This window comes from Scyliorhinus torazame, chromosome 25, assembly GCF_047496885.1.
Source record: "Scyliorhinus torazame isolate Kashiwa2021f chromosome 25, sScyTor2.1, whole genome shotgun sequence".
Lineage (NCBI taxonomy): Eukaryota > Metazoa > Chordata > Chondrichthyes > Carcharhiniformes > Scyliorhinidae > Scyliorhinus > Scyliorhinus torazame.
In genome coordinates this window covers 39,683,156-39,744,103 of record NC_092731.1, presented here as the reverse complement: position 1 = coordinate 39,744,103, position 60,948 = coordinate 39,683,156, and the positions used below count along the sequence as shown (strand labels likewise).

The following is a 60,948-nucleotide window of genomic DNA, read 5'->3' as shown; positions in this document are numbered from 1 at the left end:
AAAATGGGGGGAGAGTCACAGACTGTGACCAATTATAAGGGTTTAATTGGCCCCAAGAAGGACAGACACACTAACACACCAGATATTAAACCGAAGTATTTACACACACTACGCTTGTCTTACAGAACTCCAGAAGCTCCAAGTCCGGAGAAAACCAGCGAACACAGGAAAAGGAAAGAAAGAAGACAGCCATGAGGACTCCTTTCTTCGTGCTCAACACTCTTTTGATGAACCTTTGGTTGCGCGGGAACGCGGACCCCATCACTCCAAACCCCTTTACTGTTAACACTTCACGGCCCAGTAGTACCGAGGGCCCAGTCACCAACCACACTGCATTATCCTGGTGTGCCAAGTTCACAACTTGGTACTCCCTGTCGTACATCATTGAGGCACTGTTGGCATTGGCTATACTCAGTTGTGCGGTACAGACCATGCGCCTCCGCAAGTGGAAAAGGAGAGCGTACCGCGCTCGAACCCCGGTCTATCGGATCCGATCCCCGATATTCAGCTATGACCAGACCCCAGACCCCCGCGACATATGAATAATAAAACATGCACTGGCGGTTTTTCCTGTAAATAAAAAGAAAATGTATGGAAGTGTATGATCCTGAGCTTGACTGCCAAGCCAGGAAAGAATATATTAAATGTTGTGATTGTTATTGTATGTTTAGAGAGAAAAGATTCTATAATGCTTGAAAAATTGTTTAGGTAAAATTAGAGGTTCCCAGATTATTTTTTTATAGATACATGCCCCTGCCTGACATAGCGCCCTCAAGAATTGTTTAGGTAAATTTTTGTGCACAGCTAGGGTCAGAGTAGTGGCCATGTAGGAGGTGCCCCCCCCCCCGGTCAGGGAATGAAGATTTATGTGATCCTTCACGCTTCGCGTTAGGATCACAAGGCGGGACTATAGCCACGTAAAATGGCTGCGTTACGATTAATCTATCCAAAACCCAGTTTGAAATGGCTAACCCGAAAGACTGCTGGGAAAAGCAGCTAAGAAGACACAAGCAGGCAGCTGCAGACAGTATTGCATATTCGACTCTGGGAAGTTAGCCCAGATCGATACTCAGGGCTATCAACAGCCCATCAACCCAGGTATTTGCAGTTGCATTCAGGACTGTTTGCAGCCCATCTGTCCAGACATCCACAGTTAAATCGGCTATCCCCGGGAACAATTGCAACATATTAGCAATTGAATACCGGGCCAGACCTGTCGGCGCTGCAGTGGCCGAAACAAAGACAGGTGAGCGACCACCCCCCGATCGAGGAATCGCCTCATCATTGGACACATCGACCCCAGAGATTGGGGACAGATCCAATCACTTGGGACTCGGGGTCAAGGGCCGCCCCGGGAGGCGGGAAGCCCCTGGGCCCTATAAAAGTGAGGGTCCAAGTTCAGATCTCTCTCTCTCTCCTCTTCGCCTGCTCGAGACCTTCGCAAGAACAGCAACCGGCAACAGTAAGTTTGAATCCAGCGATCGCTATCCGGTAAAGACGCCTAGCCACCGACCTGTAGCAGCCTTTTGAATCCCGCGGACCAGATCCGATTGGACAAGCCATTCATTGCCCTGACCTGGTGGGCTCTTCCTAAGTTAAGTATTGGCCAGTAGTGATAGGTTTATTATATAAATAGTAGTATTAGTGTACTAATATTGCTTGTTGTATATAATAAATGACCGTTGTTTTAATCCTTACTAAGCGGTGTGCTGTGTTATTAATCATAACCTAAACTTGAACCACGTGGCTGTATCATAAAGATACCTGGCGACTCATGAGCAAAGGTGACGTAATCAGAGCAAATAGAATAAGGTTAAAAAGAGCAACAGGGGGAGAGAGTGGGGGCGGGGGAGAGAGTGGGGGCGGGGGAGAGAGTGGGTGAGGGGGAGAGAGTGGGGCGGGGGAGAGAGTGTGGGCGGGGGAGAGAGTGGGTAAGGGGGAGAGAGTGGGGGCGGGGGAGAGAGTGTGGGCGGGGGAGAGAGTGGGTGCGGGGGAGTGGAGGGGAGAGAGTGGCGGTAGGGGAGTTGGGGAAGAGAGCTCGGGTGGAGGAGAGAATTGGCTGGGAGTGAGGAGTGGGTGTGGGGAAAGTGTGGAGAGAGAAGGAGAGGGGGCGGGGTGAGGAGTGGGGGGGGGAGAGAGAGTGGGGGTGGGGTGAGGAGTGGGGGTGGGGGAAGTGCACCTGCTGACCCCGGACACAGGGCACCTGCTGACCCCTGGCACTGGGCACCTGCTGACCCCGGGCACTGGGCACCTGCTGACCCCGGGCACCTGCTGACCCCGGGCACAGGGCACCTGCTGACCCTGGGCACAGGGCACCTGCTGACCCCTGGCACTGGGCTCCTGCTGACCCCGGGCACAGGGCACCTGCTGACCCCGGGCACACGGCACCTGCTGACCCCGGGCACAGGGCACCTGTTGACCCCGGGCACACGGCACCTGCTGACCCCGGGCACAGGGCTCCTGCTGACCCCGGACACTGGGCACCTGCTGACCCCGGACACTGGGCACCTGCTGACCCCGGGCACAGGGCACCTGCTGACCCCCGGCACAGGGCACCTGCTGACCCCGGGCACAGGGCACCTGCTGACCCCAGGCACAGGGCACCTGCTGACCCCGGACACAGGGCACCTGCTGACCCCGGGCACAGGGCACCTGCTGACCCCGGGCACTGGGCACCTGCTGACCCCGGGCACAGAGCACCTGCTGACCCCGGGCACAGGGCTCCTGCTGACCCCGGACACTGGGCTCCTGCTGACCCCGGACACTGGGCACCTGCTGACCCCGGGCACAGGGCACCTGCTGACCCCCGGCACAGGGCACCTGCTGACCCCGGGCACAGGGCACCTGCTGACCCCAGGCACAGGGCACCTGCTGACCCCGGACACAGGGCACCTGCTGACCCCGGGCACAGGGCACCTGCTGACCCCGGGCACAGGGCACCTGCTGTCCCCAGGCACAGGGCACCTGCTGACCCCGGGCACAGGGCACCTGCTGACCCCGGGCACAGGGCTCCTGCTGACCCCTGGCACCTGCTGACCCCTGGCACCTGCTGACCTCGGACACAGGCCACCTGCTGACACCGGGCACCTGCTGACCCCTGGCACCTGCTGACCCCGGACACAGGCCTCCTGCTGATCCCTGGCACTGGGCACCTGCTAACACCGGGCACCTGCTGACACCGGGCACCTGCTGACCCCGGACACAGGCCTCCTGCTGATCCCTGGCACTGGGCACCTGCTGACCCCGGGCAGTGGGCACCTGCTGACCCCACACAGGCCACCTACTGACCTCGGGCCCTTCGCATCTATTGACCCCGCGCACAGGGCACCCGCTGACCCTGGGTACCTGCTGACCCTGGGTACCTGCTGACCCCGGGCACCTGCTGACACCGGGCACTGGGCACCTGCTGACCCCGGACACAGGCCACCTGCTGACCCCGGGCACTGGGCACCTGCTGACTCCGGGCACAGGGCACCTGCTGACCTCGGGCCCTTTGCATCTGTTGACCCCGGGCACAGGCCACCTGCTGACCCTGGGCACCTGCTGACTCCGGGCACAGGCCACCTGCTGACCCTGGGCACCTGCTGACCCCGGACACTGGGCACCTGCTGACCCCGGGCACAGGGCACCTGCTGACCCCGGGCACAGGGCACCTGCTGACCCCGGACACTGGGCACCTGCTGACCCCGGGCACAGGGCACCTGCTGACCCCGGGCACAGGGCACCTGCTGACCCCGGGCACAGGGCACCTGCTGACATTGGGCAGTCAAAGCAGAAGTCCCTCAATGGGTTAACAGCAGCCAAAAGGGTTTGGACTGCAGAGAGAGCGCTTATCAGACAGGCTTTGAGAGATATCGCCTGCAACAGCTTCTAGTGTAAACAGACACATTTCTTCGGGGGGGGGGGGGGGGGGTTAGAGCAATATTAAGTTTGGTCGCCACATTACCAGAAGGATGTGGATGCTTTAGAGAGGGTGCAGAGGAGGTTCACCAGGATGTTGCCTGGTATGGAGGGTGCTAGCTATGAAGAAAGGTTCAGTAGATTAGGATTGTTTTCGTTGGAAAGACGGAGGTTGAGGGGGGACCTGATTGAGGTCTACAAAATTATGAGGGGTATGGACAGGGTGGATAGCAACAAGCTTTTTCCAAGAGGGGGTGTCAATGACAAGGGGTCACGATTTCAAGGTGAGAGGGGGAAAGTTTAAGGGAGATGTGCGTGGAAAGTTTATTACGCAGAGGGTGGTGGGTACCTGGAACGCTTTGCCAGCGGAGGTGGTAGAGGCGGGCACGATAGCATCATTTAAGATGCATCTAGACAGATATATGAACGGGCGGGGAACAGAGGGAAGTAGATCCTTGAAAAATAGGCGACAGGTTTAGATAAAGGATCTGGATCGGCGCAGGCTGGGAGGGCCGAAGGGCCTGTTCCTGTGCTGTAATTTTCTTTGTTCTTTGTATAAAGGGACCCAATGGATTACCGAGATCTCCACCCACTCTCTGCACATTGGGTTCTGGAGATAAGTTAATTATTTCAGCAGGCAATTGATTGGAATTGCCCAGAAACTTGTGTTAAATTACTTGATATTTATTTGTGGATTGATAGCGACTGAATGGTACCAGTTTAAAGTGGAAATCTGGAGACTGCAGTTGTCTTTGTTACGGTGCAATTCTCCGCAGCTAACTGCTTCCTCCCAAAAGCAGCCAACATTTTAGTGAATGTCAGAAAAAATTATTAACATAAAGAATTAATTCCGTTGTGAATGTTAGAAAAGCTCTTGTTAAGAAAATCTTAAATTCCGTTCTGAGTCAAGGTCAGAGCTCAGCTTGCAGTTTGTCAGTAATTGAATTTGTACTTTCACCATTTGAAGTTAAAAAAATCTTAAAATTTCTTTACAAGTTTGCTAAGGAACAAAATTGACATTGGTTAAAAAACAGAGACAACTAAAAATAGTGGACTCACAGCAGCAAACGATTTAAAAGACAGTCTCAAAGAACAAAGAACAAAGAACAAAGAAATGTACAGCACAGGAACAGGCCCTTCGGCCCTCCAAGCCCGTGCCGACCATACTGCCCGACTAAACTACAATCTTCTACACTTCCTGGGTCCGTATCCTTCTATTCCCATCCTATTCATATATTTGTCAAGATGCCCCTTAAATGTCCCTATCGTCCCTGCTTCCACTACCTCCTCCGGTAGCGAGTTCCAGGCACCCACTACCCTCTGCGTAAAAAACTTGCCTCGTACATCTACTCTTGCCCCTCTCACCTTAAACCTATGCCCCCTAGTAATTGACCCCTCTACCCTGGGGAAAAGCCTCTGACTATCCACTCTGTCTATGCCCCTCATAATTTTGTATACCTCTATCAGGTCTCCCCTCAACCTCCTTCGTTCCAGTGAGAACAAACCGAGTTTATTCAACCGCTCCTCATAGCTAATGCCCTCCATACCAGGCAACATTCTGGTAAATCTCTTCTGCACCCTCTCTAAAGCCTCCACATCCTTCTGGTAGTGTGGCGACCAGAATTGAACATTATACTCCAAGTGTGGCCTAACTAAGGTTCTATACAGCTGCAACATGACTTGCCAATTCTTATACTCAATGCCCCGGCCAATGAAGGCAAGCATGCCGTATGCCTTCTTGACTACCTTCTCCACCTGTGTTGCCCCTTTCAATGACCTGTGGACCTGTACTCCTCGATCTCTTTGACTTTCAATACTCTTGAGGGTTCTACCATTCACTGTATATTCCCTACCTGCATTAGACATTCCAAAATGCATTACCTCACATTTGTCCGGATTAAACTCCATCTGCCATCTCTCCGCCCAAGTCTCCAGACAATCTAAACCCTGCTGTATCCTCCGACAGTCCTCATCGCTATCCGCAATTCCACCAACCTTTGTGTCGTCTGCAAACTTACTAATCAGACCAGTTACATTTTCCTCCAAATCTTTTATATATACTACAAAGAGCAAAGGTCCCAGCACTGATCCCTGTGGAACACCACTGGTCACAGCCCTCCAATTAGAAAAGCATCCCTCCTTGCTACTCTCTGCCTTCTATGGCCTAGCCAGTTCTGTATCCACCTTGCCAGCTCACCCCTGATCCCGTGTGACTTCACCTTTTGTACTAGTCTACCATGAGGGACCTTGTCAAAGGCCTTACTGAAGTCCATATAGACAACATCTACTGCCCTACCTGCATCAATCATCTTAGTGACCTCCTCGAAAAACTCTATCAAGTTAGTGAGACACGACCTCCCCTTCACAAAACCGTGCTGCCTCTCACTAATACGTCCATTTGCTTCCAAATGGGAGTAGATCCTGTCTCCGAGAAGAGATAACTGAAAATCACAGCGACCTCAGTCCCATAGAGGGCAATTATCATCAGGATAATCCCTCGACAACAACCACCGAGACAGCAGCCCCGAGAAATAGAATTCCGAATTCCGGATATTAGGACAATCAGTGGGAAAATCAAGGACAGTTAAGGACAGTTTCCACGAACTCCCAGGCGACAGCGAGGAAATAGGAATCGTCAAACCCAAACACCAAGAGTTCAGCAGACCCTAGCACTAACCCAGACTAACACGCGAAAGTCTAGACGGCCAGGGAATCCTCATGATCAGACTCAACAATATATAAAAATTTAATATAGAATTTACAGTGCAGAAGGAGGCCATTCGACCCATCGAACTGCACCGGCCCTTGGAAAGAGCACCCTACCCAAGCCCACACCTCCACCCTATCCCCGCAACCCCATAACCCAGTAACCCCACCCAACACTCAGGGCAATTTTGGACACTAAGGGCAATTTAGCACGGCCAATCCACCTAACCTGCACATCTTTGGACTGTGGGAAGAAACCGGAGCACCCGGAGGAAACCCACGCAGACACGGGGAGAACATGCAGACTCCGCACAGACAGTGACCCAAGCCGGGAATCGAACCTGGGACCTTGGAGCTGTGAAGCAATTGTGCTATCCACAATGCTACCGTGCTGCCCACTTCCTATTGGGAAGGCCAAAAGGAAATTTGCCTTCCAAGCCCCAGGCAGGAGAATCATATCCCTTACGTAGACATTCAAATCAGAGATTTACTTGGAACAGCTAATTGACACAGGGGCAGATATCTCAACTGTCCATCCCCAAGTAAATTCAAAGTGCCGGCCGGGGGAGCCAATAGAACACAAAGAAATCACTGGCAAATCACAGCCCACTCAGGATTTTGACTGGAGAATGAAACGGAATTCAGCACAATTTAAAAACTGCGATGTTCGAAATAAATCAGATATTCCCTTCAGGTAGAAAGGTTCTTTTACTAATTGGGGCTCAAGATTCAAACCTGTGGTTTCCTACATCTCCAGTCAATTCTGACATGGATGAAAGAGCTGAGCATGTTGTAAAACAGCTCGAATGTCACACAGACAGCACAGTGAGAGCAACATTAAAACACCCCTTGAACAAGTACTGGGATACCTGACATATTAATCATTGTGGCAAATTATAGATTTTTTAAACTAATTTGGCAGGGGAATGGGAACCGGATTTGTAGTCCAGCAACTAAGGTAGCCGATATTCAGGACGCCAAAGCGTGTAATGAGGCAGTGGGGAAGGGAACACTGACAAAGGAGAGTACTTGCAGGCACGGAGAGGGGTTGAAGTGTGTATACTTCAACGCAAGAAGCATCAGGAATAAGGTGGGTGAACTTAAGGCATGGATCGGTACTTGGGACTACGATGTGGTGGCCATCACGGAAACTTGGATAGAAGAGGGGCAGAAATGGTTGTTGGAGGTCCCTGGTTATAGATGTTTCAATAAGATTAGGGAGGGTGGTAAAAGAGGTGGGGGGGTGGCATTATTAATTAGAGATAATATAACAACTGCAGAAAGGCAGTTCGAGGAGTATCAGCCTACTGAGGTAGTATGGGTTGAAGTCAGAAATAGGAAAGGAGCAGTCACCTTGTTAGGAGTTTTCTATAGGCCCCCCAATAGTAGCAGAGATGTGGAGGAACAGATTGGGAAACAGATTTTGGAAAGGTGCAGAAGTCATAGGGTAGTAGTCATGGGCGACTTTAACTTCCCAAATATTGAGTGGAAACTCTTTAGATCAAATAGTTTGGATGGGGTGGTGTTTGTGCAGTGTGTCCAGGAAGCTTTTCTAACGCAGTATGTAGATTGTCCGACCAGAGGAGGGGCAATATTGGATTTAGTACTGGGTAATGAGCCAGGGCAAGTGATAGATTTGTTAGTGGGGGAGCATTTTGGAGATAGTGACCACAATTCTGTGACTTTCACTTTAGTAATGGAGAGGGATAGGTACGTGCAACAGGGCAAGGTTTACAATTGGGGGAAGGGTAAATACGATGTTGTCAGACAAGAATTGAAGTGCATAAGTTGGGAACATAGGCTGGCAGGGAAGGACACAAATGAAATGTGGAACTTGTTCAAGGAACAGGTGCTACGTGTCCTTGATATGTATGTCCCTGTCAGGCAGGGAAGAGATGGTCGAGTGAGGGAACCATGGTTGACAAGAGAGGTTGAATGTCTTGTTAAGAGGAAAAAGGTGACTTATGTAAGGCTGAGGAAACAAGGTTCAGACAGGGCATTGGAGGGATACAAGATAGCCAGGAGGGAACTGAAGAAAGGGATTAGGAGAGCTAAGAGAGGGCATGAACAATCTTTGGCGGGTAGGATCAAGGAAAACCCCAAGGCCTTTTACACATATGTGAGAAATATGAGAATGACTAGAGCGAGGGTAGGTCCGATCAAGGACAGTAGCGGGAGATTGTGTATTGAGTCTGAAGAGATAGGAGAGGTCTTGAACGAGTACTTTTCTTCTGTATTTACAAATGAGAGGGGCGATATTGTTGGAGAGGACAGTGTGAAACAGATTGGTAAGCTCGAGGAAATACTTGTTAGGAAGGAAGATGTGTTGGGCATTTTGAAAAACTTGAGGATAGACAAGTCCCCCGGGCCTGACGGGATATATCCAAGGGTTCTATGGGAAGCAAGAGATGAAATTGCAGAGCCGTTGGCAATGATCTTTTCGTCCTCACTGTCAACAGGGGTGGTACCAGGGGATTGGAGAGTGGGGAATGTCGTGCCCCTGTTCAAAAAAGGGACTAGGGATAACCCTGGGAATTACAGGCCAGTTAGTCTTACTTCGGTGGTAGGCAAAGTAATGGAAAGGGTACTGAAGGATAGGATTTCTGAGCATCTGGAAAGACACTGCTTGATTAGGGATAGTCAGCACGGATTTGTGAGGGGTAGGTCTTGCCTTACAAATCTTATTGAATTCTTTGAGGAGGTGACCAAGCATGTGGATGAAGGTAAAGCAGTGGATGTAGTGTACATGGATTTTAGTAAGGCATTTGATAAAGTTCCCCATGGTAGGCTTATGCAGAAAGTAAGGAGGCATGGGATAGTGGGAAATTTGGCCAGTTGGATAACGAACTGGCTAACCGATAGAAGTCAGAGAGTGGTGGTGGATGGCAAATATTCAGCCTGGATCCCAGTTACCAGTGGCGTACCGCAGGGATCAGTTCTGGGTCCTCTGCTGTTTGTGATTTTCATTAATGACTTGGATGAGGGAGTTGAAGGGTGGGTCAGTAAATTTGCAGATGATACGAAGATTGGTGGAGTTGTGGATAGTAAGGAGGGCTGTTGTCGGCTGCAAAGAGACATAGATAGGATGCAGAGCTGGGCTGAGAAGTGGCAGATGGAGTTTAACCCTGAAAAGTGTGAGGTTGTCCATTTTGGAAGGACAAATATGAATGCGGAATACAGGGTTAACGGTAGAGTTCTTGGCAATGTGGAGGAGCAGAGAGATCTTGGGGTCTATGTTCATACATCTTTGAAAGTTGCCACTCAAGTGGATAGAGCTGTGAAGAAGGCCTATGGTGTGCTCGCGTTCATTAACAGAGGGATTGAATTTAAGAGCCGTGAGGTGATGATGCAGCTGTACAAAACTTTGGTAAGGCCACATTTGGAGTACTGTGTACAGTTCTGGTCGCCTCATTTTAGGAAGGATGTGGAAGCTTTGGAAAAGGTGCAAAGAAGATTTACCAGGATGTTGCCTGGAATGGAGAGTAGGTCTTACGAGGAAAGGTTGAGGGTGCTAGGCCTTTTCTCATTAGAACGGAGAAGGATGAGGGGCGACTTGATAGAGGTTTATCAGATGATCAGGGGAATAGATAGAGTAGACAGTCAGAGACTTTTTCCCCGGGTGGAACAAACCATTACAAGGGAACATAAATTTAAGGTGAAAGGTGGAAGATATAGGAGGGATATCAGAGGTAGGTTCTTTACCCAGAGAGTAGTGGGGGCATGGAATGCACTGCCTGTGGAAGTAGTTGAGTCGGAAACATTAGGGACCTTCAAGCAGCTATTGGATAGGTACATGGATTACGGTTAAATGATATAGTGTAGATTTATGTGTTCTCAAGGGCAGCACGGTAGCATTGTGGATAGCACAATTGCTTCACAGCTCCAGGGTCCCAGGTTCGATTCCGGCTTGGGTCACTGACTGTGCGGAGTCTGCACGTCCTCCCCGTGTCTGCGTGGGTTTCCTCCGGGTGCTCCGGTTTCCTCCCACAATCCAAAGATGTGCAGGTTAGGTGAATTGGCCAATGATAAATTGCCCTTAATGTCCAAATTGACCTTGGTGTTGGGTGAAGGTGTTGAGTTTGGGTAGGGTGCTCTTTCCAAGAGCCGGTGCAGACTCAAAGGGCCGAATGGCCTCCTTCTGCACTGTAAATTCAATGATAATCTATGATTAATCTAGGACAAAGGTTCGGCACAACATCGTGGGCCGAAGGGCCTGTTCTGTGCTGTATTTTCTATGTTCTATGTTCTATTGGTACAACTAAACGAGGTTTAATCAATTTCCTGTTCTGAAGCAATGACACATTCCCGAGCACACATGTCAGAGTCACTTTATTAAAGCAATTGATTCACTTGAACAAGGTGATTTAATCAGAAAATCTTCACGGTACTACTCGTCCATGTTCGGAGTTGCTAAAACAGATGGCAAACGATGATTAGTCATTGATTACACACAGTTAAACAAATACACTGAGCCGAATGCGGCTCAGCCGACAAACACCCAGAAAATGGTCAGTGTTAGTTTGGAAAAAATACAAGTCTTGTATAGACTTAGCAAATAGCTTCTCATCACACCCTGTCAATAGGTGCGTTTACTGCACCGATTGACAATCAATACGTTTGGACCCACCTTCCAGGGGGATTTAGAAACTCACCACAATTCTTTTCAGCGAGAGTAATGTAAATATTGTCAGACTTATCTCCAGGACCTAGTTACGGAGATGATATCCACCTGACCACAAATTATTATTTAGACCAACACGTTTAACTCTTTGATGACGTTTTAAATGACTCCACGATAATGGTGCTTTGATTAATCTGATACAAATCTCAGTTTCTGGTCCAATCCATTTGCCTTATAAGCAGACAGAGGCTGTCACGGACTGTTCAACACTGAGGAACAAGCAACCTGAGTGAACCTGCTCCAGCTCACACGGCAACACCTGAAGCTCCGGTAAGCAATCAGGTATGAATTAGATGATGAGAAGGTTTAATAATAATAACCGCTTATTCTCACAAGTCCACTTCAGTGAAGTTACAGTGAAAGTTAGTAGTCACCACATTCCGGCGCCTGTTCGGGGAGGCCGGTACGGGAATTGAACCCACGCTGCTGGCCTTGTTTTGCGTTACAAGCCAGCTGTAAACTGGTTTAGCCCACTGGTTGCCACTGCTTTTAAACATTCGCTCAGGACTTTGTAACTCCAGTCCCGATACAGAGCTCATTAATGAGCTGTGTCTGTGAGGAGACTGGAGATGGATCTGGAGGATTTACTCAGCAAGTCACAACCCAAAAGTGGTTCAATGATTGGTGTGGGGGAGGGGAGGAGAGGGCTTGTGAATTGAACCAAGAAATATGAACATGTTGGGGTGAAAGTATAATGGGCAGGATTCTACATTTCAGATTCTCCAATTCAGAGCCTACGTGCTGACGCCGGGACTGAATCGGTGATGTTCTACAACCACGAAAGAGGCACCGGTCCCGGAGCAATTCAGGATGGGTTAATGGGCTCGCACCGTGCCTTGTGGAACTAGAGCAATTCCACTGAAAAACGGTGTCCCATTCTCCAGGGTGGGGATTGGCACTCGTGAGGCTGACAAGCTGCACTCGTGGGGGTCTCCCAGGCGCTCGGAGGCCCCCAGGTACATGTCCTTTGGGTAGGGTGGTACCCTGGCACTGCTGGTTCCACCTGGACAAGCTGGCACTGCCAGCTGCAGAGGCACTTCCAGGATACCAGGTTGGCCAAGGTTCCAAGCTGGCATTTTATGGGGTGGCGATCTGGCCGGGGGGGTGTCCTGCCCGGGTGTTCGGGGGGTGGGGGGTGGGGGTGGGGGGGGGGGGGGGGGGGTGAGGGGGGGGGGGGTTGCCAGTGATGTTACAGATGGGCCTGGAAATCCTCGCATAGTGAGTTCGGTATTGGGGGTTGAGTTGGGGATCGCGTTGGGGGTTCCACAAATGAGGTCACGGTTTAAAAATGGCATCTGCTCTCCCGCCACATTGAGGAGTTCCAGCGGGTGGAGATGCTCAGTGTAGGAAATGGGGCTATGTACAGCCTCAGTCGCACAATCCCCCCTAAGACCCCCTATCTGACCCGAGTGACATTACAGCATTGTGTTTCTCAATGTTGGGAAACCAGAGCCTAACTGCTTTCGCTATGGGACATTAAGCCCATTCAGTTAAATCTCACTCAATATTCCAGGCGTGGTCTCACCAAGGCCCTGTTCGTGTACTTGAATCCTCTCGCAATAAAGGCCTACATTGCATTTCTCTTCTTTACCGCCTGCTGCACCTGCATGTTAACCTTCAGTGACTGGTCTCCGAGGACACCCAGGTCTCGTTGCACACTCCCCTCTCCTAATTTATGGCCATTCAGATTATAGTCAGCCTTCTCATTTTTGAGACCAAAGTGCATAACCTGGCTGTAATGCACTTCACTCACTATAGATAGATAAACTCAATGTCTACTAACCCACTGCCAGAGAGAGACTTCACTCACGACAGATAGATAAACTCAATGTCCACTATCCCACTCCTAGAGAGAGACTTCACTCACTATAGATAGATAAACTCAATGTCTACTATCCCACTCCCAGAGAGAGACCTCACTCACTATAGATAGATAAACTCAATGTCTACTATCCCACTCCGAGAGAGAGAGACTTCACTTAGTATAGATAGATAAACTCAATGTCTACTATCCCACTCCGAGAGAGAGAGACTTCACTCGCCAGAGATAGATAAACTCAATGTCTCCTATCCCACTCCCAGAGAGAGACTTCACTCACTATAGATAGATAAACTCAATGTCCACTATCCCACTCCCAGAGAGAGAGATTGCAATCACTATAGATAGATAAACTCAATGTCTACTATCCCACTCCCAGAGAGAGACTTCACTCACCAGAGATAGATAAACTCAATGTCTACTATCCCACTCCCAGAGAGAAACCTCACTCACTATAGATAGATAAACTCAATGTCTACCATCCCACTCCCAGAGAGAGACTTCACTCACTGTAGATAAACTCAATGTCTACTATCCCACTTCCAGAGAGTTCACTGACTATAGACAGATAAACTCAATGTTTCCTATCCCACTCCCGGAGAGAGACTTCACTCACTATAGATAGATAAACTCAATGTTTCCTATCCCACTCCCAGGGAGAGACTTCACTCACTATAGATAAACTCAATGTCTACTATCCCACTCCAAGAGAGAGAGACTTCACTCACTATAGATAGATAAACTCAATGTCTACTATCCCACTCCCAGAGAGAGACTTCATTCACTATAAATAGATAAACTCAATGTCTACTATCCCACTCCAAGAGAGAGAGACTTCACTAACTATAGATAGATAAACTCAATGTCTACTATCCCATTCCCAGAGAGAGAGACTGCACTCACTATAGATAGATAAACTCAATGTCTACTATCCCGCTCCCAAAGAGAGACTTCACTCTCTATAGATAGATAAACTCAATGTCTACTGTCCCATTCCCAGAGAGAGGCGTCACTCACTATAGGTAGATAAACTCAATGTCTACTATCCCACTCCCAGAGAGAGACTTCACTCTCTATAGATAGATAAACTCAATGTCTACTGACCCATTCCCAGAGAGAGGTGTCACTCACTATAGATAGATAAACTCAATGTCTACTATCCTACTCCCAGAGAGAGAGACTTCACTCACTATAGATAGATAAACTCAATGTCTACTGTCCCATTCCCAGAGAGAGGCGTCACTCACTATCGATAGATAAACTCAATGTCTACTATCCTACTCCCAGAGAGAGAGACTTCACTCGGAAACTTAGCAGGTGATGCAGGATGAGGAGGAGGCCTCGGTGGTGGAGTTGAAAGGTAAGTGGGAGGAGGATTTGGGAGAGGAGATCGAAGAGGGGACGTGGGCAGATGCCGTAGGGAGGGCGAATTCTTCCTCTTCGTGCGCGAGGCTCAGCCTCATACAGTTTAAGATGCTGCACAGGGCACACATGACCGGGACAAGAATGAGCCGGCTCTTTGGAGGGCGAGGACAGGTGTGTTAGGTGCTCAGGGAGCCCAGCAAATCACAATAATATGTTCTGGGCATGCCCAGCGCTGGAGGAATTTTGGAAGGGCGTAGGGAGGACGATGTCGAGGGTGATAGGATCCAGGGTCAGACTGGGCTGGGGGCTCGCAATATTTGGGGTGGCAGAGGGGCCGGGAATGCAGGAGGCGAAAGAGGCCGGAATTCTGGCCTTTGCGTCCCTGGTAGCCCGGCGAAGGATTCTCCTTCAGTGGAAAGATGCGAGGCCCCCAAGTGTGGAATCCTGGATCAGCGATATGGCGGGGTTCATTAAATTGGAGAGGGTGAAATTCACCTTGAGAGGGTCGGTAATTAAGTTCTTTAGGCAGTGGCAACCGTTCTTAGACTTTCTGGCAGAACGATAGACATTGGTCAATGGCAGCAGCTCGGGGGGGGGTTTACTTTTTTTGTTCATGTTATTTACATGGAAGGTCTGAGGGGTGTATACACCTGTTGTGTTAAGTCGGGGTGTTAATGTTAATTTATTATTTATGTAACGGGGGGGAGGGGTTTGGGGGGTTGCTTTTTTAGATTGTGTTTTGTACTTAACCCTGTTGGGTTCTTTTTTCTGTCTCATTTTGTCATTGATATTTTATGAAAACCTTTAATAAAAATTATTTTTTTAAAAATAGAAGTGCCAGCCCACACCTCCCTTTTCTTGGTGCCCACCCTTTCCCCACCCTCCCTCCGACATCACTTCCCTTTTCCAGCATGCATTTCACGTTGCCTCCCCATTAATTGTCCGGCCAGCATGCAATTGCGTTCTGGGTTCTGGGTAAGGTGAGGTACTTTGTGAGTTCTGGTGATCACAAAAGGTGCTATATAAATACAAGGCTTTTTAAAAAACTGATAGGAGAATAACCAGAATTGGGGAGTGTAGAGGGTGCCATCTCTGCTACTCCACTACTGGGCCGATATCTGGGGTTTGAGTATCTGTGTGTGTCTCTCTCCAGCTGGCACTGAAACTTCAGAGGCCAGGGGATGCCGCACTGGGACACCTCCACGGAAGAGAGCACTGAATCAAGCCTGCCGTTTATCCCTAACCGGAAGCCTGAGGCTTATATCACACAGATATCCAGACCCCTACCAATGCCCAGGTGATTCTCTCTCTTGCCGGTGGTGCAACACCCACCCGGTTCCTACTTCGCTGGAGTAGCTTTCCCAAGAGAGAGAATAGGACACTGCTGTTTATTACCTAACCAGCAGCCTGTCCTGAGTGAATCGCTCAAGATGACCCTAGATTCTTGAACCCGGAATTAAGGTGAGGAATATCTTAACAATGACTTGGTCAGAGATCGCTGGTGAGAGATTGAAGAATTTAAACGACTCCAATTATCAGCAAATCAAGGTTTATTGCAAAACCCAGGTCAAAATCATCAAATAGAAGAAATTATAATAAAATCTTAAACTCTAACACAAACTAAGTCTATTCAGAAAGTACTATAACGGACACAACGAAAAATCTTATTGTTACACAGTTTTAGCAATGACACAGAACACAAATCAAGTCCCCTTCCCCAAAGCCTCAACCACTATCAAGGTCAAGGGAGTTTCGCAAGCTGCTGCAGGGTACTTACAGTCACAGGCTGCGAGAGGTCAAGTCAAAGGTGGAGAGGTCAAGCCAAGAGACCCTCAATTGAAACACAGCCCCTTTTATATCCGTTTTACCTGGCTTTTTCCTGTGTTCGGCCAGCCCCTTTTGCATTGAATCCATAAGGTTTAAAGTTCCCGCTGGTCCTGCCCCCTTTGAGCCGGTCAGACCTGTCAAGATAGGAGTACCTCCCCTAGGTCCGCCTCCAGTCTGCTTTTTGAGATAACGAGGTTGAGCTCCCTTGTGAAGATTTTCAAAGTCTTCCATCTGCTCTGGAGATCGCTGCTATGTTGATGGGGTGTTGATTGGATTCTGCTCTGGTGGAGGCATAGTCATTTACATCTGCATGGGGCTATGACCATCCCATTGTCCTGCTTGCAGACAGGCCCCTTGTGTAGTCCCGTGCCCCTTTGTCTGTGTTTTAATCTTATCTAGTTGTCTGGCTCCTTCTTCCTTGTAGCTCCTGGGGGGGGGGTTTGTAAATACCTATGCCCCTACTCGGCTCAGCGGACCAAGCCTGCTGGGAAATTTGGTTACGTTCCCTTGGCTGAAAAGTGTCCAGTTTACAGTCTCTGGGTTTTATCCTTGGGCAGTCCAAAAAGGGCCGAATTGCCCGAAAACCTTACAGGAGGTGGGTTCTGAACCACAACAATCCTACATCTCTTCCACCACAGTCAAATGAGCTTGCGTTTCCATGGGAATGAGATAGATGTGCTTGAGATACGCTATCAAATGACACTTTGACCTTCCCTATGTTAATAAAGTCTCCTCCCACTGGCACTGCAAACTTGTGGTGATACACCCCTGTACTTCCCTAGCATTGTACATAGTTATATAATAGTTGTGTGTAACGTGGCCATGTAATCCTGTGTATTGTACTGTAGCTCTGTAGAGGTTTGGTCACCTGTATGTAACCTGACCTGGCCACGGAGAGCTCCGCCTTGGCCACTCCCCCGGGAGTTAGGTATAAGACCCAGCTTCTGAGACCTGACCCATTTTGTCTGGGGTCGTCTGTGTCGGGTAAGCTTCCTATGTAGTGTATTAAAGCCTTGGTTAAAGTCTCACATGTCTTTGTGGTTCTTGACGCTTAGTGCATCAAAACTTAACTGGGCCAGTACCGGAGGACACGGGCAGCAAGCTAGCACAGTGGTTAGCACTGTTGCTTCACAGCTCCAGGGTCCCAGGTTAGATTCCCGGCTTGGGTCACTGTCTGTGCGGGGTTTGCACGTTCTCACCGTGTCATAGTTCATAGAAGGCAGAGAGTAGCAATGGAAGGGTGATTTTCTAATTGGAGGGCTGTGACCAGTGGTGTTCCACAGGGATTAGTGCTGGGACCTTTGCTCTTTGTAGTATATATAAATGATTTGGAGGAAAATGTAACTGGTCTGATTAGTAAGTTTGCAGACGACACAAAGGTTGGTGGAATTGCGGATAGCGATGAGGACTGTCAGAGGATACAGCAGGATTTAGATTGTTTGGAGACTTGGGCGGAGAGATGGCAGGTGGAGTTTAATCCGAACAAATGTGAGGTAATGCATTTTGGAAGGTCTAATGCAGGTAGAGAATATACAGTGAATGGTAGAACCCTCAAGAGTATTGAAAGTCAGAGAGATCTAGGTGTACAGGTACATAGGTCACTGAAAGGGGCAACACAGGTGGAGAAGGTAGTCAAGAAGGCATACGGCATGCTTGCCTTCATTGGCCGGGGCACTGAGTATAAGAATTGGCAAGTCATGTTGCAGCTGTATAGAACCTTAGTTAGGCCACACTTGGAGTATAGTGTTCAATTCTGGTCGCCACACTACCAGAAGGATGTGGAGGCTTCGAGAGGGTGCAGAAGAGATTTACCAGGATGTTGCCTGGTATGGAGGGCATTTGCTATGAGGAGCGGTTGAATGAACTCGGTTTGTTCTCACTGGAACGACAGAGGTTGAGGGATGACCTGATCGAGGTCTACAAAATTATGAGGGGCATAGACAGAATGGATAGTCAGAGGCTTTTCCCCGGGGTAGAGGGGTCAATTACTAGGGGACATAGGTTTAAGGTGCGAAGGGCAAGGTTTAGAGGAGATGTACGAGGCACGTTTTTTACACAGAGGGTAGTGGGTGCCTGGAACTCGCTGCCGGAGGAGGTGGTGGAAGCAGGGACGATAGTGACATTTAAGGGGCATCTTGACAAATACATGAATAGGATGAGAATAGAGGAAGATGGACCAAGGAAGTGTAGAAGATTTTAGTTTAGATGGGCAGCATGGTCGGCACGGGCTTGGAGGGCCGAAGGGCCTGTTCCTGTGCTGTACATTTCTTTGTTCTTTGTTCTTGCTCTTTGTTCACGAAAGGCAGATAAACTCAATGTCTACTATCCCATTCCCAGAGAGAGACATCACTCACTATAGATAGATAAACTCAATATCTACTATCCCACTCCCAGAGAGAGACTTCACTCACTATAGATGAATAAACTCACTGGCTACAACCCAGTCCCAGTGAGAGAGAATCACTCACTATAGATAGATAAACTCAATGTTGACTATCCCACTCTCAAGAGAGAGAGACTTCACTTACTATAGATAGATGAACTCAATGTTTACTATCCCACTCCCAGAGAGAGACCTCACTCACTATAGATAGATAAACTCAATGTCTACTATCCCACTCCCAGAGAGAGACTTCACTCACTGTAGATAGATAAACTCAATGTCTACTATCCCACTCCCAGAGAGAGACTTCACTCTCTATCGGTAAACAAACTCAATGTCCACTATCTCACTCACATTCTCTATCATTTTCCCATCTCCGGAATTTTCTCTAATGTGGATTGTCCATTTTCAATTACAGAATATCACTGAGAGAGATGAAGACGTTGTTGTTGATTCTGGGCTATCTGAGTAAGTAACCTTCATTCAGGACACCGAATACAATTGTGATCATTCAGCATCATCCCCGGAAAATAGATGGAGTAGAGAGGAAGAGACTTTTCCCCTTGGTGGAGGGATCAATAGCCAGGGGGCAGAGAATTCAGGTGAGGGGCAGGAGGTTCAGAGGGGATGTGAGGGAAACCTTTTCACCCAGAGTGCGGTGGGAGTTTGGACCCCGCTGCCTGAAAGGGAGGTGGAGGCAGAGACCCTCATAACATTTAAGAAGTGTTTCGATGTGCGCTTGTGATCCCCGGGCAGACACGGCTAGGGGCCAAGTGCCGGGAAATGGGATTAGAATAGTCAGCTGGTTGTTTTTGACCGGCCCAGACCTGATGGGCTGAAGGGCCCTTTCTGTGCAATGTGAATCTCTCACTCCAACAGCTCCTGATATTCGGATCAAACATCTGATCAAAGAACTGCAGTTTTATCCGAGAAAGTGATTTTTGGAGAGGTTTTATTGAAGGGTGTGTATTTAGGAAGGAGTTCGGGAACGAGAGGAAGATGAAGTTACTGAGATCTCTCGGGAAGACATTCCCCAGCTTCGAATGTTGGGATGAGGTTGTGGCCTCCACTGATTGGGTGGAGGGAATGGGTGCTGTGATGGGGGCGGAGAGATGGAGTTTGAGGATCAGTGACATGGATTGGGGGCGGAGGGATGGAGTTTGAGGATGAGGGACATGGATTGTGGGCGGAGGGATGGAATTTGAGGACGAGGGACATGGATTGGGGGTGGAGGGATGGAGTTTGAAGATCAGGGACATGGATTGTGGGCGGGGGGATGGAGTTTGAGGATCAGTGACATGGATTGTGGGCGGAGGGATGGAGTTTGAGGATCAGGGACATGGATTGTGGGCGGAGTGATGGAGTTTGAGGATCAGCGACATGGATTGTGGGCGGAGGGATGGAGTTTGAGGATCAGGGACATGGATTGTGGGCGGAGGGATGGAGTTTGAGGATCAGGGATTGGGATTGTGGGCGGAGTGTTGGAGTTTGAGGATCAGCGACATGGATTGTGGGCGGAGGGATGGAGTTTGAGAATCAGGGACATGGATTGTGGGCGGAGGGATGGAGTTTGAGAATCAGGGACATGGATTGTGGGTGGAGGGATGGAGTTTGAGGATCAGGGATTTGGACCGTGGGCGGAGGGATGGTGTTTGAGGATGAGGGACATGGATTGTGGGCGGAGGGATGGAGTTTGAGGATGAGGGACATGGATTGTGGGCAGAGGGATGGAGTTTGAGGATGAGGGACATGGAATGTGGGTGGAGGGATGGAGTTTGAGGATCAGTGACATGGATTGGGGGTGGAGGGATGGCGTTTGAGGATCAGGGACATGGATTGTGGGTGGAGGGATGGAGTTTGAGGATCAGGGACATGGATTGTGGGCGGAGGGATGGTGTTTGAGGATGAGGGACATGGATTGTGGGCGGAGGGATGGAGTTTGAGGATGAGGGACATGGACTGTGGGTGGGGGGATGGAGTTTGAGGATCAGTGACATGGATTGTGGGTGGGGGGATGGAGTTTGAGGATCAGTGACATGGATTGGGGGCGGAGGGATGGAGTTTGAGGATCAGTGACATGGATTGGGTGCGGAGGGCTGGAGTTTGAGGATGAGGGACATGGATTGTGGGCGGAGGGATGGTGTTTGAGGATGAGGGACATGGATTGTGGGCGGAGGGATGGAGTTTGAGGATGAGGGACATGGATTGTGGGCGGAGGGATGGAGTCTGAGGATGAGGGACATGGATTGTGGGTGGAGGGATGGAGTTTGTGGATGAGGGACATGGATTGTGGACGGAAGGATGAAGTTTGAGAATCAGGGACATGGATTGTGGGTGGAGGGATGGAGTTTGAGGATGAGGGACATGGATTGTGGGCGGAAGGATGGAGTTTGAGGATCAGGGACATGGATTGTGGCGGAGGGATGGAGGTTAAGGATGAGGGACATGGATTGTGGGCGGAGGGATGGAGTTTGAGGATCAGGGACATGGATTGTGGGCGGTGGGATGGAGTTTGAGGATCAGGGATATGGATTGTGGCGGAGGGATGGAGGTTGAGGATGAGGGACATGGATTGTGGGTGGAGGGATGGAGTTTGACGATCAGGGACATGGATTGGGGCGGAGGGATGGAGTTTGAGGATGAGGGACATGATTTGTGGGCAGAGGGATGGAGTTTGAGGATGAGGGACATGGATTGTGGGCAGAGGGATGGAGTTTGAGGATCAGGGACATGGATTGTGGGTGGAGGGATGGAGTTTGAGGATGAGGGACATCGATTGTGGGCGGAGGGATGGAGTTTGAGGATCAGGGACATGGATTGTACGGCCAGAGGAAATTGCGACCTAAGGATCTGAGAGGATTTGAGTTTGAGGATGGCCAAGGGAGTTTACACAATGACCTCAGTCGGAGAGTTTGCCGGGGGAGCTGACAGCTTTGTTTATCTGAGGGACAATGTTGAAAAAACTGCTGGTCTTTATTCGTTTTCCTTTCTCCCCAGCCACACTTGTGTCTCTGATCTAAGAGATTATAACTTGCCGGTAGTTGATAAATTAGCTAGCTATTTGACTTCTCAATGCAGTAAGTCACCTTGGACTGGCATGTGGTGGTCATGACTGCAACAGGTAGCAATCTGTGGGAGACATCGCAACGCCGGACACATATCAGCAGAAAGTGTCTGCAGCTCAGGAAACCTTTGGCTGCGAGTTGCTGAGCTGGAGTCTGAGTTGTGGACATTGCGAAGTCACGGGGAATGGGAGAGTTTCCTGGATACTCAGTTCCAGGGGGCAGTCCCAGGTGAACGGTGAGGGACCGGAGGGTGTGATTTCAGGGAAGGTGGTGATGGAGGAGCCTCAGTCCCTGACTTCGCCCAACAGGAATGAGGTGTGTGTTACCTGTGTGGATGAGGAGAAGGACTGGAGTGTGGAAGAGGGGACTGAGCATGGCACCATGGTGAAGTTTGCCATCTCCAGTGCTTGGAGAACAAGAAGCTTTGTGATAGGAGACAGTTTGGTCAGGGGCAGCGAGACTGTACTCTGCAGGCACAATCCGGAGCCCGTCCAGTGCCGGGGTTCAGGATATCTCCTGTCTGGAGAGGAACTTGGCCGTGAGAAGGGGAGGATCCAGTGTTTGTGTCTCATATGGGATTCAATGACACACACAGGACTTGGACACAGGTTCTGAATCGGGGATTTGAGCAGTTGGGGGCAAGAATCTCGAAACGTTGTCACTTTGGTTTATTCCCTGAACCAGGTACCAGTTGAGACAGAGCCGAGTGTTGTGGAGAGCCCGTACCCAGGGGCAGGGAGATGGACTTTCCAAACCTAGAACTGATGTATTCCGTTCCAAACAAACAAAAAGGTGGAGGGGGGAGGGGCGGGGCGGGGGGGTGAGGCGCTGGAGGGAGGGGAGGCGCTGGAGGGAGGGGAGGCGCTGGAGGGAGGGGAGGCGCTGGAGGGAGGGGAGGGGCTGGAGGGAGGGGAGGGGCTGGAGGGTGGGGAGGCGCTGCAGGGAGGGGGGGCGATGCAGGGAGGGGAGACGCTGGAGGGAGGGGAGGGGCTGGAGGGAGGGGAGGGGATGCAGGGAGAGGAGACGCTGGAGGGAGAGTATGTGTGGGAGGGAGGGGAGGCGCTGGAGTGAGGGGAGGCGCTGGAGGGAGGGGAGGCGCTGGAGGGAGGGGAGGCGCTGGAGGGAGGGGAGGCGCTGGAGGGAGGGGAGGCGCACTGCAGGGAGGGGGGCACTGCAGGGAGGGGAGGCGCTGGAGGGAGGGGAGGGGCTGGAGGGAGGGGAGGGGCTGGAGGGTGGGGAGGCGCTGCAGGGAGGGGGGGCGATGCAGGGAGGGGGGGCACTGGAGGGAGGGGAGGCGATGCAGGGAGGGGAGGCGCTGGAGGGAGAGTATGTGTGGGAGGGAGGGGAGGCGCTGGAGTGAGGGGAGGCGCTGGAGGGAGGGGAGGCGCTGGAGGGAGGGGAGGCGCTGGAGGGAGGGGAGGCGCTGGAGGGAGGGGAGGCGCACTGCAGGGAGGGGGGCACTGCAGGGAGGGGAGGCGCTGGAGGGAGGGGAGGCGCTGGAGGGAGGGGAGGCGCACTGCAGGGAGGGAGGCACTGCAGGGAGGGGAGGCGCTGGAGGGAGAGTATGTGAGGGAGGGGAGGCGCTGGAGGGAGGGGAGGTGCTGGAGGGAGGGGAGGCGCTGGAGGGAGGGGAGGCGCTGGAGGGAGGGGAGGCGCTGGAGGGAGGGGAGGCGCTGGAGGGAGGGGAGGCGCTGGAGGGAGGGGAGGCGCTGGAGGTAGGTGAGCACTGGAGGGTGCCAAAATGCAGGCCGGAGGCTCGGCTCAGATGAGGGGCTGGAGGGATGTGAGGCACCGGAGAGAGCTTGGGCACTGGGCAGTGTGACGCTGTGGAGGGAAGCTATGCCCTGGGGAGAGGTGGGATCCTGCAGGGAGGTGAGGTGTGGGAGAGGCTGCAGGGAGGGTTTGAGTGGTGGGAGGGCAGATGTAGTGGTAGGTGATGGAGGGAGAGTTTGGGTGGAGGTAGAATTTGGGTGGAGAGGTGGAAGTGGTGGCGGAGGGCTTGGCGAGGGGTATCATGGGCATCAGGGGGGTTTAGGGAGGGAGAGTTTGGGTGAAATGAGGCTTTGGAAGGAAGATCTGGGGAAGGATAGTTTGGATTGGGAGTGTTCCGAGATGGAGGGAGTGTTTGCTGAGGAAGGCTTTGGAGATGGAGGGTTTGGACGGAGCGAGAGTTTGGGCGGAGCGAGAGTTTGGGGGGAGTGAGGGTATGGGGGGGCAAGGGAGAGTTTGGGGGGGGGGGAGTGAGGGTTCTGGGGGTGAGTGAGGGTTCTTTGGGCGAGTGAGGGTTCTGGGGGCGAGTGAGGGTTTGGTGGTGCGAGGGAGGGTTTGGGGGAGCGAGGGAGGGTTTGGGGGAGCGAGGGAGGGCTTGGGGAGCGAGGGAGTGTTTGGGGGAGCGAGGGAGTGTTTGGGGGAGCGAGGGAGCGTTTGGGGGAGCGAGGGAGTGTTTGGGGGAGCGAGGGAGTGTTTGGGGGAGCGAGGGAGTGTTTGGGGGAGCGAGGGAGTGTTTGGGGGAGCGAGGGAGTGTTTGGGGGAGCGAGGGGGTGTTTGGGGGAGCGAGGGAGGGTTTGGGGGTCCGAGGGAGGGTTTGGGGGTCTGAGGGAGGGCTTGGGGGAGCGAGGGAGGGCTTGGGGGGGTGAGGGAGGGTTTGGGGGTGGGAGGGAGGGCTTGGGGGCGCAAGGGAGAGTTTGGGGAGTGATGGAGGGTTTGGGGGAGCAAGGGAGGGCTTGGGGAGCGAGGGAGGGTTTGGGGGAGCGAGGGAGAGTTTGGGGGAACGTGTGAGGGTTTGGGGAGGAATGAGGTTTTGGGGGCGAGGGAGGGTTTAGGGGGAGCGAGGGAGTGTTTGGGGGCAAGGGAGTGTTGGGGGGGCAAGGATTGTTTGGGGGGGCAAGGATTGTTTGGGGGGGCAAGGGAGGCTTTGGGGGGCAAGGGTAGGTTTTGGGGTGGCAAGGGAGTGTTTGGAGGGTCGAGGGAGTGTTTGGGACGGTTCGGGAGTGTTTGGGATGGCGAGGGAGTGTTTGGGACGGCGAGGGAGTGTTTGGGACGGCGAGGGAGTGTTTGGGGGAGCGAGGGAGTGTTTGGGGGGCAAGGATTGTTTGTGGGGCAAGAGAGGGTCTGGGCGGCAAGAGTAGGTTTTGGGTGGGCAAGGGAGTGTTTGGGGGGGGGCAAGGGTGGGTTTGGGGAGGGACGGTGGGTGGGTTTGGGGAAGTGGAGGGTGGGTTTGGGGGAGGGGGTTTTGGGGAGGGGGGGAGGGTGCGTTTGGGGAGGGGGAGGGGGGTTTGGGGAGGGGAGGGGGGGTTTGGGGAGGGGAGGGGGGGTTTGGGGAGGAGGGTTTGGGATGGCGAGGGAGGGTTTGGGGGAGCAAGGGAGGGTTTGGGGTGGCAAGGATTGTTTGGGGGCAAGAGAGGGTCTGGGGGCAAGGGTAGGTTTGGGGGGGCAAGGGAGTGTTTGCGGGAGCGAAGGAGTGTTTGGGGGAGCGAGGGAGGGTTTGGGGGTTGGAGGGAGGGTTTGGGGGTGGGAGGGAGGGTTTGGGGAGTGAGGGAGAGTTTGGGCGTCGAGGGAGGGTTTAGGGGGAGCGAGGGAGGATTTGGGGGAGCAAGGGAGGGTTTAGGGGAGCGAGGGAGGGCTTGGGGAGCAAGGGAGGTGTTGGGGAGCAAGGGAGAGTTTGGGGAGTGATGGAGGGTTTGGGGGTGCAAGGGAGGGCTTGGGGGGCGAGGGAGGGGTTGGGGAGCGAGTGAGAGTTTGGGGGAGCGTGTGAGGGTTTGGGGAGGAATGAGGTTTTGGAGGGCGAGGGAGTGTTTGGCGAAGCGTGTGAGGGTTTGGGGAGCGAGTGTTTGGGGGGCAAGGGAGTGTTTGGGGGGGCAAGGATTGTTTGGGGTGGCGAGGGAGTGTTTGGGACGGCGAGGGAGTGTTTGGGACGGCGAGGGAGTGTTTGGGGGGGGCAAGGGTGGGTTTGGGGAGGGACGGTGGGTGGGTTTGGGGAAGTGGAGGGTGGGTTTGGGGGGGAGGGGGGTTTGGGGAGGGGGGAGGGGTGTTTGAGGAGGGGGGATTTGGGGAGGGAGTGTTTGGGGAGGTGAGGGAGTGTTTGGGACGGCGAGGGAGTGTTTGGGACTTCGAGGGAGGGTTTGGGGGAGCGATGGAAGGTTTGGGGGGCAAGGGTAGGTTTTGGGGGGGGAAGGGAGTGTTTGGGGGGCAAGGGTGGGTTTGGGGAGGGACGGTGGGTGGGTTTGGGGAAATGCAGGGTGGGTTTGGGGAGGGGGGTAGGGTGCATTTGGGGAGGGGGAGGGTGGGTTTGGGGAGGGGGGGAGGGGGGGTTGGGGAGGGGGAGGGGGGTTTGGGGAGGGGGAGGGGGGGTTTGGGGAGGGAGGGTTTTGGGAGGGACGATGGGTGGGTTTGGGGAGGGAGGGTTTGGGGAGGGAGGGTGAAGAACAAAGAATGATACAGCACAGGAACAGGCCCTTCGGCCCTCCAAGCCTGTGCCGACCACGCTACCTGCAGAAACTAAACCGCCCACACTTACGGATTCCGTAACTTTCCGTTCCCACCCTATTTATACTTTTGTCTAGATTCCCATTAAATGCCACTATTGTACCTCCCAGGCAGCGCTTCCCATATAATTACCACCCTCTGTGTAAAAGACTTGCCTCGTGCATCTGTTCTAAACTTTTCCCCATGGGCTTTGAACCTATGTCCCCTAGTACTTGACTCTCCTACCCTTGGAAAGAGCATCGTCACCACCCGCTTGAACTCGCTGCTCCCCCAGCCACTTGTATATATCCCCAATTCTTCCCTCACCTTCCACATCCGGAAGTAGCAGTCGCTCCAGCAGAGTGTATCCCGGCAACTAAGGGAACCCCCTCCAGACATTTTGTGCAAAGTCTCTAACCTGCAGATACCTGAACTCACTCCCCCTCGGCAGCTCTACCCTCTCCCTTATCTCCTCCAGACTGGCGAACCCTCCTCCAAATAGAGATCCCTCACCTTGACCAGCCTCACTTCCCTCCACCTCCCGTATGCACTAACCTGCCCCCCCCCCCCCCCCCCCCGCCGCAAACCCATGATTCTCGCACAGCGGCGTTAGCACCGACATCCCTTCCACCCTAAAATGCCTCCTCAGCTGATTCCATATCTTCACCGTGGACTGCACCACTGGGCTCCCTGAATACCTACTCGGAGCCATTGGCAATGCTGCCGTCACCATAGCCCTCAAACTAGGCCCCTCACAAGATTCCACCTCCATCCTAACCCACTCTCCCTCTTCTCCTTCCCACCACCGCCGCACCTTGTCCACATCCCCCATCCATAAAAATGAAGAGAGTTCGGCAACGCCAACCCCACCTGCGGCCTCTGCCTCTGTAGCAGGGTCCCCCCCCCCCCCCCCCCACCCCGGCACCTTCCCCGTCCATACAAATTCCACTTTCCGAAAAAAGGCGTTTGGTACAAAGATCGGGAGGGCATGAAAGATAATCAAGAATCTCGGCAGAATATTCATTTTCACCACTTGGACCCTCCCCGCCAGCGTTAAATTCAGCGTATCCCACCTCTGATGATCCTCGCTCGCCACCTCCACCAGCTTTGTTAAGTTCCACTTATGGAGCCCCCTCCATTCTCTCGCTACCTGAATCCCCAAATACCTAAACCTATCCCTCACTACCGTAAATGGCACCCCCCCTAAATTATCCCACTGTGCCAGCTCATTCACCGGGAAAACCCTGCATTTCCTTACATTCAACTTGTACCCGAGAACCCTCCAAACCTCCTCAGCAGGCCCATAACCCTTCCCATACTCTCCAACAGATCCAAAACATACACCAAGAGGTCACCGGCATAGAGCGACACCGTTGCTCCCTCTGTCCCTCATAATCCCCCGCCACTCTGCCGACCCCCTGAGAGCCATCGCCAATGGCTCTATAGCCAGTGCAAAGCAGCGGCGACAGCGGGCACCCCTGCCTCGTACCCCTGTGTAAGTCAAAGCTTTGTGAGCTCATATCATTCATCCTCGCCCTTGGTGCCACATACAGCAACGGCACACAGGCCACAAATTTCGGCCCAAACCCAAACCTTCCCAAAACCTTCAACAAGTACTGCCACTCCACCTGATCAAATGCCTTCTTCGCGTCCACGGACACCACCACCTCCGGTACCAGAGCCCGTGACGGATTCATCACCACATTCAACAGCCGTCTTATATTACTCGCGAGCTGCCTGCCCCTCACAAAGCCTGTTTCATCTTCTACCACCACCCCCGGACACACTCCTCCACCCTCCCCGCCAACAACTTACCCAATACTTTCACATCCGTGTTCAATAGTGATATGGGCCGATACGACGCACATCCCACCGGGTCCTTCCCCTTTATCGGGTTAGTTTGATTACTGCCTGCGTCATCGTCTCCGGCAACTCCCCCTTCTCCAGCGCTTCATCAAACGCCCCAACAGATGTGGTGCCAGGTCCGCTGCAAATTCCTGATAAAATTCTGCCGGGTACCCATCCGACCCTGGGGTCTTCCCCGACTTCATACCCCTGATACTATCCTGCACGTCCCTCAGCCCCAGGGGCTCCTCCAACGCCTGCCTCTTTGCTTCCTCCACCTGGGGAAATTCCAGCTTGTCCTGACACCGCCCAGTTCCCCCTCCTCTCTCCCCGGGTCTGCCTCTTAAAGACCCTGCTTGTACTCCCTAATTGCCTCATTTATCTTCCCTGTCTCTGACACCACATCCCCAGCCCCAGTCCACATCTTCAATATTTCCCTGGATGCAGTCTGCCTCCGCAGCTGGTGCGCCAGCATGCGGCTCACCTTCTCCCCATACTCATATTGCACCCCTCTTGCCCTCCGCAGTTGCCCTACCGCACTCCCTGTTGTCAGCCTGTCAAAGTGCATCGGCAACTTTTTTCTCGTCTCCAATCCCTCCACAGTGGGCACCCTCGAATATTCTCTGTCCACTATCTTGCTCACGAGACGGTCATGTTCCTTCCTCCTTTCCCTATCCACACGAGCCTTAAAAGAAATAATTTCACCCCCGGACCACTGCCTTCAGTGCTTCCTAAACAAATAGCCGTCGGCACGTCCCCATTCTGATTCAACTCCACATGCTCCTTAATCACCGCCGGCAGCTTATCACAGAAACCTCCATCCGCCAACAACCCCGAGTCAAACCTCCATCCCAGCCTCTGCTCTCGTCCTGATCTGAACCGATTCTCCAGCCAGTGGGGCGCATGCTCCGAGATAACTATCCCCACATTCTCTGACCTCTCTGACCAAAATCTCCCGACCCAGTACAAAGTAATCAATCCTCAAATATAACTAGTGGACGTGTGAAAAGAAGGAATACTCCCTTCCCCCTGGGTTCTGATAATGCCATGGATCCACCATACCCATCCTCTCCATAAACCCCCCCGAGCCCTTGCCATTCACACCCCACCCACCGACCTGAGGCTCGGCCTATCCAACCCTGGTTCTAAGATACAATTGAAATCTCCTCCTATGAACAACTGGTTCTTGTCCAAATCCGGGATTGCTGCCAGCAACCCCTTCATAAAAGCCACATCATCCCAATTTGGGGCATACACATCTACCAACACCACCGGTGCCCCTTCCAATACCCCACTCACACTCACATATCTCCCACCCAGATTCCTTACCTCCTTCGCACACACGTATCCCATTTTTTTGCTCATTAAAATTGCCATTACCCTCAATTTCAAATCAAACCCCGAGCAAAAATCCAGCCAGACCCACCCCTTCCTTAACCTAACCTAGTCCTCCACACAGAGGTGCATCTCCTGCAGACAGACCAACCCCGCTTAAAAACTCCTGTGGTACGCGAACAGCCCCGGCCTTTTAACCGGCCCATTGTGAGGAAAGGCTGATGGACTTGAGGTTGTTTTCGTTGGAGAGAAGAAGGTTAAGAGGAGACTTAATAGAGGCATACAAAATGATCAGAGGGTTAGATAGGGTGGACAGTGAGAGCCTTCTCCCGCGGATGGAAATGGCTGGCACGAGGGGACATAGCCTTAAACTGAGGGGTAATAGATATAGGACAGAGGTCAGAGGTAGGTTCTTTACGCAAAGAGTAGTGAGGCCTTGGAATGCCCTACCTGCAACAGTAGTGAACTCGCCAACATTGAGGGCATTTAAAAGTTTATTGGACAAGCATATGGATGATAATGGCATAGTGTAGGTTAGATGGCTTTTGTTTTTTGACTTCCCATGTCGGTGCAACATCGTGGGCCGAAGGGCCTGTACTGCGCTGTATCGTTCTATGTTCTATGTTCTATTCAGTCCCCGGACGTTCCATATTACCAGCCTTAGCGGAGGCCTGTGCCTCCAATCCCCTCTACCATCCATCATCTCCCCATTTAACTCCCTCCATTAAATCCACCCTGTACTGAGCCCATTCCAGATGGCCTCTTTCCGTCCATGATCAAGTCACCCCTCACCCCCTGCCACGTGTCTTGTCTGGTATCTTAACACCTGCGATGTCCACAGTTTGTGTTGAGCTGCAGATACAGTGTTGGGTTCTACATGCTCCATCCCCAGGGTCACAGATCCCCAGAGACGGAGCTGGGAGATGAGGAGTAAACTGGTTTGGAGAAGGAGCAGAGATTCCAGCTTCCAATTCAGGGATTGATAGCAGACACTGGTTGAAAATGAGTTTGTTGCAATGCAGCCGAGCCAGTGTGTAATATTTCCTAATCGTTATTTTAACAATAAACAGCTTGCTGTCATTCAGCTGCCGTCTCCATATCTGTCGACCCGTGTGTGAATCACAAAGTTCTGGAGCAGCCATGGAGGAGCGTAAAGTGTCTGAATCAAAACTGTTCCGCTGATTTGCAATGTGATAACGGTCTTGTCGCTGGATGGTCCAGATTCAACAGGTAAGACCCAGGGGAAAACGCGATTAAACTCATCAGAGGAACTGCAGAGAAAGTGGGATCGTTATTCAGAGCAATGGGGCAGGGAGGGAATACTGGGAAAGGGAAGATGTGGTTTCTGCAGAGTGAAACATGGGGAATAATGGGAGATTCCCAGGGAAATAGAACAGAGATAAAGGGCGGATCTTTCCCAGATACAGTGGAGGTGCAGCGTGAGGGCCTGTACCCGCTCCCAGGGAGCAGACCATCGAGCTGGGGCACTGACCCACCAGAGGAAGCGGTGACAGCTCTGCTCAGTGCTAACAGCCTGCTGAGGAGGACAGGCACCCAGCGCCGGAAAAGGGTGAGTGACCATTTGCGTTCTGCCAGGGTACGTCACTCCTCCCATCACTCGCACACTCACAATGAGCTCACTCACTGCCAGCACCACTCCCTCTCCCACACACATCTGCACCTCCCCTGCATCTCGAAGAACAAAGGACAATACAGCACAGGAACAGACCCTTCGGCCCTCCAAGCCTGCGCTGACCTTGGTACCTGCCTAAACTAAAACCATCTGCACTTACGGAGTCCGTATCCTTCCATTCCCACCCGATTCATATATTTGTCTACTTTCCGCTTGATTGCCACCAACGTACCTGCTCCCCCCGCCCCCCCCCCCCAGGCATTAAGTTCCATATATTTACCACCCTTTGTTTAAAACATCTCCCTCGCACATCAGTTCTAAACTTTTCCCCATGCACTTTAAACCTCTGTCCCCGAGTACTTGACTCTCCGACCCTCAGAAAGAGCATCTGACTATCCACTCTGTCCATGGCACTCATAATCTTATAGACCTCTATCAGGTCGCCTCTCAACTTCCATCGTTCCAGTGAGAACAGACCGTGTTTGTCTAACCTCGACTCGTAGCTAATGTCCTCCATACAATCATAGATTATCATAGAATTTACAGTGCAGAAGGAGGCCATTCGGCCCATCGAGTCTGCACCGGCTCTTGGAAAGAGCACCCTACCCAAGGTCAACACCGCCACCCTATCCCCATAACCCAGTAACCCCACCCAACACTAAGGGCAATTTTGGACACTAAGGGTAATTTATCATGGCCAATCCACCTAACCTGCACATCTTTGGACTGTGGGAGGAAACCGGAGCACCCGGAGGAAACCCACGCACACACGGGGAGGATGTGCAGACTCCGCACAGACAGTGACCCAAGCTGGAATCGAACCTGGGACCCTGGAGCTGTGAAGCAATTGTGCTATCCACAAGGCTACCGTGCTGCCCATAAAAAATAATTCCCAATTTTTTTTTGGTAAGGTACAAACTCTCCCCGTCGGGGAATTGAACCCCAGCCTCCCGCGTGACAGGCAGGGATACTAACCACTATACTAACGAGGAACTAATACAATGCAACACCCTCGTAAACCGCTTCTGTCCTCTCTAAAGCATCCATATCCTTCTGGTAATGTGGCGACCAGAATTGTACACAATATTCCAAATGAGGCCCAACTAAAGTCCTGTACAGCTGCAACATGACTTGGCAATTTTTATATTCAATCCCCGACCGATGAAGGCCAACCTGCCGTCTTAACCACCACCTTATCCACAAGCATTGCCACTTTCAGTGATTGGTGGACATGTACGCCCACTGCGTGTCCGTACTCGCAAGAGTTCTACCATTTACTGTGTAATTCCTACATGCATTGGACCTTCCAAAATGCCACATGTCCGGATTAAATTCCATCTGCCCTTTCTTTGCCCAAGACACAATCCGTGTCTGACAATCCTCTTCACTATTTGCAACTCTTCCAATCTTTGTCATCACCTCATCACCCCTCCACCTCCACTCACCACCCACAGCTGCCTGGCATTGTTACCTTCCGCCCTGGCACACGTCCAGCACACACTCTCTCCACCTGTCTCCATGCAGGACAAGCTGGCTCACAATAAAACAGAGATTCCAGACGAGCGGATGGGTGTCCAAGCTGAAAGGCCTCGCGGACTTCAAGGAGGGAATCCTCAAGCTAATTGGGGAGGAAGTCGATCACCCCTGTGCTGAGGGTGAGGTGACCAATAAACCGAGGGACGAGCCAGAACACCATCATCCATATCACCAACCTGACATGAGTCATGGCTCCGGTACCGGGGAGTAGTCCTGGGAGCTCCCAGCCAGACCTAAGAAAGCTCTGACATCAGCGAGGTCTCCGATGTTGTCATTGAAGAGCCGCAATAGTTTTCATCCACCTCCTGCAGCAGCGCAGAGATACCTAGCTCAGGGGGATCTTGTTCTAAAGATGCCGTGTGGTCACAACCTGGTGAGCAGCTCAGTCTCTCTGACCAGGCAGAGGCAGAGATGGCCCAGGCTGCCTCCTCTCAGAGCATTGCTGGAGGCCAGGAATATGATGAGTCCCAGTCAGATGTGGAGCCTCTGGACTTGGTCAGACCTCAAGTCACTGGACTGCAAAGGAAACATCTGGAACATCAGGAAGGGATGCCAGCTTCACTCCTCAGTTTGAAAGCCGGGACTGAAGAGTGTGAATGCTTCTGTCTGAGGAGATCAGACCGACCCCGCGACACAACCAGGTCAACACAGCGAGATGGTGACTGCCGTGAAGATCTTGGTTCTGGCACCGTTGCAGGACACTCTCCGTGGTGAAGAACACACACTGAATGGTGAGGGACGCATACCCCATGGTGAAGTGCATATTCTCCATGGTGAGGGACACTCACTCCGTGGTGAGGGACACTCACTCCGTGGTGAGGGACACTCACTCCGTGGTGAGGGACACTCACTCCGTGGTGAGGGACACTCACTCCGTGGTGAGGGACACACACTCCGTGGTGAGGGACACACACTCCGTGGTGAGGGACACATACTCCGTGGTGAGGGACACTCACCCCGTGGTGAGGGACACTCACTCCGTGGTGAGGGACACTCACTCCGTGGTGAAGGACACACACTCCGTGGTGAGGGACACACAATCCGTGGTGAGGGACACTCACTCTGTGGTGAGGGACACTCACTCCGTGGTGAGGGACACTCACTCCGTGGTGAGGGACACTCACTCCGTGGTGAAGGACACACACTCCGTGGTGAGGGATACTCACTCCGTGGTGAGGGACACACACTCTGTGGTGAGGGACACACACTCCGTGGTGAGGGACACTCACTCCGTGGTGAGGGACACTCACTCCGTGGTGAGGGACACTCACTCCGTGGTGAGGGACACACACTCCGTAGTGAGGGACACACACTCCGTGGTGAGGGACACTCACTCCGTGGTGAGGGACACTCACTCCGTGGTGAGGGACACTCACTCCGTGGTGAGACACACACACTCCGTGGTGAGGGACACTCACTCCGTGGTGAAGGACACACACTCCGTGGTGAGGGACACACACTCCGTGGTGAGGGACACACACTCCGTGGTGAGGGACACTCACTCCGTGGTGAGGGACACACGTTCCATGGTGAAGGACACACACTCCGTGGTGAGGGACACTCACTCCGTGGTGAATCTCAGTAACACTACCCAGAAGCCAGTTGTGACAGGGAGCCAGTTGGGGTCCAGTTCACCACTTTGTCTGCATCTCATCTGCTTCTAATTCCCTGATCTGTCTGTCTTGTTGGATGTTGTCCAAACTCCTGCTAAAACCCATGTGAATTACATCATGCACATTACCCTCATCAACTCTCCACGTAACTTCCTCAATGCAATCACATTAGTCAAACTTGATTCCCGAGGAAATCTATCCTGACTCTGATGAATTTATGTCTTTCTTCACCATGGTAGATATCATCTCACACAATTATTTCCCGTAATTTACCCACAACAGACATCAGGCGGAGTGGTCTGTCCTTAGTGCTCCTGTCTCTTCATCCTGGTTTTATCAATGTGATTAGTCCTCCAGATCTCCGGATCCACACCTATAGCCACGGTCGATGGGTGAAGCTGCTTTGAGTCTTTGTTACATCTTCCCTTGTTCTCCTCAGCAGCCTGGGATACATTTTGTCTCTTTCAGGGGATATGTCCACTTTCCAGGGTGCTAAATATGGTAATAGTTCCTCCCTGACTTAGTTTATCTCATTGCACATTTCACACACGTCCTCCTGAATACAATGTGAAATGGAAACAGAACAGGCTGGAAATACTCAGCAGCTCAGTCAGCTTCTGTGGAGAGAATCAGAGTTAATGTTTGGTGTTGTGATAACTCCCCTGTCCTGACGAAGGGTCATCACAAACAGAAAGGTTAATTCTGTTTCTCTCCACACAGGCTGCCTGACCAGCTGAGTAATTCCAGCTTCATTTTATTTTAATTTCCCCAGTACAGCGACTGACTGTGTGATTGTTCTTTCAGTCCTGGTGGATCGATCATTCCTGAGACTGTTGTCGCAATCAATCACTGCTCCACAAACGCCCCGGGCTGGTTAAACGGTAATTTCAGACTCTATTATCTCAGATTTACATTGACTGTCCAACAGTATTCACACTGGATACACTTTTCACTCTGTTCCCTCTGTTTCACTCTGTTCATTTCAGGTTCCCATCCCACTCCGGGTGATGGGGAGGTGACGAGGAGAGTTTGTTTTCACTGGAGTGGAAATCCCTGTCACTGGACTCAGGAAATAAAGATCAAACGCTGCAGCGATTACTTTGTTTATTACTTGTCGACGGCACCCACCTGTAACCTCGCTTACTGCACAGGTACATTGGGGTTTTAAATGGAGTAAACGGGTAATTCTGGGATGTCCCAGGTCAGCAGCAGCAATGATAAAGTTACATCAGACCTTCCTGCTGTAAGGGACTGAAACCCAAAGTGTAATTTCCAGCGACGGGAATTACAACTGAATCAGACACTGTTACAGCTCCTTTGTAACCCTTTCCCAACTCAGTCACCTTGCTGCAGTCGGAGGGGAAACGCTCGAATCAATTCCAAAGGATGTGAGAAATGGACACTTGGAGAATGAGGATCTGACTGGACACAGTCGACATGGGTTAATGTGGGGGAAGATGTTTGATGAACATATTGGACGTTTTTTGGGACGTTACTGACAGAATTGAGAAAGGGCATGAAGAGTTTATGTATTTTCAGAAAGTTTTGGATAAAGTTACCAACAGGAGTTTGGTCAACAAACTAAACAAGATGTTGGCAAAGATTAAGAATTAGTTCACAAGCAGAAACCAGAGAGTGGGAATAAAGGGGTGACTCTCACATTGACAGCCTCTGACGAGTGGGGTCCACAAGGCTCAGCTCTCTGGACCGCCCCAACTGTTATTGATCAATGATTTGGACGTTGGGAACCAATTGTAATCTTTCCAAGATTGTGACAGGTGCAACGTGAGTGGGAATGTGAGCTGTGAGGAAGATACAAAGAGTCTTCACGGGGATTTGGACAGATTTAGTGAATGGACAAGAACATGGGAGATGGAAGAGAACATCGAAAATGTGAGGTCATCACTTTGGTGGGAGGGACAGATGTGCAGATTATTTCTCAAATGGTGAGAGATTAGAAAGTGTAAACGTACAAAGGGAGCTGGGAGTCCTCATCAATAAGTCACTGAGACTCAGCATGCATTTACAACGAGCAGTTAGGAAGTGAATGGTATGTTAGGCTTTGTCAGCAGAGAATTGGAGTCCAGGAGCAGCAAAATCTTGCTGCAAATTTATAGAACTCTGATTAGACCAAACCCCGAGTGGTTTGTGTCGATGTGGTTCCTTATAGAATCACAGAATCACACAGTGCAGAAGAGGCCCTTCGGCCCATCGAGTCTGCACCGATGCATGAAAAGTAGCTGACCTGCCCACCTCATCCCATTGGCCAGCACTTGTCCCACAGCCTCGAATGTTACAATGTGCCAAGAACTCAGCCAGGTACTTTTTACAGGATGTGAGGCAACCGCCTCCACCACCCTCCCAGCCAGTGTGTTCCAGACCGTCACCACCCTCCCAGCCAGTGTGTTCCAGACCGTCACCACCCTCCCAGCCAGTGTGTTCCAGACCGTCACCACCCTCCCAGCCAGTGTGTTCCAGACCGTCACCACCCTCTGGGTAAAACTGTTTTCCTCAAATCCCCTTCTTACCCGAGGAAGGATATTATTCCCATTGCTGGAGTTTACCGAAGGTTCACCAGACTTGTTCGTGGGGTGTCTGGTCTGTCTTACAAAGAGAGTTTGAAGAACCCAGACATGTATTCTCTCAGGATGATATAGACGGGCTGGTTAGAGGACCAGAACAGCGGCAAGTGGAATTTACCCTGAAACGTGTGAGGTGATGCATTTTGGGAGGAGGAACAAGACAAGGGAATGTACAGTGAACGGCAGGAAAGGAGGAAGCACAGAGGGCCCGCGGGATCTTCGGGTTCATGTCCACAGATCCCTGAAGGCAGCGGGACAGGTAGATAAGGTGGTTAAGAAGCATATGGGATACGTGCCATGGCAAAGAAGATAAAAGCAGAGAGGTAATGATGGAGCTGTATAAAACACTGCTTAGACCCTGGCTGGGAAACTGTGTACGGTTCTGGTCACCACATTATAGGAAGGATGTGATTACATTGGAGAGGGTGCAGAGGAGATTCACCAGGATGTTCCTGGGTTGGAGCGTTCCAGCTCTAATAACAATAATGTTTATTGTCACAAGTAGGCTGAGATTAACAGGGCAATTAAATTATTGTGAAAATCCCCCAGTCGCCACATTCCGGCGCCTGTTCGGGGACACAGAGGGAGAATTCAGAATGTCCAAATTATCGAACAGCATATCTTACGGGACTTGTGGGAGGAACCCGGAGCACCCGGAGGAAACCCACACAGCCATGGGGAGAATGTGCAGACTCTGCACAGACAGTGACCCAGCCGGGAATCGAACCTGGGGCCCTGGAGCTGTGAAACAACAGTGCTAACCACTGTGCTACCACGCTCCCCTGGTTAGGCTGCGGTTTTCCATGGAGCAGAGAAGGCCGAGGGGGACCGGAGTGAGGTGTACACAATTTGAGGGACATGTAAAGGGTGGACAGGAAGAAACCTCTCTCCTCAGTTGAGGGGCCAATAATCAGGGGGCAGAGATTTCAGACCAGCGGCAGGAGACATGGAGGGGATTTGCGGAAAAGCTTTTTCACCCAGAGGGAGGTGGGAATCTGGAACTCGCTGCCTGAAAGGGGGGTGGAGGCGGGACCCTCAGAACATTTAAGTCGCGTTTAGCACTTGAAATGCCAAAGCAAACAAGACAACAGACCAAGTGCTGGGAAATGGGATTGGAATAGACGGGTATTTGAAGGTCAGCATTGACCCGATGGGCTGAAGGGCCTCTTTCTGTGTTGTGAAACTCTCTGACCCGATGAACACTCACTGAAACCTAAAACATACTTAATGCAGAGACAGGCTCGATGTGGCTCAGGGTGGGCGTGGCTCAGGGTGGGGGTGGCTCAGGGTGGGTGTGGCTCAGGGTGGGTGTGGCTCAGGGTGGGGGTGGCTCAGGGTGGGGGTGGCTCAGGGTGGGGGTGGCTCAGGGTGGGCGTGGCTCAGGGTGGGCGTGGCTCAGGGTGGGCGTGGCTCAGGGTGGGCGTGGCTCAGGGTGGGTGTGCCTCAGGGTGGGCGTGGCTCAGGGTGGGTGTGCCTCAGGGTGGGCGTGGCTCAGGGTGGGCGTGGCTCAGGGTGGGCGTGGCTCAGGGTGGGCGTGGCTCAGGGTGGGTGTGGCTCAGGGTGGGCGTGGCTCAGGGTGGGTGTGGCTGAGCTGTTTTCCCGGGTTTGGGAGTCTGGAACCATGAGGCACAAATTCAAAATACGGGGAAGCCAGTTCGGGCCGAGAGGGAGGGAAACTTTAAAAAATGATGAACTGACAGAGTTGTGACTGTTTGGGATCCTCTACCCCAGAGGTCAGCTTGTTCGGGTCGAGGTTTGGTGTGCAGGGTGGGGGGCTTACTGATGGGTGGAGGGGTTTGTTATGGGGTCAGGAGTATGTGGACTGTCCGTGTGGGGACCAGTCTGGGTAGGAGTCACATTTGTATGATTGTGGAGGCTGTTCCGCCTCCTCTCTCTCATTTGCTGAATTATTGGAAGGGTTTGAAACGGAGTTTTGGTGATTGTGGTAATAATGATAATAATCACTTATTGTCACAAGGAGGCTTCAATTAAGTTACTTTGAAAAGCCCCTAGTTGCCACATTCTGGCGCCTGTTCGGGGAGGCCGGCACGGGAATTGAACCTGCGCTGCTGGCCTTGTTCTGCATTGCAAGCCAGCTATTTAGCCCAATTGTGCTAAACCAGCCCCACAGAAGAATCTGCAATACTCAGCTTGTCTGGCACTGTCTGTGGAACAGACTTAACCTTGTAGGCTGCTGTCCCTCGGCCAAAAACAGTTTATCAAACTGCAAGGCTCTCTGGTCCTCGCTCCACAGATGCTGTCAGATGTGCTTAGTCTTTCCAGAAGCTTCTGTAATGACTTCAGATTCCCGGCACTTTGGTATTTTGTTTTGATGTTGTGATTTTGTCCTCACTCAGTCTCCCTCTCTTTGTGTCCCTTATTTCCAGCTGAAGCTGTTGTTCCAACTCTCCCACCCACACCGCAGACCACTCGGGCACACATTGCATCTTCAATGACTGTCCCAAATGCTACATCATCATCATCAGGTACAAACATCCAGAGGGATTTTAAACCCAAAGTTCACCTGGAAAACTCCCGGAGCAATCGTCAAACCCACTACTGAGAGAGTGGCAATTATTACTCTGCACGGTGTGAGTGAGGGGAGTGGGCTGCAGTGAGTGAGGGGAGTGGGATGGTGTGAGTGAGGGGAGTGTGAAGGAGTGAGTGAGTGGAGTGGGCTGCAGTGAGTGAGGGGAGTGGGATGGAGTGAGTGAGGGGAGTGGGATGGAGTGAGTGAGGGGAGTGGGATGGAGTGAGTGAGGGGAGTGGGATGGTGTGAGTGAGGGGAGTGTGAAGGAGTGAGTGAGGGGAGTGGGCTGCAGTGAGTGAGGGGAGTGGGATGGAGTGAGTGAGGGGAGTGGGATGGAGTGAGTGAGGGGAGTGGGATGGAGTGAGTGAGGGGAGTGGGATGGAGTGAGTGAGGGGAGTGGGATGGAGTGAGTGAGGGGAGTGGGATGGTGTGAGTGAGGGGAGTGTGAAGGAGTGAGTGAGGGGAGTGGGCTGCAGTGAGTGAGGGGAGTGGGATGGAGTGAGTGAGGGGAGTGGGATGGAGTGAGTGAGGGGAGTGGGATGGAGTGAGTGAGGGGAGTGGGATGGAGTGAGTGAGGGGAGTGGGATGGTGTGAGTGAGGGGAGTGGGATGGAGTGAGTGAGGGGAGTGGGATGGAGTGAGTGAGGGGAGTGGGATGGTGTGAGTGAGGGGAGTGGGATGGTGTGAGTGAGGGGAGTGGGATGGTGTGAGTGAGGGGAGTGGGATGGAGTGAGTGAGGGGAGTGGGATGGAGTGAGTGAGGGGAGTGGGATGGTGTGAGTGAGGGGAGTGTGAAGGAGTGAGTGAGGGGAGTGGGATGGAGTGAGTGAGGGGAGTGGGATGGAGTGAGTGAGGGGAGTGGGATGGAGTGAGTGAGGGGAGTGGGCTGCAGTGAGTGAGGGGAGTGGGATGGAGTGAGTGAGGGGAGTGGGATGGAGTGAGTGAGTGGAGTGGGATGGAGTGAGTGAGGGGAGTGGGATGGAGTGAGTGAGGGGAGTGGGATGGAGTGAGTGAGGGGAGTGGGATGGTGTGAGTGAGGGGAGTGTGAAGGAGTGAGTGAGGGGAGTGGGCTGCAGTGAGTGAGGGGAGTGGGCTGCAGTGAGTGAGGGGAGTGGGATGGAGTGAGAGAGGGGAGTGGGATGGAGTGAGTGAGGGGAGTGGGATGGAGTGAGTGAGGGGAGTGGGATGGACTGAGTGAGGGGAGTGGGATGGAGTGAGTGAGGGGAGTGGGATGGAGTGAGTGAGGGGAGTGGGATGGAGTGAGTGAGGGGAGTGGGATGGAGTGAGTGAGGGGAGTGGGATGGACTGAGTGAGGGGAGTGGGATGGAGTGAGTGAGGGGAGTGGGATGGAGTGAGTGAGGGGAGTGGGATGGAGTGAGTGAGGGGAGTGGGATGGAGTGAGTGAGGGGAGTGGGATGGAGTGAGTGAGGGGAGTGGGATGGAGTGAGGGAGGGGAGTGGGATGGAGTGAGTGAGGAGAGTGGGATGGAGTGAGTGAGGGGAGTGGGATGGAGTGAGTGAGGGGAGTGGGATGGAGTGAGTGAGGGGAGTGGGATGGAGTGAGTGAGGGGAGTGGGATGGAGTGAGGGAGGGGAGTGGGATGGAGTGAGTGAGGAGAGTGGGATGGAGTGAGTGAGGGGAGTGGGATGGAGTGAGTGAGTGAGGGGAGTGGGATGGAGTGAGTGAGGGGAGTGGGATGGAGTGAGTGAGGGGAGTGGGATGGAGTGAGTGAGTGAGGGGAGTGGGATGGAGTATGTGAGTGAGGAGAGTGGGATGGAGTGAGTGAGGGGAGTGGGATGGAGTGAGTGAGGGGAGTGGGATGGAGTGAGTGAGGAGAGTGGGATGGAGTGAGTGAGTGAGGGGAGTGGGATGGAGTGAGTGAGGGGAGTGGGATGGAGTGAGTGAGGAGAGTGGGATGGAGTGAGTGAGGGGAGTGGGATGGAGTGAGTGAGGGGAGTGGGATGGAGTGAGTGAGGAGAGTGGGATGGAGTGAGTGAGGGGTGTGGGATGGAGTGAGTGAGGAGAGTGGGATGGAGTGAGTGGGGGGAGTGGGATGGAGTGAGTGAGGGGAGTGGGATGGAGTGAGTGAGGGGAGTGGGATGGAGTGAGTGAGGGGAGTGGGATGGAGTGAGTGAGGGGAGTGGGATGGAGTGAGTGAGGGAAGTGGGATGGAGTGAGTGAGGGGAGTGGGATGGAGTGAGGGAGGGGAGTGGGATGGAGTGAGTGAGGGGAGTGGGATGGAGTGAGTGAGGGGAGTGGGATGGAGTGAGTGAGGTGAGTGGGATGGAGTGAGTGAGGGGAGTGAGATGGCACGAATTAGGGGAGTGGGAGACGGAGACAAGGACTCCACGAGATGCCAGACTGACCGGGTACAGCTCACTTTGTTCCTCACTAGTCACAATAAAACTTCAGTCCACTCCATGCCCCGGTTGCAAGGGAGAGAGAGGATAGAGTTTGTCTGCCTGCAGTTGCCACGCCTGGGACCAGTAATTGTCACTGGCTGCCTTTTGGCTTACTGTCTGGGAGTGGAGCACGGGGCGGTTTTGATTGGCCCGCTGTCAGGCTGAAAGTGGAGGAGAACGGACTCACTTTTGCAGTTTTGGACTGGATGGTGTCCGGAGACCGGATGCTGGAATTGGACTCGAAACGTTGGCTCTTTTTCTCCCTACAGATGCTGTCAGACATGCTGAGATTTTCCACCATTTTCTTTTTGGGTCCAATAGACTATGTGCACTGCTTGTCCATAGCATGTTTTGGTTTTAATTTATTGTTGTGGGATTACATGGTTATTATATTTTTATTCTGTTTTTTACTTTGGGCTTAGCGCCTGGGTGCTCGCCAGTTGCGGCCCTCCTGCTTCTGTGCACTGGGGTTGAGGTGTCCTTCCCGGGGCGAGTGAGGGGGAGGGGTGTTCTCTCGCTCTGTCTCTCTCCTCACTGTGAGCTGCCTGTCCTTTCCTGGTGGACTGTGCTGCGGGCGGGCGCCTCTCCACCAATGTGGGGCTGTTGCTGGAGTCGGGGGGGGGGGGTAGAGTTGGGGGCTGGGGGTGGGGTGCGTGCACTGACCCGAGTGCTGGCGGCTTCGCCTTGTACCGAATTGTTTGTTGGCTTCCTTGGGGTATTTTGGTGTCATTTGCACAGGACGTTCTCTCTCTCCCCTTCTGTCCCTCTCTCTCACACAATCACACTCTCTCTATCTTGCTGTGTCTTTCTCTCAACACACATTCTCTCTATCTCACTCTCTCAATCACACACACATTCTCTCTATCTTGCTGCCTCTCTCTCACACACATTCTCTCTATCTTGCTGTCTCTCTCTCACACACATTCTCTCTATCTTGATGTCCCTCTCTCTCACACACACATTCTCTCTATCTTGCTGTCCCTCTCTCTCACACACACATTCTCTCTATCTGGCTGTCTCTCTCTCTCACATTCTCTCTATCTTGCTGTCTCTCTCTCTCACGCACATTATCTCTATCTTGCTGTCTCTCTCTCACACACACATTCTCTCTATCTTGCTGTCTCTCTCTCTCTCACACACACATTCTCTCTATCTTGCTGTCTCTCTCTCTCACACACATTCTCTCTATCTTGCTGTCTCTCTCTCACACACACATTATCTCTATCTTGCTGTCTCTCTCTCATACACACATTCTCTCTATCTTGCTGTCTCTCTCTCACACACATTGTCTCTACCTTGCTGTCTCTCTCTCTCACACATTCTCTCTATCTTGCTGTCTCTCTCTCTCATACACATTCTCTCTATCTTGCTGTCTCTCTCTCACACACATTCTCTCTATCTTGCTGTCTCTCTCTCATACACACATTCTCTCTATCTTGCTGTCTCTCTCTCACACACATTCTCTCTACCTTGCTGTCTCTCTCTCTCACACATTCTCTCTATCTTGCTGTCTCTCTCTCTCACACACATTCTCTCTATCTTGCTGTCTCTCTCTCACACACATTCTCTCTATCTTGCTGTCTCTCTCTCATACACACATTCTCTCTATTTTGCTGTCTCTCTCTCTCTCACACACATTCTCTCTATCTCGCTATCTCTCTCACACACACATTCTCTCTATCTTGCTGTCTCTCTCACACACACATTCTCTCTATCTTGCTGTCTCTCTCACACACACATTCTCTCTATCTTGCTGTCTCTCTCACACACACATTCTCTCTATCTTGCTGTCTCTCTCACACACACATTCTCTCTATCTTGCTGTCTCTCTCTCTCACACACATTCTCTCTATCTCGCTGTCTCTCTCTCACACACATTCTCTCTATCTTGCTGTCTCTCTCTCTCACACACATTCTCTCTATCTCGCTGTCTCTCTCTCTCACACACATTCTCTATCTCGCTGTCTCTCTCTCTCTCACACATTCTCTCTATCTCGCTGTCTCTCTCTCACACACATTCTCTCTATCTTGTTGTCTCTCTCTCTCTCACACACATTCTCTCTATCTCGCTGTCTCTCTCTCACACACACATTCTCTCTATCTGCTGTCTCTCTCACACATTCTCTCTATCTTGCTGTCTCTCTCTCACACACATTCTCTCTATCTTGTTGTCTCTCTCTCTCTCACACACATTCTCTCTATCTCGCTGTCTCTCTCTCACACACACATTCTCTCTATCTGCTGTCTCTCTCACACATTCTCTCTATCTCGCTGTCTCTCTCTCTCTCACACACATTCTCTCTATCTCGCTGTCTCGCTCACACACACATTCTCTCTATCTGCTGTCTCTCTCACACATTCTCTCTATCTTGCTGTCTCTCACACACACATTCTCTCTATCTTGCTGTCTCTCTCTCACACATTCTCTCTATCTCGCTGTCTCTCTCTCACACACACATTCTCTCTATCTGCTGTCTCTCTCACACATTCTCTCTATCTTGCTGTCTCTCACACACACATTCTCTCTAGCTTGCTGTCTCTCTCTCACACATTCTCTCTATCTTGCTGTCTCTCTCTCACACATTCTCTCTATCTGCTGTCTCTCTCACACATTCTCTCTATCTTGCTCTCTCTCACACACACACACATTCTCTCTATCTTGCTGTCTCTCTCTCTCTCTCACACACATTCTCTCTATCTCGCTGTCTCTCTCTCACACACACATTCTCCAAACAGACCTGTTGGACTTTAACCTGATGATGTCAGACTTCTTGCTGTGCACACACATTCTGAGCTGTGATTAGTGTGTTTAACATTCTCATGCTGTGATTGTTGTCTTTAGGAGTTAACGGCAAAGAGTTTAAACTGGTGATCAAATTAATGGGAGACTTTGATCTTGCATCGATTCAGAAAATCATTCTGGAGGTGAGAAACTGTTTTGCGATTAAATATTGACACCAACACCTGCCTCTCACTGTCTGAATTCAGAGATCAGGAGTCTCCACGTCACATACAGCAGCTCCACTCCCCCTCTGCTCACCCTCATATTACCCAGGCAGCCCTCCTATCCCCTGGAACAGGTTTGATGGGCTGAGTGGTCTCCTCCTGTTGCTGTGTTGGTGTCGGAGCCTCGACAGTGTAACTAAAGCAGGGGCTTTGTCACAGTCAGTCCCATTGGGCTGATCTCCTCACACAACAAGGGGCAGAATGAGGTGTGAAGCAGTCCCACATTGCACTGCTGACCCCGGGGTCACCCTCTCTCTCTCTCTCTGTCATTCTCTGTCTCTGCATCTTTCCCTCACTCTCTCTCTCCCCTCTGTCTATCTCTGCTGCTGCCTCACTCTCTGTCTGTCCTCTGTCTCTCTCTCTCCCTCTCCCTCTCTCACCTTCTCTCTCTCTCTCTCAATCTCTTGCTTTGTCTCCATCTGCCCATCTTTTACTTTCTGTTATGTATCAGAGTAACAGCATTGGCTGGTGTAATATAACAACCGAATCCCTCGAATCTAAACAGTGCCGAGGGAGGTCATTCAGCCCATCATGTCTGCACCGAGCCTCGGGATGAGCTCCCTATCTCGGCCCACTCCCCTGCCCTCTCCCCGTAGCCCCATAACCCCATCTAACCTGCACATCTTTGGACTGTGGGAGGACACCGCAGTACCCGGAGGAATCCCAAGCAGACACGGGGAGAACGTGCAAACTCCACACAGTCACCCGAGGCTGGAATTGAACCCGGGTCCCTGGTGCTGTGAGGCGGCAGTGCTAACCACTGTGCCGCCGTGCCACCCACGTGTTAATGTCACGTGTTACGCAATGACATAATCGGAGCGCTCTGTGGTCTTTTGTGAAGTTCACCAGTGTGCCCTGTCTGAGCAGCATTTTGTAAATAAACCCCTTGCACCGTGTGTCACCTCTGATTCTCTCGCTTTGGGGCTACAACAAAGAATATAACACCTTCTCTCTCCCTCTCGCTCTCTGTTCCTGTCTGCCCCGCTCTCTCTCTCAAAGAACAAAGAAATGTACAGCACAGGAACAGGCCCTTCGGCCCTCCAAGCCCGTGCCGACCATGCTGCCCGACTAAACTACAATCTTCTACACTTCCTGGATCCGTATCCTTCTATTCCCTTCCTATTCATATATTTGTCAAGATGCCCCTTAAATGTCGCTATCGTCCCTGCTTCCACTACCTCCTCCGGTAGCGAGTTCCAGGCACCCACTACCCTCTGCGTAAAAAACTTGCCTCGTACATCTACTCTAAACCTTGCCCCTCTCACCTTAAACCTATGCCCCCTAGTAATTGACCCCGCTACCCTGGGGAAAAGCCTCTGACTATCCACTCTGTCTATGCCCCTCATAATTTTGTATACCTCTATCAGGTCTCCCCTCAACCTCCTTCGTTCCAGTGAGAACAAACCGAGTTTATTCAACCGCTCCTCACAGCTAATGCCCTCCATACCAGGCAACATTCTGGTAAATCTCTTCTGCACCCTCTCTAAAGCCTCCACATCCTTCTGGTAGTGTGGCGACCAGAATTGAACACTATACTCCAAGTGTGGCCGAACTAAGGTTCTATACAGCTGCAACATGACTTGCCAATTCTTATACTCAATGCCCCGGCCAATGAAGGCAAGCATGCCGTATGCCTTCTTGACTACCTTCTCCATCTGTGTAGCCCCTTTCAATGACCTGTGGACCTGTACTCCTAGATCTCTTTGACTTTCAATACTCTTGAGGGTTCTACCATTCACTGTATATTCCCTACCTGCATTAGACCTTCCAAAATGCATTACCTCACATTTGTCCGGATTAAACTCCATCTGCCATCTCTCCGCCCAAGTCTCCAGACAATCTAAATCCTGCTGTATCCTCCGACAGCCCTCATCGCTATCCGCAATTCCACCAACCTTTGTGTCGTCTGCAAACTTACTAATCAGACCAGTTACATTTTCCTCCAAATCATTTGTATATACTACAAAGAGCAAAGGTCCCAGCACTGATCCCTGTGGAACACCACTGGTCACAGCCCTCCAATTAGAAAAGCATCCCTCCATTACTACTCTCTGCCTTCTATGGCCTAGCCAGTTCTGTATCCACCTTGCCAGCTCACCCCTGATCCCTTCCTTCTTTCCACTCCAGTCTATCTCTCTGCCTCATCCTGTCTCCCACTTTCTCTGTTACTCTCACAGCCTCTCCCACACTGTCTGTCCCTGAATCCATTTCTCCCTCGGATCTTTCCATTTCAAATATTGGCAGCAATTTGCCCCGTTCCTTACAGCCTGTGCCGTTCCAGCCAGTGATTGGCAGTGAAGGTGGCTTTTTGTCCCCAAACACTACCCCACAATCCCCCCACCCTCACTGCAATATTAACCATTTCTCCTGTCTGTGATGTAGCTGAAGCTGTCGCTCAGGAATCGATTCCCGGATCTGGACCTTCATTTGAGTGTCGGAGACGATTAGCTCTGGGCTGTGGCTGCTCCAGAAGATTGAGGGTGATGAATTGTACCAGTGAGCACCTAGTGACCTGTGTGTTCACAGCTTCGCTCAGTAATAGCTTTCCAATGTTCAGCAGCGAGCAAAGGGTTAATCGCTCGCTGTGTTAATGTTACATCGTGATTGATTCTTCTTCATATTGGGGAATGTGGGAGCTTTTAGTTTTTGCTTTGTGGAATAGGGAAGTATAACCTCCATTCGGAACTCCTGACCACTGGGCTGTGGGACAGAGACTGACCCCAAATGACCCTTTTTAACCGTCTGCTGAATGAGAGGATTTTATAAAGATCTGTGTCCAGTTGCTGAATTCAGAGATTTGTCAGCAGCGAGAATGGGTGTCCAGACAACAGTGAATCCCAGCACAATCTCTGGGTAGAAATCATCCTTTCCCTCAGGGTTCCTCGACAATGGTGTTGTTGGGACAGAATTAAATCCAGGATTCTTGTTTCCTTCACAGAAACACATTCTGTTGATCAAAGTGAAATATTTGATAACTGATCCCAGGAGCCCAATGAAACAAGGGAGGGGATCAGCTTTTCCGATATGTGGTGGGTCCAATCAGATCCTCCTTATCTGGAGGAGCGATATTCCTGATGGAGCAGAGAGCAATGTGTTCCCACCTTCACTCATGTCAACCAATAGACCCGGTGAAAATGTCCTGTTGGTCACAACTGTGCAGCGTGAAGCTGGAACCTGCTCGCGTGAGGGAGCCATGATCAGGACTAATATCCGGGAAAACTCCTGCAGACACTGAACTCTCAGCCAGTCAGGCAGCGGCTGTGGAGAAAACCCCAGTTTCCTGTTTGAGCGCAATGCTTTGGCTCCTGACCCTGAAACAGTAACTGGGATTCTCTCCACAGTTACTGCCTGACCGCCTCAGCATTTACAGCTCACTGGTTTGTCTCTTGTTTCTATTACACAATCAGGTCTGTGAGCTTCCCATTAATGGACTTTCACAGCCACAAACCTGTGGTCAGAAAGGTCTCGAATGAAGCAGTCGACTGTCCCGAGGATTGGGATTGTGGGGAGTTTGTTTCACTGAATATTAAGCTGAGAAGTGTAAGATGTTCGAATCCCTCACCATCACATGTGGGCTGATCGGTTAAGCGGGTGTTTCAATGTTATTGCATGAAGTGTGTGCTCAATAAATCTATAAATTCTTGACCACAAGGTGTGAAAGGTGTTTCTGTTGGAGAAATGTACAGATGGTGCCACACAAAAGGTTGCTGCACAAGATAAAGATGCATGGCATTAAGGGGAAAGTAGTAGCATGGATAGAGGATTGGTTAATTAATAGAAAGCAAAGAGTGGGGATTAATGGGTGTTTCTCTGGTTGGCAATCAGTAGCTAGTGGTGTCCCTCAGGGATTAGTGTTAGGCCCACAACTGTTCACAATTTACATCGATGATTTGGAGTTGGGGACCAAGGGCAATGTGTCCAAGTTTGCAGACGACACTAAGATAAGTGGTAAAGCAAAACATGCAGAGGATACTGGAAGTCTGCAGAGGGATTTCGATAGGTTAAGTGAATGGGCTAGGGTCTGGCAGATGGAATACAATGTTAACAAATGTGAGGTTATCCATTTTGGTAGGAATAACAGCAAAAGGGATTATTATTTAAATGACAAAATATTAAAACATGCTGCTGTGCAGAGAGACCTGGGTGTGCTAGTGCATGAGTCGCAAAAAGTTGGTTTACAGGTGCAACAGGTGATTAAGAAGGCAAATGGAATTTTGTCCTTCATTGCTAGAGGGACGGAGTTTAAGACTAGGGAGGTTATGCTGCAATTGTATAAGGTGTTAGTGAGGCCACACCTGGAGTATTGTGTTCAGTTTTGTTCTCCTTACTTGAGAAAGGACGTACTGGCACTGGAGGGTGTGCAGAGGAGATTCACTAGGTTAATCCCAAAGCTGAAGGGGTTGGATTACGAGGAGAGGTTGAGTAGACTGGGACTGTACTCATTGGAATTTAGAAGGATGAGGGGGATCTTATAGAAACATATAAAATTATGAAGGGAATAGATAGGATAGATGCGGGCAGGTTGTTTCCACTGGCGGGTGAAATCAGAACTAGGGGGCATAGCCTCAAAATAAGGGGAAGTAGATTTAGGACTGAGTTTAGGAGGAACTTCTTCACCCAAAGGGTTGTGAATCTATGGAATTCCTTGCCCAATGAAGCAGTAGAGGCTCCTTCATTAAATGTTTTTAAGATAAAGATAGATAGTTTTTTGAAGAATAAAGGGATTAAGTGGCCGGAAAGTGGAGCTGAGTCCACAAAAGATCAGCCATGATCTCATTGAATGACGGAGCAGGCTCGAGGGGCCAGATGGCCTACTCCTGCTCCTAGTTCTGATGTTCTTATGATCCGATTGGGAGTGAAAACCATCCTGGTCCAGATTGAAATTTATTCTGACGCTGATACTGATGTTAGGTTTGTTCCTCCCAGTGGGATCTTTCTGTGCCTCTGTCCTCTACCTGCTTCATCTTCCTCTCTCAGTCTGGCCATTTTGCCAAGTTTTCTGCTGATGAAATGTCGCTGTTCACAAGGCTGAAAAACACAAGATATAGGAGCAGGAGGAGATCATTCAGCCCCTCGAGCCTGTTCTACCTCTCAAAATCATCATGCTGACCTTGGGCTTCACCTCGACTTTCCTGGCCACTCCCAACAAAGAACAAAGAAAAGTACAGCACAGGAACAGGCCCTTCGGCCCTCCAAGCCTGTGCTGACCATGCTGCCCCCTAACCTAAAGACTTCCTCAATTCGAGGGTCCTTATCCCTCTAGTCCCATCCTGTTCATGTATTTGTGAAGAGGTCCCTTAAACGTCACTATCGTCCCTGCTTCCACCACCACGTCCAGCAGCGAGTTCCAGGCACCCACTATTCTCTGTGTAAAAAACTGCCCTCGCGCGTCCCTGAATTTTGAGAACAACAATCTCTCTTTCCCACTCTTCAAAGATGGAGCTTCCACAACTCTCTGGAGTGGAGATCTTCAAAGATCCATAACACTTTGAAAAGAAATTTGTCCTCATCTCCGATTTAAATGATCATAGAATCCCTACAGTGAAAAAGACCACCATTCAGCCCAGCGTGTCTGTACTGACTCTCCGAAAGAGAACCCTACCTCTGCGCAATCCCCCGTGCTATCCCTGCAACCCCACCTAACCTGTTGGTCACTAATGGAGAATTTAGCCTGGCTAATCCATCTAACCTGCACATCTTTGCACTCTGGGAGGAAACAGAGCAACCGGAGGAAACCCACGCAGGCACGGGGAGAACGTGCAGATTCCACACACACAGTCACCCAAGGTTGAACACGAACCCGAGTCCCTGGCGCTGTGATCTACTTGTCCTGCTGTCTTCAGAGATCTGTGATTCTGCTTCTGCACAGCAAGGTCACTCTGATCCTCTGATCCTGAGTCTGATTCTCGTGGTTTAGATTCCGAGACCAATAGAAAAACTTTCTCAGTGTCAACAAACGCCTCACGGAATCGTGTATGTTTTATTCTCTGATCTTGAGACAATATCAACAGTTTTACTCTGCCTCTAATCTCAGTGATCAATCTATCCATCATCACTGTTCCACCTCCAATACATGTACATCCTCGTTTAAATATGGAGACTGAGGCTGTATTTTTCCCGAATTTGGCTGAGGGTGACGATGAGTTGGAAAAGCAGTATTTATCCCATCACGGCGATGGTGGGAAAAGCCATGTTTATCCCACTGACGGTGATGGTGGGAAAAGCCGTGTTTATCCCACTCACGGTGATGATGGGAAAAGCCATGTTTACCACGTGTAGGAGCCTTTTAAGGGTTAAGTTGCCTCTCACGTGGGGGATTTTGCTTCTTAATTATGGTTCAGCCGACACAAGGACTCACGGAGACAGCAACTCTGGTTAAATACATTCTTTAGTTTTAAAGCTTGCCCCACATACCTGGGAGAGCAATCTGTGGCAGGTTCCAGATTAACTCTGAATTTACATTGTTTTTCGTTTGGCAGCTATGTTCGACAGAACATAGAACAGCACAGCACACAACAGGCCCTTCGGCCCTCGATGTTGTGCCGAGCATTGTCCGAAACCAAGATCAAGCTATCCCACTCCCTGTCATTCTGGTGTGTTCCATGTGCCTATCCAATAACCGCTTGAAAGTTCCTAAATGGCCAACTCCACTATCACAGCAGGAAGTCCAATCCACACCCTAACCACTCTCTGAGTAAAGAACCTACCTCAGACATCCCTCCTATATCCCACCCTGAATCTTAAAGTTATGCCGCCTTGTATCAGCTACATCCACCCGAGGAAATAGTCTGTAAACGTCCACTCTATCTATCCCCCTCATTATCTTATAAACCTCTATTAAGTCACCTCTCATCCTCCTCCGCTCCAAAGAGAAAAGCCCTAGCTCCCTCAACCGTCCCTCATAAGACCTATCCTGCAAACCAGACAACATCCTGGTAAATCTCCTTTGCACCCTTTCCAATGCTTCCACATCCTTCCTATAATGAGGTGACCAGAACTGCATACAATACTCCAAATGTGGTCTCACCAGGGTCATACATAGAACATACATAGAACATACAGTGCAGAAGGAGGCCAATCGGCCCATCGAGTCTGCACCGACCCACTTAAACCCTCACTTCCACCCTATACCCATAACCTAATAACCCCTCCTAAACGTTTTGGATACTAAGGGCAATTTAGCATGGCCAAACCACCTAACCTGCACGTCTTTGGACTGTGGGAGGAACCGGAGCAGCCGGAGGAAACCCATGCAGACACGAGGAGAACATGCAGACTCCACACAGTGACCCAGCAGGGAATCGAACCTGGGACCCTGGTGCTGTGAAGCCACAATGCTATTCTCTGTGCGACCGTGCTGCCCTGTATAGTTGCAGCATAACCCCGCGGCTCTTAAACTCAAGCCCCCCGTTAATAAACGCTAACACACTATAAGCCTTCTTCATGGCTCTATCCACTTGAATGGCAACCTTCAGAGATCTGTGGACATGAACCCCAAGATCTCTCTGTTCCACCACATTCCTCAGAACCCTGCCGTTGACCCTGTAATCCGCATTCAAATGTTTTCCACCAAAATGAATCACCTCGCACTTATCAGGGTTAAACTCCATCTGCCATTTTTCGGCCCAGCTCTGCATCCAATCAATGTTTCTTTGCAGCCTACAACAGCCCTCCACCTCATCCACTACTCCACCAATCTTGGTGTCATCAGCAAATTTACTGACCCACCCTTCAGCCCCCTCCTCCAAGTCATTGATAAAAATCACAAATAGCAGAGGACCCAGCACTGATCCCTGTGGTACACCGCTGGTAACTGGTCTCCAGTCTGAAAATTTTCCATCCACCACCACCCTCTGTCTTCTATGTGATAGCCAGTTACTGATCCAATCGGCCAAATTTTCCTCTATCCCACACCTCCTTACTTTCTTCATGAGCCGACCATGGGGAACCTTATCAAACGCCTTACTAAAATCCATGTGTGCAACATCAACTGCTCTACCTTCATCTACACACTTAGTTACCTCCTCAAAGAATTCAATCAAATTTGTGAGGCAAGACTTACCCTTCACGAATCCGTGTTCACTATCCCGGATTAAGCTGCATCTTTCCAATGGTCATAAATCCTATCCTTCAGGACCTTTTCCATTAACTTACCGACCACCGAAGTAAGACTAACTGGCCTATAATTACCAGGGTCATTCCTATGCCCTTTCTTGAACAGAGGAACAACATTCACCACTCTCCAGTCCTCTGGCACTACCCCCGTGGACAGTGAGGACTCAAAGATCAAAGCCAAAGGCTTTGCAATCTCATCCCTTGCCTCCCAAAGAATCCTTGGATACATCCCATCTGGCCCAGGGGACTTGCCGACCCTCAGGTTTTTCAAAATTGCTAATACATCCTTCCTCAGAACATCTACCTCCTCCAGCCTACTCACCTGTATCACACTCTCATCCTCAAAAACATGGCCCCTCTCCTTGGTGAACACTGAAGAAAAGTATTCATTCAACGCCTCTCCTATTTCTTCAGACTCCATGCACAAGTTCCCACTACTGTCCTGGACCGGCCCTACCCTCACCCTGGTCGTTCTTTTATTTCTCACATAAGAGTAAACAGCCTTGGGGTTTTCCTTGATCCGACCCGCCAAGGACTCCTCATGCCCCCTCCTAGTTTTCCTAAGCCCTTTTATCAGCTCATTCCTTGCTACCTTGTAACCCTCAAGCGAGCCAACTGAACCTTGTTTTCTTATCCTTACATCCTCTTCCTTTTTCCTCTTGACAAGACATTCAACCTCTTTTGTGAACCATGGTTCCCTCACACGGCCATTTCCTCCCTGCCTGACAGGGACATGCCTATCAAGGACACGCAGTATTTGTTCCTTGAACAAGCTCCACTTTTCATTTGTGCCTTTCCCTGACAGTTTCTATTCCCATCTTATGCTCCCTAATTCTTGCCTAATCGCATCATAATTACCCCTCCCCCAATTATAAATCTTGCCCTGCCGTATGGCCCTATCCCTCTCCATTGCAATAGTGAAAGACACCAAATTGTGGTCACTATCTCCAAAGTGCTCTACCACAAACAAATCTAACACATGGCCCGATTCATTACCCAGTACCAAATCCAATGTGCCCCCCCTCTTGTCGGCCTTTCCACATATTGTGTCAGGAAACCCTCCTGCACACACTGTACAAAAACTGCCCCATCCGAACTGTTCGACCTATAGAGGTTCCAATCAATATTTAGAAAGTTAAAGTCACTCATGACAACTACCCTGAGACCTCCACACCTATCTATAATCTGTTTGCAATTTCTTCCTCCACATCTCTACTACTATTTGGGGGCCTATAGAAAACTCCTAACAACGTGACCGCTCCTTTCCTATGTCTAACCTCGGCCCATATTACTTCAGTCGGCAGATCCCCCTCGAACTGCCTTTCTGCAGCCGTTAAACTATCCTTGATTAACAATGCTACTCCTCCACCTCTTTTACCACCTTCCCTACTCCTACTGAAACATCTATACCCCGGAACGTCCAACAACCATTCCTGTCCCTGTTCTAACCATGCCTCCGTAATGGCCACAACATCGTAGTCCAAAGTACTAATCCATGCTCCAAGTTTACCTACCTTATTCCGGATGCTCCTTGCATTGAAGTCGACACACCTTCCTGCCTGCCGGTACACTCCTGCGACCTTGATACCCTCCTCAGTACCTCACTACTCTCAACACTGGCTTCTGGACTACAGCTCGTTTTCCCAGCCCCCTGACAAATTAGTTTAAACCCCCCGAAGAGCTGCAGCAAATTTCCCTCCCAGGGTGTCATAGAATTTACAGTGCAGAAGGAGGCCATTCTGCCCATCGAGTCTGCACCAGCTCTTGGAAAGAGCACCCCGCCCAAGGTCAACACCCCACCCTATCCCCATAACCCAGTAACCCCACCCATCACGACGGGCAATTTTGGACACTAAGGGCAATTTATCATGGCCAATCCACCTAACCTGCACATCTTTGGACTGTGGGAGGAAACCGGAGCACCCGGAGGAAACCCACGCACACACGGGGAGGATGTGCAGACTCCGCACAGACAGTGACCCAAGCCGGAATCGAACCTGGGACCCTGGAGCTGTGAAGCAATTGTGTTAACCACTATGCTACCGTGCTGCTCCAAGGATATTGGTGCCCCTCTGGTTCAGGTGCAAACCGTCCTGTCTGTACAGGTCCCACCTCCCCTGGAATGTGCTCCAATTATCCACGTACCTGAAACCCTCCCTCCTACCCCATCCCTGCAGCCACGTGTTTATCTGCACTCTCTCCCTGTTCCTCACCTCACTAGCACATGGCACCGGCAACAAACCAGAGATGACAACATGGTTGGTCCTGCCTCTCTGCTTCCACCCTTGCTCCCTAAATTCCTGTTTTAAATCCCTGTCCCTTCTCTTACCTATTTCGTTGGTACCGATGTGTACCACGACTTGTGACTGTTCCCCCTCCCCCTTAAGGATTCTGAAACACGGTCCGAGACTTCGTGGACCCTGGCACCCGGGAGGCAACATACCATCCGTGAGTCTCTTTCGCTGCCACAGAACCGTCTATCTGTCCCTCTAACTATCGAGTCCCCAATAACCATTGCTCTCCTGCTCCCCCTCCTTCCTTTCTGAGCCACAGGGACGGATTCAGTGCTGGAGATCTGTTCACCGTGGCTTACCCCTGGTAGGTCGTCCCCCTCAACAGTATCCAAAATGGTATACTTGTTACTGAGGGGAACGGCGACAGGGGATCCCTGCACTGACTGCTTCCTCCCAGCCCCTCTCACCGTCACCCATCTATCTTGATTCTTCGGAGTAACTACATCCCTGAAGCTACAATCTATGACCACCTCTGCCTCCCGAATGATCCGAAGTTCATCCAGCTCCAGCTTCCGTTCCCTAACGTGGTTTCTGAGGAACTGGAGATGGGTGCACTTCCCACAGGTGAAATCAGCAGGGACACTGACTGCGTCCCTCACCTCAAACATTCTGCAGGAGGAACATTGCACTGCCTTCCCTGCCATCCCCTCTAGATAAAAAAAAAGAAAAAGAAGGAAAGAGCTTACCTATTATTCACTCTACCCCTTATGTTAAAACAGGTGGAAGTCTGGGGGACAGTACAAGTGTAGTGTCTAGGGTTTAGGAACTGCCCAACTTAAATACAGGTAAAAATAAAACACTTAACCAGCAACTACTGCATCCCATACAAGAACAGCAATCAGCGGTTATGGGCATGTGCAAACAATTTAAATCTTTATTACTTACCCAGCAGTCACTCTGTCCTCACTCCGACTGGATTCAGCTGGAAACTTCCAACAGTAAGTTTTTAAAAAAATTACTCCCCTTCTCAGCAAGCATTCACTCAGCAGCCACTGCGCCCCGCACGATAACACCTCAGGGAAAAGAAAAACTACTTACCAGTCACCAGCCAATCACTTACCTGCAGCCTGTGACATCACGGTTCAACTGCATCCAATTTTCAAAATGCCATTTTCAAAAGACTGGTAGCCCACCTTGGCTGGACATGCTCCAATCATTATTGTTATAGATGCATACATTGACCAATGGACCTCTGCCTCTCGGTAGCTTGGATCTGTGTGATTAGGTCGTTGGCATTTAGCGTTTTACCCATACTCTCTTGATGTTTTTCAGACCCTTCATCTGCAGTTCTTCGTTTTTTTGTATATACAGCCCGTCCTGTCTCAGCCTGGTCCCTGACTGGAGCTATTGTCTCTATCCATCAGTGCTGTCTGGGGCTGCTGATAAAAAATGCTTTCAGCTGACCAGACTGTATTATATGTGACTCCTCGTCCCTGAAGGATGTGGCTAACTTCAGTTGGCTTAATCCCGTTCTGCCATGTGAGCCTTTTACTATTTACAAAAATGTCTATGTTTCATTACTACAATTCTTTCAGATTATATATTTAACAGTTAATAATTGCTACAATTGCCTCTGCTAAGGGAATACATTTTCTACTGTTGATTTCCTAGACTTTGTGTAACAAACTTGCCTATGTATGTGCCACATGTCCCAACAACTTTGATCGAATGGTCTTTTGCCCAGAACACCCCTTCAGTCCCCCATCTGGCTCTTGTTCACCTAAGAATAGGCTATTGAATAGACAGACTGATATTGTGGAGCTTGGGCTCAGGGCTGGAAGTACTAATGGGCAATAGTCACAGCAGTTCTTCGATATTTCAGGGACACATTTCCCTTTACCATTTCCTGATTCGTCGCTTGAGGCAACATATTGCAACAATGAACACAATCAGGACACGTGACTACAAGATTACAACCACGTGTGATAGAATTCATATCCATGGGTGGATATTGGTATTCAGTCCCCAATTCCAGATCTTGCTGAAGAAACTCTGGGATTTAAACATTTCCTTAGCCATGCTCGTGCGTCTTAATCTGCTCCTGCTCTTTATTCCAGAGCCTCTGTTTTTGAGCTCAGTCCAGTCTGCTCTTGTTGCGGTATGTGTGGTAGTTCCTTCTGGGCACAGCCGTGGATTATGTTGGTCATTATCATTCCGCTCAATGTCATCATTTTCAGTCCACATTCATCGTCAACCGGGATAAACTGGAGATCGCCAATGTTAATTGTTTCAGCTAAATTGGCCAGAATAATATTGGGACGAGGCATCTTCGCTCTGTGAGATTACAATACAGTAAGTTATGTATTTTGCGCTATTTAGGACAGTCTGGTTGGTCCCATCTACTGCTCATGTGCATTCCTCGCATGTAGTGTACCCGCAGTAGTCTTCTGCATTAATGTCCTTCTCTGGACACAACCAGTTAGAACAAAGAACAACGCACAATACAGCACAGGATCAGGTCCTTCGGCCCTCCAAGCATGTGCTGACCATGGTACCTGCCTAAACTAAAACCCAATGCACTTACGGAGTCCGTATCCTTCCATTCCCACCCTATTCAGAGATTTGTCTAGTTGCCCCTTAAATGTTCCTATTGTACCGGTTCCCACCCCCTCCCCAGGCAACGTGTTCCAATATTTATCACCCTCTGTGCTAAAAACTTGCCTCGCACATCTGGTCTAAACTTTTCCCCACGCACTTCAAACCTATGTCCCCTTGTATTTGAGTCTCCTACCCTAGGAAAGAGCATCTGACTATCCACTCTGTCCATGTCACTCATAATCTTGTAGACCTCTATCAGGTCGCCTCTCAACCTCCGTCAATCCACTGAGAAAAACTGAGTTTATCTAACCTCTCCTCATAGCTAATGCCCTCCATAGCAAGCAACATCCTCCTAGACCGCTTCTGCACTCTCTACAAAGCCTCCACCTCATTGGCTGAGGTTTATTTCATTTTCAGAGGCCTCATTCAGCCTAACACCCCACTCCCATAGTGTCCCACATTGTTTACCCGGAGGAGCTCATGAGTGCTAGTCTCCTCCGCTCGGGAATATCCATCATCATCCCCACTAGGAGGGTGGGGTTATTATCCGGATCTTGGTGGGCCATTTTTACCCAAGCCTTCAATTGATTGTTTCTCACCCAATGAGCCCTGGTGCTGATCAATGTGGGAGAGGTTAATCTGGGGATTCGGAAGCAGTTGTATTACAGAGATGCTGCACATTTGCAACCTGTGTATTTCTTTTGAAATATCAGCTTGTCTATTGATTAATTCATTAATGGTCCCTTGAAATGGTTGGAACTGTTTGAGCTTTCCCATACTCACCTATTGGCTTGTTCGTTGAGATCTGCTGCTGTATCGGTGTCTTGGTATACGCCCTCTGACCTCAGTTCTCACTTGTCCTTTCATACGCTCCATCTCATCACTTACCTCTGCAATGCCAAGGGAGTTTATCGTTGACACTCCTGCCCATATCCTCCAACCGCCAACTCCACCAGGCTTCTTGTCTGTCGCTTACGCATTTTCAGAGCTGTCCCTTCCAAAATCTCCCTCTCCATGGGCACCAATAGCTCATGTCACAGCAAGAGGCCGGGATATGTCGGCTGGTGAGATTGATCATGACATTTACATGTTCATATCCAGGTTCCATTGTCCCTAATCCATCAGTGGGGGTCAGGACTGACCCGTGTCCAGTTGTGTGGCCAGTCATTTGCTCATCGCATTCGGGTCTGGGGGTTGTCCTTGGGCTCGTTGTTGTGTCCAAGCCGGTCGGCGCCTGTGTCCCATTGGTGGTGGGAGGTTGCAGCCTGGTTCCTCCTCATCTGATAGGTTCCTTGCTTCTTACAATATCCCCCTTGGGCACCTATGATATCTGGTTTTCTGATTCCCTTTCATGGTACAAAGCGTTAATATGATTACTTATAACCAATTTACTAATTACTAATAACTCTCTTCTGTGTTTTCAACACCGGGGCCCCGCAAGGATGTGTGCTCAGTCCTCAACTTTACTCCGGATACACACACGACTCTGTGGCAAGATTCAACGCCAATTCAATCTATAGGTTTGTAGTTGATACAACTGTGGTGGGTCGTGTCTCAAACAACAACGAATCAGATTACAGAAGGGAGATTGATCACTTGGTTGCATGGTGTACAGAAAACAAACTCTCTCTAAATGTTGGAAAGACCAATGAGCTGATCATCGACTTCAGGAAGCGCAGCACAACGCACATCCCCGCCGATATCCATGGCACCGAAGTGGAGATGTTTGACAGCTTTAAGTTACTGGGGGTCACTATCATCAACAGTCTGTTCTAGTTCACTCACATTGATGCAACAGTCAAGAAACCCCAACAACGTCTCTACTTCCTGCGGAAGCTAACGAAATTCGGCATGTCTGCATCTGCTCTCACAAACCTCTACATATGTCCATAGTGAGCACCCTTTTCGGCTACATTCCAGCTCGGTATGGCAACTGCTCGGCCCAAGATCGCAAGAAACTGCAGAGTGCGGCGAACTCAGCCCAACGCATCACAGAAGCTTGCCACCCCCACATTGATTCTGTCTACACCTCTCGCTGCCTCAGAAGGTAAACAGCATTGTCAGAGACCTCTCATACCCAGGCTTTTTCCTCTTCCAGACCCTTCCATCAGGCAGAAGATACAGAAGTATGAAGACCCACACATCCAGACATAGGAACCACTTATTCCCCACAGCATCTAGACTCCTCAACGACTCTCCCTCGGACTGATCTATTCCCTTTAAGAACACTATTCACAATGCCCTATGCTGCTCTTGTTTGGCCCTTGTTCCGCACTGTCACCAATCACTGTTTGTCGATGTACCATTTGCCAATGTTCTCTGTTGATTATTCTTTTGCCTACTATGTACGTACTGTGTACGTTCCCTTGGCCGCAGAAAAATACTAGAAATGAAAAAAAAGAATAATGAAAATCGCTTATTGTCACTGGTAGGCTTCAATGAAGTTACTGTGAAAAGCCCCTAGTCGCCACATTCCGGCGCCTGGTCGGGGAGGCTGTTACGGGAATCGAACCGTGCTGCTGGCCTGCTTTGATCTGCTTTAAAAGCCAGCGATTTAGCCTAGTGTGCTAAACCAGCCCCACTTTTCGCTGTACTTCTGAATATTTGACAATAAATATCAATCACTCAATCAATCAACCTCTCACAAATCACCTCTTGTTGCCATTTCGATAAGCCTTTCTTTTTTCTCCATTTGTAAGGTACTGTGCATGACCTTCTCCACCCCCAAAAACGTCTAACCCTCTGAATGAGCCGTTGTCTACAACACACTCCCTATTGAAACTTGAATGCAACACCTGAAAAGCAAACACAAATAAGTTGACCCCTCACCTGTCTTAAGTTCACTAAGCCAAACCCAATCGCGAATGATAGACTTTTATCCCATGAGCACACAATTTTGTTTCGGGCAAGGTCTCAGAAATTCCAAATTATATTATGAAGTCCACCTGACCTACAAACATGATATTGAATTTGGGTTGGATAAGCACAAGAGCCTTCCCTTCAGATATGATTCGTTTGTCTTCCTTGATACTTTAATCAAAACAAGCTCTATTCTAAGAACTTAGTTGACATATATATAAGCAAGACATTTTGTCAATTACAAACAGAAAGCACCCCACAGCTACAGTGATCTGTGTATAACACTTAATTAACTATTGCTGAACTGTTCCAATTCAAAAACATAATCCCACAAACCAAAACCCCTTTTCAAGGGTGTGGCCCAGCACTCTGCATTCTCACTTGAATAAGAGTGACTTTCCCGGAGATTCTAATCCCGTCTCCCCAACAGATTTAACTCCTTCCGGAAAGCAA

General features: G+C 50.7%; 1 protein-coding gene and 1 non-coding gene across 5 annotated transcripts; one reads left to right on the top strand and one right to left on the bottom strand.

Annotated features, from left to right (window-relative positions):
• The first annotated feature begins 11,183 nt into the window (after positions 1-11,183).
• LOC140402496 (uromodulin-like) lies at positions 11,184-48,334 on the top strand. Of its 4 annotated transcripts, none has more exons than XM_072490339.1 (8): positions 11,184-11,557; positions 19,100-19,149; positions 30,476-30,620; positions 34,977-35,053; positions 35,159-35,323; positions 39,142-39,240; positions 44,526-44,608; positions 47,072-48,334. In XM_072490339.1, exons 2-8 carry the CDS (start codon positions 19,116-19,118, stop codon positions 47,135-47,137), a joined length of 669 nt encoding a protein of 222 aa, XP_072346440.1. In that variant the 5' UTR covers positions 11,184-11,557; positions 19,100-19,115; the 3' UTR covers positions 47,138-48,334. The 4 variants fall into 4 exon arrangements, with proteins under 4 accessions (XP_072346440.1, XP_072346438.1, XP_072346439.1 ...); XM_072490337.1 differs by having other exon boundaries at positions 30,461-30,620; XM_072490338.1 differs by having other exon boundaries at positions 11,184-11,569.
• On the bottom strand, positions 31,944-32,015 carry trnad-guc (transfer RNA aspartic acid (anticodon GUC)). The gene has a single exon. It is a non-coding gene; the product is annotated as a tRNA-Asp (tRNA).
• Positions 48,335-60,948: the final 12,614 nt, after the last annotated feature.

Coding starts and splice junctions, on each gene's coding strand:
- LOC140402496 (XM_072490337.1), top strand. CDS start 19,116: ATGAAGACGTTGTTGTTGATTCTGGGCTATCTGA. Junction 19,150..30,460: donor GTTGATTCTGGGCTATCTGA/GTAAGTAACCTT, acceptor AACAATAAACAG/CTTGCTGTCATTCAGCTGCC. Junction 35,054..35,158: donor CGCCCCGGGCTGGTTAAACG/GTAATTTCAGAC, acceptor TGTTCATTTCAG/GTTCCCATCCCACTCCGGGT.